Source organism: Lactuca virosa, chromosome 1 (assembly GCF_052849685.1).
Source record: "Lactuca virosa cultivar CGN04683 chromosome 1, Lactuca_virosa_CGN04683_v6, whole genome shotgun sequence".
In the NCBI taxonomy this organism is placed as follows: Eukaryota; Viridiplantae; Streptophyta; class Magnoliopsida; order Asterales; family Asteraceae; genus Lactuca; species Lactuca virosa.
Window position 1 is genome coordinate 200,084,346 of NC_136426.1, and position 72,089 is coordinate 200,156,434.

Consider the following 72,089-nt stretch of genomic DNA (forward strand, 5'->3'; position numbering starts at 1 on the left):
TCTGTGGGGTTGTAGAAAGGGATTTAATCTAGCCTTTGAGAGCCATTATTTATTTGAGGATATTGTGTATGTGATTAGGCGGGGGGCTAGATCATTATATTCGAGTGCGAGATTATCCGAGTTACCCGAGGTGAGTCTTCTCACTATACATTACCTAGAGTGGTATTTATGTGTAGACCAGAGGGTCTTGTATGCTATGTGTATATATGAGATTATGTGCTATGTGATATATGTATGGTATGTGATAGACCGGACCGGAGGGTCCAACGATGCAGACCGGGCCGAAGGGCCCAACGAGCTATGACCGGACCAGAGGGTCCAACGAGCTACGGGACTGGGGGGTCCTGCTGAGACACATCGACCGGAGGGTCGTATCATAGCCTTGAGTGGCGTATGTGTTGTATGTGGTATTTTGGGGAACTCACTAAGCATTTATGCTTACAGTTGTTGTGTGGTGTGTTTAAGGTACTATCGAGGATCGCAGGAAGGCGCCGGCATGATTCGTACACACTTATAGAGATTTATGTGTTTGATATTCTGGGACATGTTTTCTGAGATAACATTTGATACAATGAGTTCTGAAATTGTTTTTATGAAAATTGTTATGTTTGGAAATGAAAAATTGTTTTGAAAATTCACGTTGTTACAAGTTGGTATCAGAGCCTTGGTTTGAGGGATTCGGGTGCATCTTTGGATGAATCTGAACTCAAACTGAGGAAATGAGAAAGTTTTTCATAAAATAAACAATTTTTCTAAAAAGAGTAAGAGATTTTTTTTGAGAAAAGCAGAACGGAGCAGTGTGTACGATCAGCCAGCCCCCGAACGGTGATTTCCCAAAATACGCTTACATTATGTGTTATGAGATATGTTATGATATGATGTGCATGCTAGAGTAGGCTAGGTATTCATATTAGGACTAGAGAGGCCTGATTTGTGATGCCTTAGCCTAGGAAGGATTTTGCTGCTATGTGATGCTTGAGAGCGAGTAGGTAGCAGTGAGTAGGGGTGAGCATGGTGCGGTTCGGTGCGGTTTTTGTATAAAACCGCAACCGCAACCGCAAATTGCGGTTTTTAAAGCCAAAAACCGAAAATTGTGGTTTTGATTCGGTTCGGTTTTGCGGTTATTTTTGCGGTTTTGCGGTTATTTCGGTGCGGTTTCGGTTTTTAACCACAAAATGAGGTGGTGCGGTTTTTCGGTTAAAAAAGTTCGGTTTTTCATGTTCCAAACATAAAATTTAGTCGACTTTCATTTATTTCAAGATTTGCATTGCAAATAAATCACAATTTTGGTCCATATTTATTCTTTTAAGTTGCATTTTATTATGTTATATTGAATTCATTTCATTCAAACAATTAACAATATGTCTAACATTTACTAACCACCATTTACACAAAAAACTAAACAATAAAAATCATAACATGATAAAATTGATAAATTTCCACAATGTCTAACTTTAACATACTAAATTCAAAACATTAAATATAAGTATTTATTTTTATTAATTAAATATAAGTATTATAAATATTTAAATAATATATTAAATTATGCGGTTTGCGGTTATTTCGGTTAATTTGGTGCGGTTATTAAACATAAAACCGAACCGCACCGCAATTTTTCGGTTTTTCAAAATTAAAAACCGCACCATCGGTTTTCGTTTCGGTTTCGGTTATTCGGCTTCGGTTTATGCGGTTATTTTGGTTTTTTCGGATTTCAGTTCGGTTTCTGCTCACCCCTAGCAGTGAGGAGCTGATGAGAGGTTTACCGAAGGGTAGCCTATGCCAGTGAGATATAGAGTGCTTGTGATCTGGGACCCAAGGAGGAGGACTCCGGGTGAATACTGATGCGGTGTGGACGGTAGTATAGGGCCCGTACTACTAAAAACACCGGAGTAGTGCGCACTCTAAGTAAGAATCCTTAGGGTACTAAAGAGCAAGTAGGATTGAGTATCGAGTGCGAGTATGCTCGAGCAAGTCTCTGATTTCTTTTGTGTTGTATTTCAAAGACATCATGGTTGGGACGCGCCATCACCCAGGAGGCAGTGGTACCAGTGGTACCAGTGATGAGGAGATCCGTAGGTTGATTCATGAGGAGGTGGCTACGGCCATTCGAGCTGAGATACCAGAGATGTTCGGGTCTATCAAGACCACGTTGATCGAGACTTTTGATGAGCGGTACGCCGCTCTTACTGAGGCTGCTGTTGCTGCGGCCACCGCAGCTGTTGCTGCTGCCAGGTCGTAGGGACGTGACTCGTTGCTTTACCGAGAGTTCAGCAACACGAAGCCACCAGAGTTTGATGGGATGCAGGACCCGATTGCTGCGATGAGGTGGATTTCTGATATCGAGGGACGCTTCTACACCTGCTCATGTCCAGAGCATCTGAGGGTTCGGTTTACGCTGAACCAGCTTCGCTTGGGAGCGAAGGACTGGTGGAAGTTTGTGACGGCAGACTTCACTACGGCAGAGCTGACTGCGGTGACCTGGGAGAGGTTCACCACGATGTTTCGAGATGAGTATGTTCCCCCTGTGGAGAGGGAACGTCTAGCCCAGGAGTTCTTGTCCCTCAAACAGGGAACTGAGTCTGTGACAGTGATTACGAGGATGTTTCATGAGAGGGCGTTGTTTTGCCCTGAGCACGTGTCGACTGAGCAGGCACGTATGATCCGGTACTTGAGCATACTGAGGAGGGATATCCGTGAGTTCGTGGCGAACTCGTCATACCGGACATTTGCCGAGCTTCAGGCAAATACCCGGAAGAGAGAGATCGAGCTGGAGACACAGGTCAGGGAGGAGGCCGAGTCTCAGAGGAGGGATAGGCGACCGGCACAGGCACAGCCGGCAGCCAAGCGGGCAAAGCCCGCTGATTCGAGATCTGGGGGTCCGAAGGGCCGCACTTATGGGAAGTGCAGCAAGAGCCACGAGGGAGTGTGCAGAGCTGGGGTGTGTTACAAGTGTGGGAAGGAGGGGCATTACGCGAGGGATTGCCCTAAGGGATTCTCGGTTTGCTTTCATTGTAACCAGACCGACCATCGGAAGGCCGAGTGCCCACAGCTACTGCAGGGATCAGCGCAGGGATCTACACCTGCTGCTCGAGCTACTGAGACCCGGCCAGTGAAGGCCGAGGCACCGAAGGCTCGCGGGAGAGCCTTCCAGTTGACAGCGGAGGAGGTCCGCGCAGCGCCCGATGTCGTGGCTGGTATGTATTCTTTCATTTATTTATGCTGAGTTATGAGATATTGTGCTTATATTATGATATGCGTATGTACTTTTCTTGTAAGTTCTGTACCTGCTTTGGTGTTATTTGACTCGGGTGCGAGTCGGTCATTTGTGTCGTTAGCGTTTAGTCAGCACATCAGTATTCAGCGGGAGGCGTTGAGTCGACCTCTACGAGTTTCCATATCTGATGAGCGAGCGGTGTATGCTACGGATGTGATTCGGGGATGTGTACTCGAGATCTTCGGTGTTGAGTTTCCGATTGACTTGGTCCCGATTGCGATGGGGGACGTGTGTGTTATAGTGGGTATGGATTGGTTGAGCCGTTATGGGGCAGTTATAGACTGCGAGCGACAGTTGGTGACGATACGAGACCCTAGTGGGGGAGTTCTTACGGTATACGGCGAGGGTACCCGTTCAAGGTCAGCATTCTGTTCGGCTGCTAGAGCGAGGCAGAGTCTACAGCAGGGCTGTAGTGGGTTTGTGGCCTATGTGATGGACACACGAGTAGCAGCGGAGAGACCTAGTTCTGTTGATGATGTGCCGATAGTGCGTGAGTTCCCGGATGTTTTCCGCGAGGAGTTGCCGGGTGTGCCTCCCGAGAGGCACGTGGAGTTTCGCATCGATTTGGTTCCGGGAGCGGCGCCTATCGCCAAGGCGCCCTATCGCCTTGCGCCGCCAGAGATGCAGGAGTTATCCTCACAGCTTCAGGAGCTGTTGGGTAAGGGATTTATCAGACCGAGTAGCTCGCCTTGGGGAGCGCCGATCCTTTTTGTCAAGAAAAAGGATGGTTCACACCGGATGTGCATTGATTACCGGGAGTTGAACAAGTTGACGGTCAAGAACCGTTACCCCTTACCGAGGATCGATGATCTGTTCGATCAGTTGCAGGGAGCATCTTGGTTCTCCAAGATTGATTTGAGGTCGGGATATCATCAGATGAGAGTGCGAGATGAGGATATCCAGAAGACGGCGTTCAGGACTCGTTATGGGCATTACGAGTTCGTGGTGATGCCTTTTGGGCTCACCAATGCACCGACGGCGTTCATGGATCTCATGAACAGGGTGTGCAGGCCGATGTTGGATCGTTCAGTGATCGTGTTCAACGATGACATTTTGGTGTATTCGAGATCCAGAGAGCAGCATGAGGAGCATTTGAGGGAGATCCTCGGAGTTTTGAGATCGGAGAGGCTGTACGCCAAATTCTCCAAGTGTGATTTCTGGTTGCGAGAGGTCCAGTTCTTGGGGCATCTCGTCAACCAGGATGGGATTTTGGTCGATCCGACCAAGATTGAGGCAGTTATGAGTTGGGAGGTGTCGAGATCTCCCACCGAGATCAGGAGTTTTCTAGGATTGGCCGGCTATTATCGGAGATTTATCAGGGATTTCTCCAAGATTGTCGTGCCTCTCACCAGATTAACCCGGAAGGGTGTTGCTTTTTCATGGGGTCCAGAGCAGCAGACCTCGTTTGAGACACTTCGCCAGAGATTATACGAAGCCCCGGTGTTAGCCCTCCCGGAAGGGATGGAGGACTTTGTGGTATATTGTGACGCGTCGATATCGGGGCTGGGTGCGGTGCTGATGCAGAGAGGGCATGTGATAGCATACGCATCGAGGCAGCTGAAGCCTCATTAGACGAGATATCCCACCTACGATCTGGAGTTGGGGGCAGTGGTGTTCTCCCTCAAGATCTGGCGTCACTATTTGTATGGGGTTCGGTGTACCATATACACGGACCACAAGAGCCTGAAGTATTTGATGGATCAGCCCAATCTGAATATGCGTCAGAGGAGATGGTTGGATGTGGTAAAGGATTATGATTGCGAGATCCTATACCACCCGGGCAAAGCTAATGTTGTAGCTGATTCGCTGAGCCGTAGGGCGGAGAGTGCCCCGATCTAAGACACTTGTATGCGACTGACAGTGATGACTCCGGTGTTGGACACCATTCGGGAGGCCCAGGCAGAGGCTGTGTTACCGGAGAACCGCAAGAGGGAGCGGGTGATCGGGCAGGTGTCCGAGTTCGTTACCGATAGTCGAGGTCTGATGACCTTTCAGGATCGGATTTGGGCGCCGTATGCAGGCGGAACACGTACCATTCTGATGGAGGAGGCGCATAGATCGAGGTTCTCGATCCACCCCAGGGCCACGAAGATGTATTTGGACCTGAAGAAAGATTATTGGTGGCCCTGTATGAAGAGGGATGTCGTGTGGTTTGTCGAGCGGTGCTTGACCTGTCGCAAGGTTAAGGCCGAGCACCAGCGTCCGCATGGCAAGTTGCAGCCGCTTGAGGTTCCCTAGTGGAAGTGGGAACAGATTTCCATGGATTTCATCACCAAATTTCCGAGGACCGCGAGGGGTGTCGATGCAATTTGGGTGATCGTCGACCGGCTGACGAAGAGCGCACATTTTCTTGCTATCAATGAGAGCTCTTCTGCTGAGAGGTTGGCAGAGTTGTATGTGAGGGAGGTGGTATCGCGTCATGGGGTACCGATCTCGATTGTGTCAGATCGAGATGTACGTTTCACTTCCAGGTTCTGGAAGAAGTTCCACGAGGAGTTGGGTACGAGGTTACATTTCAGCACCGCCTACCACCCCAGACTGACGGGCAGAGTGAGCGGACGATTCAGACACTCGAGGACATGCTTCGAGCATGTGTGTTGGACTTCGGAGGAAGTTGGGACACGTACTTACCATTGGCTGAGTTTTCCTACAACAAAAGCCACCATTCTAGTATTGGTATGCCTCCCTTCGAATTGTTGTACGGGAGGAGGTGTCGGACTCCCATTTGCTGGGGAGAGGTAGGGCAGCGCGTGATGGGTAGCACTGAGATAGTGCTTCAAACGACTGAGCAGATACATCAGGTTAGGCAGAGGTTGTTGACGGCCCAGAGTCGCCAGAAGAGTTATGCGGATAGGCGACGATCCGAGCTTGAGTTTCAGGTGGGGAACTTCGTACTCCTGAAGGTGTCTCCTTGGAAAGGAGTGATCCGATTCAGGAAGAGGGGCAAGCTGGGGCCCCGGTACATTGGTCCATTCAGGGTGACTGCGAGGGTAGGCAGAGTAGCATATCGATTGGAGCTACCTGCGGAGTTGAGCCAGATCCATGATACCTTCCACGTGTCTCAGCTGAGGAAGTGTATTGCCGACGAGACGGCAGTGGTACCGCTAGAGGACATTCAGGTGGATGTGAGCCTGAATTATGTTGAGAGGCCGATCGCGATTGTTGATCGAAAGATCAAGGTTCTGAGGAGCAAGGAGGTGCCCCTGGTTCAGGTCCAGTGGCAGCATCGGAGGGGGTCCGACCTGACTTGGGAGACAGAGTCAGAGATGCGGGAACAGCATCCGGAGTTGTTTTCGACATGAGACTTCGGGGGCGAAGTATGGTTCTAGTGGGGGAGAATTGTAACATCCCGAAATTCAGGTACAACTATTTAGCCCTTCTCCTTTTCCAAGTTGTCAATTTTAGTCCCTTAAAGTAAAAGTGTTAGGTTTGTGAGTACGCTGGGCGTACTGAGGAGTACGCTGCGCGTACTCGCGCGCTTAATTTGGACGCGGACTCGCCCGGGTACGCGGGGCGTACCCAAGGTTACGCCGGGCGTAACCGGCCCAGGTGAAAACCCTAATTTAGGGCTTGTGCACTATAAAAGGAATGTTATGGCCTTGACCTCAGCCTCCATTCCAGAGAGTGAAACCCTAAAAGAGAGTCCTCCTTCGTTTCTAGCTAGTGTGTTGGTGTTCTAAGCTTCTAAGTGTCATTTCAAGGTGGTGGAAGAGAAGAAGAGGCCATTTTGGAAGCTAAAAGTTTGTGGGAAAGAGTAGATCCGAGCTTTTCAGAGGTTGGAGCTTCTTCCTGAGGTAAAAAGCTCAAAACTTGCCTTGTCTTTGGTGTTGTGTGCTTTTTGGACCCATTTCTAGGGTTTTTGGTCCCAAGATGGAGACTTTATGAGCAAATGGTCTCCATTGGCCTAGATCTATCATATTTCAGGACTATATGAGTTGTATGTCCATAAAAATGTAATCTTGGACGTGAATATTGAGTCATGCATTAGATCTAGACCTTTGGAGGAGAAAGGAAAGGTGTTAGAGAGTGTAGGGACCTTTACAGCCATGCAAAGGCTTAAAGGTTCAGACTTTATGGGATAAGAGGCTTAAGGAGAGTCAGATCTGGAGTTTGAGTTTGTGTCTTAACCATTTAAGACCAAAATCCATGAAGTGCATGAAACTGAGACTTACGCTGGGTGTAAATCTCAGTACGCGCAGCGTAAGGGTCTGAGACCCCGATTCTGGATCGCCGGAGTACGCCCAGCGTACCAGAGATGGTACGCGCAGCGTACTGCCCCTGTTGACTTTCGTTGACTTTTAGGGTTTTGGTCAACATTTGGACTTTTGGGTCAAGGAGGGATAAAATGGTCTTTTACCCTTCTGTGGGGTTGTAGAAAGGGATTTAATCTAGCCTTTGAGAGCCATTATTTATTTGAGGATATTGTGTATGTGATTAGGCGGGGGGCTAGATCATTATATTCGAGTGCGAGATTATCCGAGTTACCCGAGGTGAGTCTTCTCACTATACATTACCTAGAGTGGTATTTATGTGTAGACCAGAGGGTCTTGTATGCTATGTGTATATATGAGATTATGTGCTATGTGATATATGTATGCTATGTGATAGACCGGACCGGAGGGTCCAACGATGCAGACCGGGCCGAAGGGCCCAACGAGCTATGACCGGACCAGAGGGTCCAACGAGCTACGGGACTGGGGGGTCCCGCTGAGACACATCGACCGGAGGGTCGTATCATAGCCTTGAGTGGCGTATGTGTTGTATGTGGTATTTTGGGGAACTCACTAAGCATTTATGCTTACAGTTGTTGTGTGGTGTGTTTCAGGTACTATCGAGGATCGCGGGAAGGCGCCGACATGATTCATACACACTTATAGAGATTTATGTGTTTGATATTCTGGGACATGTTTTCTGAGATAACATTTGATACAATGAGTTCTGAAATTGTTTTTATGAAATTTGTTATGTTTGGAAATGAAAAATTGTTTTGAAAATTCACGTTGTTACATTTATCTACGATCGCTGGCAGCCAAGCCCGATCCATTCCACGCGATGCTCTCTCGCGCGATCTATTTACGATCGTTAGCAGCCAAACCCGATCTGTTACACGCGAGGCTTTCCCGCATGACACCTCCATGATCATTGGCTGCTAAGCCCAAGCTATTCTCCTAAGTCGCGCATCATAAGTCGTGCATCACAAGCTTCTTCCACACCATGATCTTGGTGCTTCCTCTCTCACAGTCATCATGATTCTCTTGTGCTCGGACGATCGATGAAGTGTTATCCACATTACAACCTGCTATAGTGAGGATACTCTCCAGCAAGAAGGTCATCCCGACAGCGGCCCTACTACCTACGCTACCCACATCAGACTGGGGGGAATCCAGCTAGGTGTAACCCGAGCAATAAAGATCCTCAAGACGGTTATTAATGCAGACTATGTAGATGGTTACTGGTGACATCCCATCTCGCATGGCTACCACAACAATCACGTCGGATAACAGTCTCAGGGACTGAATGGCAAGCTTACGCTTCTTAGCTACCCCGGTCCGACATTCCACCGACATCAGTGTCGCGTAACACTCTTTAGCAGCCTCGGTCCGCATGATCGTAACAACAGTTACGTTGCATCGCACCGATCGGCTCGCACTCCTCTCAATGAAGGAGTATCAAGTCATCTCAAGCTACATAAGCAATGCTTGGCTCTTCGCACAAACCCACAGCTTTCGTGGGCGAGGTTCGGTCATTCTCTCTATTATTTAAATGCTTTGGTGCTTTATCTAGTCCGATCCGATTGTCAGCAACCCAATCGCATCAGACTAGGGGGACTTGATGACGCACAGTTTATACGACTTAGTCCAGTCCGATGTCATTGGCCGCATACCAATAACACCAGACTGGGGGGACTTGATGATATATGGTCCATTAGCATGGCCCAGACTCCTCTAGCGCGCCATCCTGGCCTGGCACGCTCCTGCCAACCTTGTCGGGGACTCCCTTGCCAGCCTCGCTGGGGACTCTCCTGTTGGTTTATACAACTTAGTCCAGTTCGATGTCATTGGCCGCGTACCAATAACATCAGACTGGGGGGACTTGATGATATATGGTCCACTAGCATAGCCTAGACAGCTCCGGCGCACCAGCCTCGCCTGGCGCTCCCTTGCCAGCCTTGCTGGGGACTCTCCCGCCAGCCCGACCTGGCTCTCCCTTGCCAGCCCTGCTGGGGACTCTCCTGCCGGCCTAGCCTGGCGCTCCCTGGCTTGGCGCTCCCTTGCCAACCTTTCCTGGTGCGCACCCGCCAGCCTCGCCCGGCGCCTCCGGGTGGCCTTGCCCAGCTCCTTGCTAGCTGGGCATGAATTGGGCCGGCCCAAGGCCTGACCTAATTGTCCCCTATATAATGAACAGTACCTCCTCCATGGAGGGGGACTCTTCCTTTTGGCTCAGCAGCCACCATAGACTTCCCCCATGGCTCAGCCGCCACTACACTCCGGCCGGGTGGCTCAGCCGCCACCCGCCGCCGTCAGCCACCATACACCACCACTAGCACCAAGATGGTTCTCTCCAGCTATGGAGGACCATCTCAGATCTTCTAGCTGATCTAACTTGACCGTCAGAGTCCGCTCCCGGGGCACAGTCCCTGGGACGGCTCTAACGACTTTGCACTGTGATGTCCAGATCTCCGCCGCAGCAGAAGACCAGAAGCCTTGCCGGAGGTCGATGTCGCATCACATATCAATATGAGTCCCACAAAGCACAAAGCAAGCAACATTCGAGCAGTGGAGTCGAATGGTACTAAGAGTCTAAGACAAACTAAAATCAGGCAGATCCTTACACGAAATCCCCGACTTCTAGGCCCAAGCATATTGGATACATGTTCATCTTTTCCTCACCCTCTCAAGAGTGACTAATCATTCCTCCTTAGACCGGTTCCTTGTACACAAACCCATCCATAAAACTTCCAACAAGAGCGTATAAGGAGCACTACATACTCCCTAGGCTATCCTAGGATCCACATCTCACCCTACCATTAACTGCTAAACGACCCACATTAGTGCCAGTTAACTAATGCAAGACTACAATCACATGCAACATAAATTAAATAATCTTAGATTAAAATATTCAACCCTACCATGGTTGGACTCAGACAAGAGCTGCGCAGTAGGACTAAATCCTTTACCCTAAAATTATTTAACCCATGCAGCATGTGACTTAACGTATTCAATTAGTAGTTAGTTCACACCCGAAAGAATCATACAAAAATCAACAAGAAAACTCTATAGGACATAAGACATCATGTATCAGGCAATTCTATCATGCAATTCCTGAAGATCCCTATCCTACAACTAGCATGTTGTTCTAACATAAGATAACATCAAATAACAGTGTAGTAACTTGGGGTATACTTACTAGCTCCGGCTGATTGTACACATCACATCCTTCCTTGGTTATTATTTTTAAAACAATTTTGAAAATTATTTTAAAACCTTTGGAGTTCCTTAGTTTGAGACTGGATTCACACGGATGTTCCTCCAATTCGCTAAAACCAAGGCTCTAATACCAACTTGTAACATCTAAGAAATCACAACCAATTTAAAATTTTCAAAACAACCAATTTACTAATAAAAGTGTTTACAAAACCATTGTTTCCAAAACATTATTTAAAATCAAAGTCTCCCAAGATCAACAACATAAAAACCAGGATGTGTACGGTCACGCCTTCGCCTCGCCATGGTCCTCTGAAGTACCTGAAACCATAAACTAAAAATGTAAGCACAAAGCTTAGTGAGTTTCTCCAAAATACCATCACGTAAACATAACAAATAACAACATGTACTGGGTCCACAACTAAAAGATTGGATTACCCCTGAGCCTACAGTATGAGTCTGGCTTGCCTATCGGGTCCACAACTCGTATCTGGCTTGCTCTTGAGCCGACAACATAAGTCTGGCTTGCCCTCAAGGCCCACAAATTATGTCTGGCTTGCTCCCTGGCCCAATCTGTCATCAGAATGGAATACCAATATACAACGAGTCCACTTAGTCATCGGACTGGAATACCCTCAGACCCTCAGTACGAGTCTGACATACCAACCGGGCCCTCAGCTCGTATCTGGAATGCTCCCGAGCCCTAAGTATGATTCTGGCATGCCAACCGGCCCTCAGCTCATATCTGGAATGCTCTCGGGTTTGTTGGTTACATCACAAAGCAGTACAACCTCAACCCAACACAATATGTCGACATATACCGGATAACAAACATATTCAACAGACAAATAATCATGCATATAGAATTCACAGGTAGTCCTGCAGATCTACCTGTCTACGCATATCAACAACTATCATATAATATAGATCTACCCTATACTCATCATATCATCAATCAAGGTATAACATAATAACAGTCCAATTGGGCTGGCCTTGGTGCTTTTGACCCACAAGTACAATGAGGAAAACTCACCTCTCAGTCTAAACAATAGTTGATAAGGTCACGACTCCGAATCTTAGCTCAAATAATCACCCATCCATCCAAATGACCAATTCTAAAAAACAATCTAAAATACCTATAGGTCAAACTTGGTCAACCCTGGTCAAAGTCAAAGTCAACGGTCAAGGTCCCAAAAGCCAATATCCCTTCCCAGCGGAGTACACCCTGCGTACCAAGAGAGTATGCCCAGTGTACTCTGATGTTGACCAAAACGTAGGGCGTTGATCGTGTACGCGCAACGTACCACCAGCTATGCCCAGCATACGCAACCCAATCCCAAAACTCCATTAAGAGCTTATTCCATTAAGCCCTTACGTCCAAAACTCAGATCCAAGCCCAAAATGATGTCCTAAGTTATAAAGTTTCCAACTTTATGACTTTGTATGGCTATAAAGTGCTTAATGTCCAAAACCCTAAGTTCTTAACCCAATAAGACATTACAACTCTTGCATGGAAGGGATATAAAGGCCAACATTACATTTTTATGGTTCATAATAGCTCCTTAATGGATAAAATTTCTAAATTTACCTGATGACGTGCCTAGGGCAGCATGGCAGAAGCACGAGCCGAACATGCCAACCGGGCCCAGCCCAGCAGGCTTAGCGTCCGCTGGCACCCCCGGGAGTGGAAGGCACAGGCGAAAGGCTCACGCACGCCAACCGGGCCCAGCCCAGCAGGCTTAGCGTCCGCTGGCGCCCTCGGGAGCTGAACGCACAGGCGAAAGGCCCGCGCCCGCCTAGAGACGTTCCCAGCTCCAAGACAAAAGAAACGGTTAGGAGACAAGCAGGAGGATCAGACCATTACCGTCAGAGCCAATAAGAGCGCCCTAACGGTTAAAGGCGCATGACTCTCCAATCAGCGCCCCTGATCCTGTCTCCCCAAAAAGGGATCTTGTCTGGTACGGATCAGGCAAGGGAGCTAGGTATAAAAGGATACGCTCTCAGACCTACGAGGTAAGCTCTATGGACTCTCTAAGAGCGCACACCCAAAGATCCTAAACACTCTCTAACTTGACCGTCGGAGCGTTCTTCCGGGAGCTCCTCCCGGAAAGCGGCTGACGACCTTCTTTCTTTGTGATCTTGCAGAGGCAATCGAGAATCCAAGTAAACAATACCGATCGAGCCAGTCCAAGGTCGCATCATTTGGCGCCATCCGTTTGTGAGATCAAGAACACAAACTAAAAGCACAAAAGTGACAAGTGAATGGCGTCCAACGGCAGTGAGGGACAACAGGCAAGTCCCATACGCCTCATGGCAGCGTTGGACGAAACACCGCCGCCTACAGCGGTCAGCAGGGTCGCTACAGGCGAAGGAAGCTTAACGGTAACCACTGAAGGTGCCCCACAACCGCCAGTTCACCGGCCAAGAACAACTCCGGTGGGGCCATTCCCAACAACGTCCTTTCAGATGCCACCGTTCTTCGTGCCGCCATTGCAACAAACACAACCGGTTCACTCAGCGATGATTCCACCAGGCCACGTTTTCAACATCCCACCGTCGTTTACAGCGACACCGCCGTACCAGGTGACAAGCGGGCAGAGTTCAATGCGTTCAGTACCACCGTTGGCACAAACCATGATAGCTCATACGCCACCTGTCTATTCGCTGGCCGGCACATGGGCCGGACCAACCATCACCGCTAACAATAACTTACAGCAGACAACAACGGTTAGCCCTATGAACCCTATACACCCCTTCCCCTCCAGTTACCCCCTCCAATTACCATTCCAGCCGTACCCCTTTTACGGACCAAGCCCTGGCTACCACACGCCGCCACCATATGGCTTAAATACACAATACCAACCGCCGGGAGCGTCCACCACCCCAGGCCACGAATGCCTTTCCCGTAGTGTGACGTCTCCGTTTGTCAAAGAGTTGTTGGACTAGGAAATACCAAACACAGCCAAACTACCAACGCTCAAGACGTATAACGGCACCACTGCCCCGGATAGCCACATCGACACATATGAATGGACCATGACGTCATTAAAGCTTGATGAAAGGTTTTGGTGCACGTATTTCCCAACTACACTCGACGGCAACGCCGACACGTGGTTCAAGACGCTACAACCTGGCAGCATTTCCAATTTTGCCCAGCTTAAGTATCTTTTTCTTACCAACTTTATGCAATTACGCAAGTACAAGGGAGACTTTCATTCAATCATAGGTTGTAAGCAAAAGGAGGGTGAAACTGTACGGGAATACTTCACAAGGTTCATAAACGCCACGTTAGACGTACCGGGGCATGATGAGTGGATCATAGCCGGTGCCTTCACGTGGGGGCTTTTGCCAGACCCTTTATCGCAAAAACTCATGGGAAAGAAGCCTCTAACACGGGCCAAATTGAAGGAAAGGGTGGAGCGATATTTGAGACAGGAGGATGGCGAAGCAGCAAAACAGGCCTACTTGAATGCAATGACTGCCAGACACCACAACCCGGGTCACACGGATTTCCGAGGGGGAAGTAGGCACTACGGCCAAGCGAGGAGACCACACGCTCGGTTCCGACCGTTTGCCAAGGATGACAGGCGTGGCCGTCGCCCGGAGGTGTACACGATGTCGGAGAAGTAGCAGCCAACCAAATTGCCAAAGAACCGGTACTGCGAGTACCACAAAAGTAAGACGCATGACACAGCTAACAGTTCGGTATTAAAAAAAGAAATGGAAGAGAAGCAGCTTAAAGGGGACCTGGTGGAAATAGCACGAAGCTTGCGTGCCAAGTTTGACGCTGAAAACGCTAAAAACATACCTCGCTAAGGAGTCCACCCTATGGAGATATTCATGATACGGAGTAAGAGAAGCAGGGGAGAACAACAAACGGAACAAGGGACCACCAGAACCCCGATGTGCACGCTCACATTCTCTGTTCAAGACCCTCGCCCGGAGGGATGGAGGGGCGACGACCCACTGGTAATCCAAGCCTCCATCAGGGACGTAATCATACACAGGGTCTACGTTGACACAGGAAGTTCGGCGGACATCATTTATGAGCACTGTTTCCGGCTTCTCCCAGATCGCTGGAAAGACAAAGGAAAGTCATTGAGCACAAACGGTTTGCATGGTCGACTTGCTCAAGCGGTATAAACACGTGTTTGCATGGACCCCCACGGACATGGTGGGGGTACAAAGGAAAGTCATTGAGCACAAACTTGTAATTAAACTAGGAGCAAAGGAGGTTAAGCAAAAGAAGAGGATCCAGGGTGGGGACCGTAATAGGGCAATCAACGCCGAAGTGGCCAAACTAGCAGAAGCTGGAATAGTAAGGGAAGCAATATTCCCGACGTGGATCGCCAACCCAGTCATGGTCCGCAAGAAAGATGGGTCATGGCGAATGTGCATAGACTTTTCCAACTTAAACAAAGCATGCCCGAAAGAGTGCTACCCCCTCCCAAAAATTGACCAGAAGGTAGAGTCATTGCAAGGATTCAAGCTGAAGTGTTTTTTAGATGCATATAAAGGGTATCACCAGATCTTGATGAGCAAAGAGGACGAGGAAAAAACGGCTTTTTACACGGACCATGGCACTTTCTGTTACACTAAGATGCCTTTCGGTATAAAGAATGTCGGGGCTACATACCAGCGCCTAGTTGACTCGATCTTTGCCAAACAAATTGGGAGAAACATTGAAGTATATGTGGACGATATGGTGATCAAGAGCCCGCACGAAGACAAGATGTTACAAGACATCGATGAGACTTTCCAAACCCTAGAGAAGGTAAAAATGAAGCTAAACCCGGCTAAGTGCACGTTTGGGGTAGAAGAGGGGCAGTTCTTGGGGTACTATGTCACCAGGCAGGGCATCCAGCCCAGCTCGGCCAAGGTGGACGAGCTCATCGAAACGCCAACCCCAAGCACCCTCCGGGATGCGCAGGGCCTAAACGGGAAGCTTACAGCTCTGAGCAGGTTCATCTCAAAATTCGCTGACAAGGCCATGCCGTTGTTCCACACGTTAAAAGGCTGCATCGAGAAGAACAACTTCCAGTGGACGAACGAGGCAGAAGTTACGCTCCAGAAAATCAAGGAGGCATTACACAAGTTACCCACGCTGGCCAGTCCCGTCTTGGGGGAGACGTTGCAAATGTATCTTTCGACCTCAAACGAAGCAATATCCTCAGTATTAACTGTAGAAAGGGAAGGAGAACAGAGGTCGGTGTATTTTGTAAGCAGGGCACTACAAGGGCCAGAACTCAACTACCCCACCCTGGAAAAGTTAGTCCTGGCACTCATCTACGCGGCACGGCGACTAAGGCGGTATTTTCAAGCACATCAGATCGAAGTGCTAACAAACTGCCCCATCAAACAAATACTGTTTAAACCAGAGACGTCGGGCCGGCTAGCGAAATGGGCAATCGAATTAGGGGAACATGACATAAGTTACCACCCGAGAACAAGTATTAAGGGACAAGCGTTGGCCGACTTCCTGCTAGAAATCCCAGACGAAGGGGGCCCTGCCAAGGAGAAAGTGTGGGCAGTTGAAGAAGCTCCGCTCGACAATAGTTCGTGGACACTATATACGGACAGAGCATCCAGCAGGGAATGCTCGGGGGCGGGGCTAATCCTGACTAGCCCAGAGGGGGAAGAAGTGACCTACGCCCTCCGTTTTGATTTTCACACATCAAACAATGAAGCGGAGTACGAGGCTCTGCTCGCAGGATTGCGACTAGCCAAGCAAATGGGTGCAAAGGCTGTAACAGCCCTGACAGACTCAAGGCTAGCAGCGAACCAGGTCAATGGAAGTTTCGAGGTGAGAGATCAGAGAATGGGAAGGTACGTGAAGACGATGAAACAACTAATCGAGTCGTTTAAGCAGTTCACAATAAGGCAAATACCTAGAAGCGAAAACAAGAGGGCGGATGCCTTAAGCAAATTGGCATCCACGTGCTTCGATCACCTATCGAAGAAAGTCTTGGTAGAGGTGCTCCGAGAAAGAAGTATAGACGAACCGCAGGTGAATACCCTAACGACCACTGGACCAACGTGGATGACACCATTCAGGGAATACCTACAAAGAGGGGTGCTCCCGGACGATCACGGCGAGGCCAGGAAGATACGTATAAAAGCGCCCTCATATGCATTAATAAATGGAGAGCTATACAGGAAAGGGTTCACAGCGCCATGGCTGAAGTGTGTAGACCAAGCCAAAGGGAGAGAGATGCTACAGGAAGCACAAGCAGGCCAGGTGGGTGCACACGAGGGGGCACGGGCCCTAACAGGCAAAGTACTACGAATGGGTGTATACTGGCCCACAATACAGCAAGATGCGCTAGAGATAGCCAGGAGATGTAGGGAATGCCAGTTGTACGCCCCAGTCCAAACAAACCCCCCAGCACCATTGCATAACATATCTAGCCCGTGGCCGTTCTATCAATGGGGTATAGATATAGTGGGCCCATTCCCGGAAGCACCAGGGAAGCTGAAATACATGGTGGTGGCCGTGGATTACTTCACAAAATGGATTGAAGCGGAGCCGTTAGCGTGCATATCAGGGAGACACATGATAAAGTTTGTATGGAAGAATATTATAACAAGGTTCGGTACGCCTAAAGTACTCATCAGTGACAACGGCCTGCAGTTTGCCGAGAACCCATTCAAGGAGTGGTGCGCCACTAAAGGGATAAAGCAACGGTTCACGTCAGTAGCGCACCCACAAGCGAACGGGCAAACGGAGGTGTCCAATCGAACTATTGTGAATGGGATTAAGAAAAGGCTGGGCAGAGCAAAAGGGAACTGGCCGGAGGAAATACCAACAGTGCTATGGTCATACAGGACCACACCACGAACGAGCACGCAAGAAACCCCGTTCAGCTTGACATACGGGACAGAATCCATGCTCCCCATGGAATTAACAGTGAGTACGCTAAGGGTGGCTAGCACAGATGAAGAAAGCAATGCACAGGACCTGAGGATAAACCTAGATATCCTAGAAGAAAAACGCGAAAAATCAGAGATGCGCCAGGCTGCATACAAGCATGCAACAGAAAGGTATTACAACCAAAGGGTAAAGGAGAAAGCGTTCAAAGTGGGTGAGTATGTTCTAAGGAAAAACGAAGCGAGTCGAGCCCAACCCCAAGGCAAAATAGGCCCAGCGTGGGAAGGCCCTTACAAAGTCACGGAAGCAAAATGGAATGGCGCATATGCCTTAGAAACGATGGAAGGAAAGCAGATTCCAAGAACGTGGAACGCCAGGAACTTGAAAAAGTTTTTCTTTTGAAAAGAGAAAAGTATAATCCCAGTCGATCGATACGCTGCTTAGTGCGGCACATCCCAAGTACTTAGTGTACACAAGTCCATGCTTAGTGACATGAGTTTCATACTTAGTGTATTTATAGTCCATGGTTAATGTAATGGGATTATTCAAATGCTAATCTTTAATACTTAGTGTATTAACTCTTAACGATTGAAAATGTGCATGTAGAGATCCATTCGTTGGGTACTAAGAGCACCCAGTACCGATACTTAGCGTATCGACAATGACATAGGCGAAGCAGAACGCCTAGCGCATCAGAGCGCTATGTTCTTTTAAAAAAAAAAGAATATATATATATATATATATATATATATATATATATATATATATATAAGAGTAAGCAATAAACAAATAACGCTTAGAGTTCGTGATTACACACATAAAACATAGAATATTGTTCAAAAGCCCATACGTTATACAAACTAAAGGCACCACATGGCCATCAAAAGAAACATACAAGACAGAAACTAAAACATGCAAAGAAATTTTCACGCCCCAAGAGGGGTAGCACACGATGCCGGAGCATCTTCAACAACATCATCCTCGCCACATGCGACTTCGTTTCCCACAACAGCCACCTCACCTTCTCCACGATCACCATCGCCACCCCTCGTTACCCTTCCCAGCATCAACCTCAGCCACCGGCACAATACCCTGACCTATTGCACTTTCCAGAGTACCCTCTGAACCAGCAAACGAGCACAACTCTCGGAGACCCCCAACACCCAATTCACCCAGACCCAACAAGGATGCATGATCCATACTGGAAAAAGATAACAAAGCGTCGTTCACACTAACCACGGGACCGATAGAAGCGGTACCAACACCGACATCTCCACCACCAGCACCATCAGAAGTTTTCTGAACAGACTCAACCCCGGCCATAAAAGCAGCATGCCGGATGAGACTTATCGCGTTAGTCAAGTCCGGATGCTCAATCAATTTATCAACAATTCGAACAACACCAACATGCACCAACCAATCCAAATCCTGACGGGAAGCGTCCAAATCCGATTGCAATGACGAAATAAGCTTATCACGATCAGCAGCATCGCGCTCAAGACTTTTCATCTGGATCATCAAACCTTCATTCACCTGAGTCAGGGAGTCAACTTAGCTTCCAAGACAGCCCTAGTTTCGTCAAGGACGGTCTTCTCAGAGGATAGCAATTCACACTTTTGCTCAAACAGACGGAGGTCCTCGCCAAGCTCGCCAAGGCGACGTTCCAGCCCCGTCACACGTGGCCCACAAGTAGCGTGGGCGGCCTCCATCTCGCCAAGAGCATGAACACGACGGGAACCCGCGACAAGGTAAAACATGCCCTGCGCATCAGCATAGGCCATGTTATGAGCGAGCGAAGGATTACCCATAGCCTCCATATCGCCAACGGCAGCCGGAGGAAAAGCATGGCGGGAAAATTCCAAAGCATTGTTACGAACAGAGAGTCGGGAATCGTTGCGGAGATCCCAAGAAGGAACAAAAATAGGAGACTCAGTAGAGCTGTCTCCAGAAACACCACCTAAAGGAACTGAAACTGACCCAAGGCCGCTAGAACCTTTAACCGGGGAAAACTTTGGGGAAACCAATGAAACACCTGGAATGGGAATAGAGGAGAAAGCAGGAGCAACGGGCTGTTCAGCCGCCCCGTCGACCCCTTCGGACTGTTGCGTGTCGTCATCAGGGATCACGACCACACCGGCCGGTGTGGAAGTCATAGAGCTCAGCAGACGAGAGAAGCTGCGCCGGGTATGAACTCTTTTGGTAGCGGTTGGCGCGCCGGTAACCGGCTCACCCATGGCTAAGACAGCTTTTCTCTTCGCTTGCACTCACCGGACATCCGTGATAATCCCCTTTTTGCTGTCTTCGCTACCCTCCACGGAGGAGGAGCGAGTGCTACCCAGGGGCATGACAGCAGAGATTGGGCGGGCGCGTAAAGGATCTCCCTCCGACGCTGACGATCGTGCAGGAGGGGCGGAAGGAGCAGCAGTTAAGGCAAGCTGGTCCAGTCGGCGGGGTGGAGGAAGCCGATCAACCAGATCCACCTCACGGTACTCTAACTTGCCCCGATAACACTTCTGTAACACCTCATCCATGGACAGGGAAGATTCAACACCTAGAGATATCAGAACAAGGAATATCAGTCACATAGTAGTAACAAGAGGGAGAAGGGAAAAAGAAGGGTACAACACTCACCGTCAACAACGGAGAAAAACACCGCCATTTTGCCACGACGCCTCCAAGAAGGGCTCATCCCCACACCAGAAAGCAGAGCTTCAGAATAATCCTCAGGGGATACTTGCACACACTTCAGATAATCAGCGACACTTTGGTTGTGAGGGAAGAGCTTGGGGATGGTATCGGCAAAAGCATTCGCACGGTACCGGCCGCGTCCGACCAACTCCTGGTCTACCCATAGCCACTTGTCTTGCCAATTCTTAGGGGTCCGCCCGTCGGGAACCAAGGCGTGCCCCCTTCGCCGGACAGAAAAGGTGCACTTATCCCCAGTGATGCATAATCGGAAGAAAAACTTGAAAACAAAGTAATCCGGAAGATACCCGTTGGCCCTGCAGATCATCTCAAATGCAACCACTTTGTTGACTGCATTAGGGGTCAGCATCTGAAGACTGCAACCGTCTTTCTGAAAGACCTCCTCTTGAAAATCAGTCAAAGGGAAACGGATGCCAGTGTCTAGGGTTTTCAAGTAAACCCCAATCTTGCCAGGGGGAGGGGATGAGATACTAGAACCAGGTGCAAGAAACTCTACACCTTCCAAAGAAGATAAACCATATGTGACCTCCAGTTGACGATACTCAGTGGCGGAAGGGAGGATACCGGGAAGGTTTTCCATGAGAAAGGAAGAGAGAAGAAGACAAGCTAGAAAAGAGGAAGACGAAGAGGGAAGGAGGAAAAGATAAAGAGAAACCGTTCAAAGGCCCTTATAAAGAAGAGGAAGAGGCGGGATATTTAAATGTCTGACACGGTGACGTAACTGCCAGACATCATGCGCAGTCACGTCACCATTAAAGACGGAACGACGGGTAAAGGAAAACCGATACGCGTAAGCTATCCAAGTCCAGAACGCCGTAGCTAGCGCTGCAACGCTACGGCTACAGGACTGGGGGACTTGATGACGTGTCTAGGGCAGCACGGCAGAAGCACGAGTCGGACACGCCAACCGGGCCCAGCCCAGCAGGCTTAGCGTCCGCTGGCCCCCCCGGGAGTGGAAGGCACAGGCGAAAGGCTCGCGCACGCCAACCGGGCCCAGCCCAGCAGGCTTAGCGTCCGCTGGCGCCCTCGGGAGCGGAACGCACAGGCGAAAGGCCCGCGCCCGCCTAGAGACGCTCCCAGCTCCAAGACAAAAGAAACAATCAGGAGACAAGCAGGAGGATCAGACCATTACCGTCAGAGCCAATAAGAGCACCCTAATTGTTAAAGGCGCATGACTCTCCAATCAGCGCCCCTGATCCTATCTCCCCAAAAAGCGATCTTGTCTGGTACGGATCAGGAAAGGGAGCTAGGTATAAAAGGATACGCTCTCAGACCTACGAGGTAAGCTCTCTGGACTCTCTAAGAGCGCACACCCAAAGATCCTAAACACTCTCTAACTTGACCGTCAGAGCGTTCTTCCGGGAGCTCCTCCCGAAAAGCGGTTGACGACCTTCTTTCTTTGTGATCTTGTAGAGGCAATCGAGAATCCAAGTGAACAATACCGATCGAGCCAGTCCAAGGTCGCATCATTACCCATTAGAATGGTCCCAACAAACAAGATCTAGTTTTAAGTCTTAAAGGGACTCAAAAGTGCATCTTTTCAACTTAATCCATTAAGTCCAAGTCCCCAACCTTCAGATCTAAATCAAAATGATGTTTAGATGGATAAAGTTTCCAACTTTATCCATAACAAGGTAACAAACTTTCAAGATCTAAACTTTATGCACTTAAAGTGACCAAAGACTCATAACACCCAAAACTAGCTAGATCTAACAATTCCATCATCAAAATTCAAACTTTATACCTCTAGAAGAAAGATCAAGGTGAACAAAGTTTGGATCTACAAGCTCTAATGCAACCAACAATTCTTCAATGAGTTCCTTCTTCTCCAAGGTGCACCAAGAATGCTTCAAAGCACTTAAAAGCACCTTTTTTTTACTCACAAGGCTCAATCTAGGGTTAGGGTTTCAAGAGAGGATGTTGGAGAGGTGGAGGCTGAGAATGGAATGGGTTTGGGGAAGTTAAGGAGCTTAAATAGGGCTCAAACCACGAAAATAGGGTTTGGGCACTGATCGCATACGCCCAACGTACTAGGGATGCCCTAGTACGCCCAACGTACACGTTTGAGTACGCCCAACGTACTCGGCTCAGCCCAAAACCACCCAAACTTCAAACAATCACAACTTCTTCGTTCCAACTCCGTTTTCGACGTTCTTTATATCCACGAAAAGTTGTTGAAGAGCTCTACAATATTATCTAAATATCTTGGACTACAAATTTCTCGAACAAAACCATATTTCATGCAAGGACCCGACCTATGACTTTTCCCTTTCTACCCTTCGGTCCAGAACACAATTTAAGGGTAAAATCTCTTATATACCATTACCTCCTTCCACAAGGGCTAAACTTTGCCTCCTTAAGGTCCAAAACTTTCCAAAATCGACTTTCGGTCCATGGATTAGAAATGGCAGGGAACAAGATGTTACAATATATATATATATATATATATATATATATATATATATATATATATATGGTTAGGTTATTTTGTTTTTACTAACTATTGTGTGCCAGAATGCACAGATCTGGACCATCGGATGGAATATAATCAAAGGTCATGATCTGAGGATCTATGATAGTAGAATAGGATAACATGTACCATATAATCACACAAATTTCAGCATAAGGGCATTTTAGTCAATTAACCTATATTAAAAAAGCAAATTTTCGGATTTTTAGGGATAATTAATTCCTTTATTTTTAATAATCTGAATAATTTAAATTAATTAAAAATTAAAAATCCGATTTTATTGTGTCAGAATGATAGAATGTTAACCATAAACTAGTAAATATATTTTTCGATTTTATTCTGTCATAATGACAGAATGCCAACCATAAACTAGTAAATACATTCCGAAAGAATACACAAAATCGATTCTTGAACTAATAATATACCAAATAATTACATTGTATGATTTTGATTCATTGAATAATAACAAACATTCTGAAAGAATAACAAGTATAATTCTTAAAAAATAACATCATTCTTAAAGAGTGAGTGTGATCATTCTTTAATTCATTCTTCAAGCCTTTCCCATCAGGTCTTCAAGCCATTCTTCAAGTCATTTCTATCAGAAATTCATTGCCAAGTAATTTGTAGTGATACACTTGTAACAACTGCACATGAAACATACAAATAATTAACTACAATTCTATCAGAATACAACAATAATATTCTTACATAATGGTTTTGAATATTCTTAAAGAATTTGTATTATTAAGAATATACAATTGTAGTTAAAATGCCTCCTGCTTCATCTTCAGAATCTTTAGCTTCAGCTTCCATCTCCAGCTCATAACCATTGTAGTTAAAATGAAAAAGCAACCAACATTCTATTTCTAATTCATCTATTTTATTAACTCCATAAAAGGGAAGACATTGGATGGCTTACCCATTAGTAAGATCCATTCACAGTGTGATCAGGTGCAATTTTCTATAATATAATAAAATATCAACTTATTTTATGTCATTTGAAATAAAAGAACAACTTAATCAAGTCAAATGACTATTCTCAACTTCATAATTAATATGAGAGTTAGACAATTATATGGATGTAATCATGTTTGTGTTGAATGTGCAAAAAAAATCCATTATCAACTTGGAATCTGAAAATCAATGCCTTTGTGTTGAATGTGCAAAGATCTAACATTAGTTTGTATGTAGATTTATTAAAATCAAGGTAACATCCTGGTGGAAACTATACACTTACAGGGACATGACGTAACGGGTAACTTGGCTGCCTTTGTCGAGACATTTCTCAGGATTGGGATCATACTTCTTGCATTTGAGGAAGGCTAGAGTTTCGCCTCTGCATCTACCGGCGATGTGCTTCAATGTCGACATTAGCACCGCCGATGTCGGAATCGGTTCCCCAACAGCATCTACAACGCTCGCCTTCCAATGAACATCCGCACCAAAATCAATGTCATTATTTTCGTAATTGTAGTTCACATGCGCAAAGTAATCGTACCAACAATAATAACAAAGCATGAATTTCGATTAATTGGGTGTTGAATAGAAGATAAAGAATAGAAATTAGAGATCATTTTAGGGTTTACTCACCTTGTTAGTTTCACATCCGGAGGCGAGGCGACGGCGGGAGAAGAAATGACAGTGATTGTATGGAAGGCGGAGTGATGAGAGAGAGAGAGAGAGAGAGAGAGAGAGTACTCACAGCATGAGATGATGATGTAGGATGCAAGAGGGTTTGTCGATGATGAAGAACTTGCTAATATTACATTGTATTTTTAACATATATTTACACATAAAACATATAATCATAAAAAGAATAAACATATACTCACAAAAAGTGAATCTCTTTACTGCGAGAAGAAGACATTCTTTGAATTTAATGTATTCTGGAACAATGAGTTTGAAATAAAGTCCAAAAGAGTGATTTTGAACACACGGTCCGACATGTTATAGATGGGAGACCACAGTCGGATTAGTTTACCCGTTTACCCTTTTCGGAATCCGGGCCGGAATGCGCATTTCAGATCGAATGGTTATTTTTTAAAATAAAATTCCAAGTGGTTATTTTTTTTTTAAAAAAATCACTAAAAAATGGTTAGATTGCTTAATTTCCCTTCTTTTAAATATTTGTTCAGTCGTTATTTATCAATGGTCAATTGAAGAACATGATGCTCCCAGGTGTATTAAAGCTTCAAACAAAAAAAATTTGAGTTTCATATAATTAATGGATTTCGGTTCCTTTTGATATTAAAAATTAGGTTTTTATATAGATTTTAAGATTTTATCATGATTTAGACTCGCAGATATGGGCAACGCCAACCGACATTACTGCGACATGTCCATGAGAAAATGCCCGGAAAGTGCCCGTTGCAAGCCTGGAACACCGCCATGCCCTGATGGTTTTAGCCTTTACGTTATGGTGCGTTGTTGTGGTAGCGAAAGGAAACGTCCCGTTTCTCTCCTCTTCCTTTTTGCTTTGCTCCTCACGATGGCGTTATTAGCCTGAAACACCGTCCCCATTTGCCGTTTTCACGGCGTTGTCTGGTGCCCACGTCACAAAAACATCCACCGGCGTTGCCCACACCTTATAGCCTTATACATTTTGGTTGAAGTTGATTAGCTGTTTTTGCGGAAAGATATTATTATTTTAAGGATTTAATTATGAGGTCATGAAGAACAAAAACGCAAAATGATTATTTTTTTATATATTTTGTACTTTGTAGTTGTGTGCTGTTTAAGTTGACGGTTCAGTGAATGGATCAAAATTGCAAATAAGTTATGTTTTGGAACTAAACCGAAAAGCATCTAAACATATGGACCAAATCTGTAATTTAGTCATCCTATAATGTTGCTGATTGAAAAAGTGCTAATTGAAAAAGATCTGTCTGGGTAAGGAATTCTGATTGAGTAAGAAGCCATAGTGTTTGATTGTACATCTGATTTGATTGTACATCTGACTGAATGTGCTAACTACTGAAAAATGATCATTTTACCCTAAGACAATATTTTTTATAATAATTTTTTTATTACCATTTAATTTATAACATTACATTTTGTTTATAAAAACATTCAATCTCTCCTCTTCAAACAAACCAAACTTGTTTATAATCTCTCCACCAAATATAAAACTTGATATTTAGGCTCACTACAAAATAATAATAATAATAATAAATAAATAAATTTACAGCGAATCTGTTTTCATAAAATCAGATTCATCAAAATAGAAAAAACAAAATCCCCTAATTGCATTTGGATCTAGCCCAGTATTGATATCAATACTACTCTAGCAGTTGTATTTCAATCACGTTTGATCAAATCCAAACATAATCCGAATTTTTTGACTCAAATATTCCAATTAATCACCAACCCTTCACGATTTCAAGCATTTAGAAAATAAATTTCAAGCACGGATTTCAGAAAATCAAGAAAGAAAACTTACCCAGGAGGGGAGGCGATGGAGGGGCAGGGGGAAAGAGGATGTAAAGTATTGGCTGAGGGTTGATGTTTGGAGAGTAAAGAAGGAAGAAGGAGAAGATGTGTACCAGTAAAGAAGATGCAACAAGAGGAATAAATGAAAATTGACGAGAGGCGAAGGATGAGGCAGAAATAGAAGGGCAAAGGAGAAAGAAGAGGGCAGGTTTGTCTTTTGGTCCATTCAGCCATATGATAAAGCTGACCGAGTAAGCTATATGGGTCAGACATTCTGATCGAGTCAGCGACTCATCAAACGGACCTAGCTGACCGAATCAGCCCAAATCGCTGACTCAGACCTAGACGAGTATCAAACGGAGCCTAAGGGGTTGTTTGATTTTGATCTGGCTGGGTCCGGTCAGATGTTTTTGTCTGACCCGGTCAGATCCGCTTGTTTGATATGGGCAAATAAATATCTTACTCGGCCCTTGGACATCTGACCCAGTAAGGAAAAAATAAGAAGCTGACCGAGACCGATTGTCTTCTTTATCCCTCGCATGCCCTTCTCCTTCTCTAAGGTCGTATTTTCCTTCCGTTCCCATCTCATTCCTTGTAAATCCTCCCACCTCTCTCCTCCCTTTCCTTCGTTCTCACCGAGCAGAGCCGCCCTTGGCCGACCCTCCACCAGTGACGCCTCCAAACAAATCGATCAAACTTCTTTTCCCCCTCCTTGAACAAAATTTCTCTTCAGCGACTTCTTCACCCTTGGCCGGCCTCTGCATCACCGGCTTCTGTTTCATCAGCACCGACCATATCGTCTTGCTCCTCCATTCTCCACCGAAGCTAGCAGCGCCGTCCAGGTACTCCATCTTCCTCCCTCCTTTTGATTTTATGTGGCTTATTTGTTTTTGTTTTTTTAATCAATATGCTGATATGTCAAAGGTCGAACCTTTTTTAGTTTTATACGATTAGGGATCAAATTTGGAATTAGTTCTTTTGTTGATTATTGATTGCGAAATAATACTTGTCTTATATCTGCTTGTGAAACAAAAATTTGTGACAGGGAGGTATTTCCCGTTTTATGGAATTAACTAGAGGTTATTGTTGAGTATACAAAGGAACGCTACCATATGGAACATAAATAACAGTCAAAGCGCTATAATTACAAACATGTAATTTGACCAAAACTTTAAACAGATCAATGCTAAGGTTATTGCTGCTTTGCAACAATGTGGGGTCGATGTGTGTTATTTATTGTTGTCCATGATAAAGAAACAATCATGGACTTTTGGTTAGATGTTTTGGTAATGGGAATTACATTTGGTGCCAACCTGATGAACTCAAGCCATTCATTTAGCACTTTGAATTGCAATTTTCTTTCATATACACGTGTGTTTGTTGGTGGTGATAAGTCGTTGCTAAATGAAGTTTCTACTATTATTTTTGTAGTTACGGTTTTTATTTATGTAGAAAAGATGAATTTGTATCGGTTGATGTTTGGATGTTGTGTGTGTGTGTGTATATATATATATATATATATATATATCTATTTTGTTATGAAAAAATGTATGTTAAGTTGCAAATAGAACCAAGGGTAAAATGGTCATTTTGCACCGGTCAGCACGTTCAGTCAGATGTACAATCAAACAATATGATTTCTTATTCAGTCGAATTTGTTACTTAGACAGACCTTTCTCAGTCAGCACTTTCTCAGTCAGCAACTACCAAACGGGGCCTAAGTCAGGTTTGCACTACTGTTTTCGGTCAACCATTTGTGTCTGCAAGCTCTCATCCTTTGAAATCAAAACCTTCAATTCAACAAGGAAACGATATTTCCTTTTTCCTAATTCCAAATTCGAATGGCTGAAATCGCTGTTACTGCCGTCATCACTGTGCTGTGTGAGAAGCTGCTCTCTGGTGACCTGATGAAGGAAGCTGGCTCGATCAGAAGAGATCGATTCTTAGCTGAACAAATGGAAGAAAACCTTACCCCTGATCCAAGCCGTGCTTGGTGATGCAAGCCAGAAACACATAACAGACAGAGCTGTTCGATTGTGGGTGAATGATCTCCAGGACTTGTCTTACGACATAGATGATGTACTAGATGATTTGGCTATCGAAGCTCTGCGACGCAAGTTGAATCAAGAAGCTCATACCAGCACCAGTACTGGTAAGGTATTGAAATTCTTTCCGAATTGTTGTACAAATTTCACTCCTCGCAACTTCATGTATGGTCGGAAGATGAGTTCTAAGCTAGATGAGATCACTGCCAAATTGCGTGATCTTGTTGACCAGAAAAATGATTTGGGTTTGAATGTGAATGTTGAAAGGTCAAATATAAGAGAGAGACAGTTGGAGCAGACGTCACTGGTTGATGAGTCAAAATCATGGGTCGGGAAGGGGATAAAGAGGCCTTGATGGGGAAATTGTTGGGAAATGAAGGATGTGACCAGAATGTGAGCATAGTGTCGATAGTTGGAATGGGTGGGATAGGGAAAACCACTCTTGCCAAAGTTTTGTACAACGAGTAGAAAGTGAAGGATCACTTTGAACTCATGGCATGGGTTTGTGTTTCTGAAGAATACGATGTATTGAATATCAGCAAGTCAATTTTTGAAGCTGTAGCTAAGGAGAACACAAATTTTTCAAATCTTAATTTGCTTCATGTGGCCCTCAAAGAAAAACTTTCAAAGAAGAGGTTCTTACTTGTTCTAGATGATGTGTGGAACGAAGACCACAGTAAGTGGGAACTCCTACAAAGCCCTCTTCTTGTAGGGGCACCTGGAAGTAAAGTTATTGTCACAACAAGGAGCACCAAGGTTGCATTGGTGATGGACTCGGAAGTATCTTATGGTCTGGACGTTTTGTCAAGCGAAGATGCATTGCCATTATTTGCTCAGCATGCGGTAGGTGAAAAAAACTTTGACAAACATCCAACACTTAAGTCACTTGGTGAAGGTATGGTGCAGAAATGTGGTAGATTGCCTTTGGCTTTGAAAGCACTTGGGAGGGTCTTGAAGGGAAATAGAAATGATGATGAATGGGAGAAATTGTTGAAGAGTGAGATATGGGATATAGATGATGGAAGTGAGATTCTTCCGGCTCTAAGACTAAGCTACTATCACCTCCCTCCACATTTGAAGCAATTATTTGCATACTGCTCCTTATTTCCTAAGGACTGTGTGTTTCACAAGAATGCATTGGTCCTAATGTGGATGGGAGAGGGATTTTTGTCCCAATCAAAGTCAATGGAGAGTTTAGGTAATCGGTATTTTGAAGAGCTACAGTCAAGATCCTTTTTTCAACTTTCAACAAATGACAAGTTAACATATACAATGCATGACCTGATAAACGACTTGGCCACAAGTGTTGCAGGAGAGTTTTTCTGTAGATTGGATGCTGAGATGGATGTATCTGACACGAATGAAACTTTTGAGAAGTTTCGTCACTTTTCACGAACAGGTCTGCCATTTGTATCATATAGAAAGCTTCATGAATTAACAAGAGCTACACGCTTGCGAACTTTCTTTACAGTGTCGCCTTTTTCGTTAGACAATGTTCATGTTGAATTACTTCATAAACTACACTTCCTAAGGGTGCTAAAACTAACTGGATCCATCACAGAGGTACCACAATCCGTTGGTAGTCTTAAGCATCTACGGTATCTTAGTTTTTCTAATACTCTAATCACATGTTTGCCAGAAGAAGTGAGTGACCTTTATAATCTACAGAGCTTGTTTGTTCATAATTGTCCACGCTTATCTAGCTTGCCAGGAAGTTTTGCAAAGTTAATAACCCTACGACATCTTGGCTTAAGTGATACTCCAAATTTGAACAAGATGCCTTTAGGAATTGCTGGGTTGTCAAGTCTTCAAACCCTATCCAAGGTCATGATTGAAGAAGGTAATGGGTTCAAAATATCCGATCTTAAGGGCCTATCGGATCTCCAAGGTCGACTTTCCATAATGGGGCAGGAAAAAGTGATAAACCCGATGCACGCGAAAGATGCCAACTTACATCAAAAGAAGGGTCTTGATGTTTTGGAGATGGACTGGGGTAATGAGTCTAATGATTCTCGGAATGAGATTATTGAATATGAAGTACTTCAAGAACTAAGGCCTCATCCTAAGTTAAAAATCCTCAAGATTTTGTTCTATAAGGGAACAAGATTTCCTGGTTGGGTCAGCAATCCCTCATTTGATCAATTAACAGAGCTTACATTATGTGGTTCTAGAAGTACCCACATACCAACACTTGGACATCTACAGTCTCTTAAGAAATTGGTTGTTGAAAGAATGAATGAGGTGAAGACTGTTGGTTTTGAGTTTCTTGCACCTACAAATTCTTTTCTTGGCATTACATTTCCATCCCTTGAAGTTTTGACATTTAAGGGTATGCAAGGTTGGCAGAGATGGTCGATTGATAGTGGTGATGACGGTGGAACTCGTAGATCATTTCCTCATCTTCATGAGATCTGTATAAGCAATTGTCCAGAACTAGCTCAAGTGTCAATCGGATTGATACCTTCACTCCAGGTTTTATATATAGAAGAATGTTCCCAAGAGGTGTTAAAAGGCATGGTTGGTGTGTCAGCGTCACTTGTTACATTGAAAATGTTGGATGTTAAAGGACTTACTCATCTGCATTTAGAAGATTTAATTCATCTTGGGGCGGTAGAAGAACTATATATTGTTAGATGTGTTGAACTAAGATACTTATGGGAACGAGAATCAGAAGCATGCAACAATCTGTGAGTGTAAACCTACTTGGGTGTGAACCTGCTATGAGTAGCTGTACCACCCTTTTTAGTTGACAAATGAATCCCTCCTTTGTTGACAATAAGAACTCAAATGGCAACTTCGTATGTTCACATAATGAACACAATAAATGGTAGCAGTAGTAATTGTAGGCTTGTTTAAGTATAAATAGAGGCTCTAACCTCAGTTGTAAGACACCACAAACAGAGAGTGTAGTGTGTAATACTTAGAGTGAGTATTAGAGGGTTGTTTCTTTTTCTTGTAATATTGAGCGTGTAAGCTCTTCTCTTTTGTTCTAGTTCTGAATAAAAGTGTGTTTCAACCCCAACAAGTGGTATCAGAGCTTGGTTAAGCTCCGGGGGAAGCATTCTCTGTTTTTTGGTCGAAATTTTTTTGTCACAAAAACAATTTCGGAGTACACCGTTGGAAAGGTCTCGTTCTGAGGATTCCGAAAATATATTTTTTTAAATTTTTGACCACCGGAAGGCCTCCAAATCACCGGTCAAAGTTGGTCAAATCTGCCGGAAAAGTCGCCGGAAAAACCAGGGTTCGCCGGAGAAGACGACACTGTAGCAAGCACTGTAGCAGTGACATCAGCAGTGACGTCAGCAGCTGACCAAAGTTCTGGAAATTGCAGTTTAGCCCCTGTTCTTCCGGAAAGTGCAATTTGGCCCCTGTTTTTCAGAAAAATTGCAATTTTGGTCCCGTTTTTCAGAAAAATTTCAATTTAGCCCCTGTTTTACTTCTATAAAAGTTCTATTTGCCCCCTGAACTTCTGAAAAGTTCATATTGGTCCCCGTACTTCAAAAAAAAAAAATATTCTTACTCGTGTATGCCCAAGTATATGCCAAGAATGACTACACCAACCTCTTCATCTTCTCAAGCCGGAGTTGAAAGTTTTCAAAGGACCGGGAAAGACGGTAGCGTTACGTTACACTATCCAATGCTCACGAAGATGAACTATGCGGTGTGGGCCATAAAAATGCGAGTGAATTTACAAGCACAAGGAGTATGGGATGTAATTAAAAATGCAGAAACGGACGAACGTAAAGATCGGATGGCTCTTGCGGCTATTTATCAAGCAATTCCAGAGGACGTACTTCTGATGTTAGCTGAGAAGGACACAGCTAAAGAAGCATGGGAAACGCTCAAGATGATGCACATGGGAGCCGATCGGGTCAAGGAGGCTAAAGCTCAAACCTTGAGAAGTGACTTCGAGGTGATCCGGATGAAAGACAGTGAATCGATAGATGATTTTTCCATGAGATTGAATACTATCGTAACCGGTATTCGATCTCTAGGTGAAAAGATTGAAGAAATTACGGTTGTGAAGAAGTTTTTGCGAGCCGTACCGATACGATTTATACAAATCGTAACATCGATCGAGCAATTCGGAGATTTGAAGAATATGACGGTGGAAGAAGTTGTGGGTCGTCTTAAGACCCATGAAGAGAGACTTCGAAGCTATGGAGAAAAAGAAGAAGGACCTTCTCTATTGCTTACACATGCCGAGTGGGCATCTCGTTTGAAGCAAACTGGCGAGAGAAACTCGTCAAACACTTCAAGAGGACGAGGAGGACATGGTAACCGAGGCCGGGGACGAGGCCGAGGTCGTGGACGTGGCCAAGGAGGTGGTCGCGAGTACAATACAAATCGGAATGACGATAATCCTTCTCGAAAGGATAAAAGTAAAATCAAATGCTTTACTTGTGAACAATTTGGTCATTATGCTTCGGAGTGTCCAAACAAGAATCGAGGTGAGGAGGCAAACCTCACTCAAGCCAACGAAGAAGAGTCTATTTTAATGATGGCAACCTCACATGAATATGCACACAAAAAAGTGTCTCTAAGAGAGAAGATTTGTGTTAATCTTCTTGCATCGGGAGAAAGTCGAGTCGAGTCTGAGGTATGGTATCTCGACAACGGTGCTAGCAATCACATGACTGGAGACCGCTCAAAGTTTCGCGAACTAGATGAGCACGTTACGGGCCATGTGAAATTTGGGGATGGTTCGACCGTCGCTATTTTAGGAAAAGGGTCGATTTTATTCGATAGCAAAAATGGCGACCAAAGACTCCTTAATGAGGTATATTTCATTCCAAGTCTAAAAAACAATATTATTAGTATTGGACAAATGACGGAGGAAGGGAGTCGGGTCATAATGCATGGGTCAGATATGACATTGTTTGACAGAAACAAAACTCCACTTTTGAGAGTTAAACGATCCCCAAACCAGTTATATAAAACTCCTTTAAGGACTGGTAGACCGACTTGTCTTTTAGCAACAAAAGACGAACCAGCTTGGATATGGCATTCTAGACTCGGTCATGTTAACTTTCTCGCCTTAAAGAAGTTGTCCGAAAAGAATATGGCAATCGGAGTCCCAAAGATTGAGCACCCAAACCAAGTATGTGAAGGGTGCGTTCTTTCCAAACAAACCCGAATTCCTTTCCCGGATCATGCAGTTTTTCGAGCTCAAAAACCTCTACAACTTGTTCATGCGGACTTATGTGGTCCGATCACACCTACGTCTGTTGGAGGGAGTAAATATTTTCTCCTTTTAGTAGACGATTTTAGCCGGTGGACGTGGGTTTACATGCTATCGGAGAAGTCTCAAGCCTTGAGCGCTTTCAAACGGTTCAAGTTGATGGTTGAAAAGAATCCGGGTTATCAAATAAAGATACTTCGAACGGACCGAGGGGGAGAGTTCACTTCAAAAGAATTCTCATTATTTTGTGAAGAAAATGGTATTCAAAGGCATCTTACGACACCATATTCGCCTCAACAGAACGGAGTTGTAGAAAGGCGAAATCGGACCGTTATGGACATGGCAAGAAGTCTGCTCAAAGGTAGAAATGTTCCGGGAGAGTTTTGGGGAGAAGCGGTTAGACATGCAGTTTATCTTCTCAACCGCCTGCCAACAAAAGTACTTCCCGACAAGACGCCTTATGAAACATGGTTTGGCAAAAAGCCCAACCTTGAACATCTAAAAGTTTTTGGTTGTGTTGCTTTTGCTAAACTTGTAGGTGGTCACTTGAAGAAGCTTGATGATCGAAGTAAGAAGATGGTGTATTTAGGTGTGGAAGATGGAACTAAAGGCAACCGTTTGTTTGATCCACAAGACCGAAACTTGCGAGTTAGTCGCGATGTTGTTTTTGACGAAAAAGAAGAATGGAATTGGTACAAAAACAAAGAAGAAGAGATGGCGACTCCTAAGACCTTTACCATAATTGAACCACAACCCCAAATACACCTCGAAACACCTCAAAATGACCCCGAAATCAATCTGGAACAACCAAACAGTCCAGGAATCGATGCTATCGAAGTTGGACAACCATATGCTGAATTTGACGAGCCTGAACCAGCTCCACATACTCCTGTCTCAGCCCCGTTTTCTTCAACCTCGCCCCATATGGAAAGCCCTTCTAGTGAGATTGGGCCAAGGGGATTGCGTCCGTTAACCGATATTTATTCTGAAACCGAAAATGTGTTCCTTGAACCCGGAGAATTGTTGATGATTGCATCGGATCAACCCTTGAATTTTAAAGAGGCGGTAACCTCTAAGGCATGGCAAGAGGCTATGCAAACAGAGTTGGATGCAATCGAGAAGAACAAGACATGGCAACTTACCGATTTGCCACCCGGACACAAAGCAATCGGTTTGAAATGGGTGTTTAAAGTGAAGAAAGACAACTTGGGAAAAGTGGTGAAGCATAAAGCTCGACTTGTAGCAAAAGGATTTGTACAAAAGGAAGGAGTCGACTTTGATGAAGTTTTTGCACCGGTAGCACGACTTGACACCGTAAGGCTCATTCTTGCCTTAGCAGCTCAACATGGGTGGGTTGTCCACCATCTCGATGTCAAATCGGCTTTTCTCAATGGAGATCTCAAAGAGGAGGTTTATGTCACCCAACCAGAAGGATATGTTGATAAAGCAAACAATCACAAGGTGTTCAAGCTTTATAAAGCTCTTTATGGTCTACGACAAGCTCCTCGAGCTTGGAACATTCGTTTGGATAAAAGCTTAAAAAGGCTTGGTTTTACAAAAAGTTCACAAGACCCAGCTGTTTACAAAAGGAACTCAAAAGACAAAATTCTTATTGTTGGTGTCTATGTTGATGACTTGATCATTACCGGGTCGAACACTAATGATGTTGTCGAATTCAAAGAACAAATGAAGAAAGAATTTGAAATGAGTGACTTGGGATTACTTTCTTACTACCTTGGAATCGAAGTTTCACAAAAGAAGTGGGGAATATCTTTGCGACAAACGGCTTATGCAAAGAAGATTTTAGAGCAATTTGGGTTGCTGGATTGCAATCCGACAACGTCACCAATGGAACCTAAGTTGAAGGTTAAGAAGGATGAAGATGGTGAAAAAGTTGATCCAACTGAATATAGGCGAGTGGTAGGTTGTTTGAGGTACTTGACTCACACTCGACCAGACCTGTCATTTTCGGTTGGAATTGCAAGTCGTTTCATGGAGGAACCAACCACTTTGCATTTCCAAGTTGTGAAACACATCTTGCGATACGTAAAAGGAACCGTTGATTATGGAATCAACTATGGAAGAGGTCGTGAAATTGAAGATTTGGTTGGTTTTACCGATAGTGATCTTGGAGGTGACCCTGTTGATAGCAAGAGCACAAGTGGAATGATTTTCTATCTAGGAAGGAATGCGATAACTTGGCAATCCCAAAAGCAAAAGACTGTTGCTTTGTCCACGTGTGAAGCCGAGTTCATGGCAGCTACAATAGCAGCATGTCAAGCCATTTGGCTTGCTAATCTCGTGAAGGAGCTCACGGGACATCATATTATGCCTATCACCTTATATGTCGATAACAAGTCAGCAATCGCATTGATGAAAAATCCTGTGTTTCATGGTCGAAGCAAACACATTGACATTCGTTATCACTTCATACGAGAATGTGTTGAACGTGGGCAAATTATAGTGGAATATGTCAACTCGAAGGATCAACGGGCGGACATCTTTACAAAGGCTTTAGCATACGTGAAACATGGTGAAATGCGAAACATGATCAGAGTGACGAATCTCGAGCCAAGTTAGGTTTAAGGGGGAAAATGTGAGTGTAAACCTACTTGGGTGTGAACCTGCCATGAGTAGCTGTACCACCCTCTTTAGTTGACAAATGAATCCCTCCTTTGTTGACAATAAGAACTCAAATGACAATTTCGTATGTTCACATAATGAACACAATAAATGGTAGCAGTAGTAATTGTAGGCTTGTTTAAGTATAAATAGAGGCTCTAACCTCAGTTGTAAGACACCACAAACAGAGAGTGTAGTGTGTAATACTTAGAGTGAGTATTAGAGGGTTGTTTCTTTTTCTTGTAATATTGAGCGTGTAAGCTCTTCTCTTTTGTTCTAGTTCTGAATAAAAGTGTGTTTCAACCCCAACACAATCTTGTGAGTTTACAGAAGTTGGAAGTACGGATTTGTAGGAAGTTAGTTTTATCAGCCAAGAAAGAGGTTGATTTTGGGATTAGCATGTGTTCTCTGAAAGAAGTGACGTTTAGTGGCTGTGATGCACTGGATAGTTACAATTGTCCAAATAGTGTTGAGAGTTTGGAGATACGAGATTGTGATTCACTGACATCCTTGACCTTCTCAGCAATGCAGGAGCACCCATTGCCTCTCACTGAATCGATAATTAGTGATTTTAATAACATAAAAAGTGATAAACCCATTCCAACATATCGCCTAACATCTCTTCAGATCAGATATTGTCAGAATCTAAAGTCATTTCCTCATGAGCATTTTCAATGTCTCACATCTTTGGAAGAACTGTGGATATATGAGTGTCCAAGTATGGACTACTCCTTTCCTTGTGGGGTGTGGCCTCCTAATTTAAGCAAACTAATAATAGGAGGCTTAAATAAGCCCATGTCAGAGTGGGACCCGTAGAGTTTTCCTACCTCGCTAGTTGAATTAGAGTTATTTGGCAAAAATTCAGGAGTGGTTTCATTTGCAGTGGCAAACGATGTGAGGAATACTACATCATCATCATCATCTTTTCTTCTTCCACCATCTTTGGTTTCTCTAGAGCTCCATGATTTTGTGGATGTGGAATCATTTTCAGAGGTCTTACAACACCTCCCCTGCCTTAAAACACTTTATATCAGGTCATGCCCGAAGATTACAGATCTTGTCACAATTTATGACCCATCAAATTTGACAATAGATGTATGGGAGTAGAAAAGGTATGTCATCACCTTGCCGATCATCCGTATCTCCCATAAGTACTAGAAGACTTGCTTGTTAAATATAATACTATTATTATAATTAATATTTGTTATCATTCTCTTTTGAGTATAACTGGTGATAAGTACCATAAGGATGATGTAAGTCTACACATTAATGTAAACTTCTTCATATATTATGACAACTTATTAGTTCGCACTAGTGATTAACGGAAGAATCTTTCTCTTTTGAGTATATTTGGTGATCAGGAAGTTGCTTAATTTCTATAGTTGGAGCAAGGCTATCTACACCATGGCAGTGAGGCAAATCAGATAAAGTTTTACAAGGCTAATTGAATATAGAGATAACCAAGGATGATATTAGTAAATAACTAAATACCAGATACAAAATCCTTATTTGTGATGTTCTGTGGATAGGTTTCTTTCAGTAAATATCAAACACAATTTATTTTGGGATTTTATTTACTAGCTGGTTTATTTGAAATGCGTTGTACAAAAACTGGTTATCTTTTTATATATTTATAAGAGTAAATTAAAAAAATGGTCCCTAAGGGGTGCGCATGGTGCGGTTTTTGGATAAAACCAAACAGCAACATGCGGTTTCTCTATATGTAAATCCGATAGATTCAGTTTTGCGGTTTTATGTGGTTTCGGTTTTCAGCCTAAAGTCCAAAATTATTGGTGGTGTGGTTTATGTAAGGAGTTGTGCGGTTATTTGATGTTGCAAACAGCCAAACACAATTTTCAGATTTGTTTTGACATTCCTAGTTTCCTTTATGGCCAACACATGAATCACAACTTATACGGCCCACTTAAATTATATATAAATAAAATACAATTTATATTGCTCACAATTTCCGGATTTGTCAATCAAGTTGCAAACACAATTTATATATATAAAATAAAATACGATTTCATGCAACCACATCATAGTTCAAATAATGAAACAGCAACATGTATACCAACGTCCCACAAGGCAACCACGAAGAGTTGAAAACGAGACCACGCAAAATGGCAATTCAATTTTTTCGTTTATCCTGCTTACACCTTGTTTTTTCGGCAAAGATATGTTTTTAGTAAATAAATATTATTATTATATACATATATTTAATTAATAGATTAAATTTGTTTTTTCAGCAAAGATATGTTTTTTCAGCAATTCAATTTTTTCGTTTATTGCATTTCGCCCTAAAAAAAATTGGATGTCAACAGGGAGCAATATTAAAACATGGTAAATACTAAAAAATATATAATCTCCATAATCTAGTTGATGAAAACCTTTTGGGATCTCAAATGGTAACACATCCTTTCTTGGAAAATTCCAAATATGAAATGACATATCTACCCATCATTAAGCACGAGTGGACTGTACAGCACAAGGTCACACGGTTTTGGTTTTGATATCACAACAAAATATAAAAAAGTACAACATAGTTTCACCATTTTATTCTATATGGTTTTAAAATATTAGTTCCCGATTTTTATCTTTTAAGTGTTGTTTGGATGAAGTGTTGTCTTAAAAAAAGATATTCAGCAAAACTATAGCACACTTTGTGAAATTAAAGGAAAAATAAATGAAGGCAATTTTCTTTAAAGGTTTTGACAAGTCACTCTCTGTTAAGTCGTTCATTTTGCATTATGTCATTAAGACACATCCATATAAAAGTTTACTGGATTAAGTGTTGTCTCTATGAACTCCTATAATTATTAAAAAAAAACAGCACCTTAGCCACTAAACTATTATTATAGTAATAGTAATCATAAAAAATAATAGTCCGGCTGCTCATTCGATAAAATGGTGAGAGTACTCAGTTCACCACCCCAGCTTGAGAAGATAAATGATGTATAAACAATATATGAAAAAATAATAAAAAGTAATCATGATATTTTAGCAAATGAGTCCCACCTTCTTCAATGAGTTTGAGTCCATGATAACAAAAGATTTGACAACACATTTAAATAGATTGAAAAAAATATTGAAAGAAAACAAGAATTGGTTGTGCCAAGTGTTTTAGGGATAGAAGATAAACCAAAAGTCTCCTCAATGCAGTGGCAACACCTTCATGAGATACATCAAGATGGAGCAAAAGAAACGGCTGAACAGTGGCTGATACTTTAGTTTATTCCCTATGGATGAAAACATAGTAGATGATCATCAAGTGAAATACCTAAAGTACCCTTGGTAACACAAACTTGCAAAAAATTGTGGGCCACAGTTAGCCTCACTGATATCTTATAATGATTGGTAGCAGGTTAAATAAGTAAATTTTGACTAGAATCATAAAAAAAAGAAAATATTATAGCAATGTACTTTCACTTATCTGTTTATTATAGACTTATAGCTTCTTGCTTTCATTTCTTTCTATTACAACAGTCTTCTTCAAAAATCTACCCAACTATACTGATGTCATTGCTCAAAGTATATAATGTCCTAATAGGAAAAAAAATTGAAAATACAATGCTACTATTGAGTGTATTAAAAATAATTCTCACTCAATACATCTTTGGTTTTACTTTCATGGAAGACCTTCAGCTTGAATTCATCAAGGATTCTTAAATACTTATAAAATATCAATCAACCACTCCATATCCTAAGAACCAATCAACAAATGACAGAAAGAACTGCAAGTATTAGCACAAATATTAAATCATCGTCATGAATATCAAGTAAAAAAATGGTTGAAGATACACTAGAGAAAAAAACATCTTTAAAGCTGAAGAAAGCACAATGGATAAAGTACCCAGGTAAACTATTGGGAATATGAGACCTATAAATTAAAAGAGATCCTTATATTGTTACCAGAATTCATCTTAAAATGGTGTTAATTCACATAATAACTAGCACAGATGTATTAATTCAGATATAATATCACCTCTCTTGAAAAAACATACAGATAAGCTACTTTTAGGGGATTACAAATAGTCTTTTCTCCAACCCTAACCACTAAAGGTTACTGGGAGTAATTGTCCAAGAATGAAACAAAATTAGGCAACTACACAGCTACAGACACCAGATAACAACGACTAATGGAATTATGGACGAGTTTTGAACAAAAGAAGTAACCGATTTTATGCAATGTTTTAAAAACCGGTTTGAACCGGCCGGTCGAACCGGTTGGACCGGGAACCGGGAGAGGGAACGGTTCAACTATCACCGGTTTTACATTGATTTCTGAACCGGATTGAACCGACCGCTTTTTAGAAAAACTCTGTTGAACCGGTCAAAATAAACATGTTAAACTGAATAAAAACACATGAAAAAGAATCATTTACATAATAAACTTTGGTGATTTTTTTCAAATCTATTTAGTTTTCTCTAAATAAAAACATATGGTAAATGTTATAAAGTTTTTTGATGTGTTTGTATTCATCTAAAACTATATTTTGTTTCGGTATTATACTTTATTTTCTTTTTGACGTATATGGATTGATGTAAAACACTAAAACTTATGGTTATGTGTTATTTTAATGAATTTGGATTCATCCGCAACTTATTTTTATGTGTATTTTTAAAGTTTGAACTTGTAAATATCAAATTCATAATGTATATATGTATATATGTGTAGGAAAATAGAAAAAACATGAAAAATATATAAACAGGTTCACCCGGCGGTCAAACCGGTTGAACCGGGAGCCGGCCACCATACCGGTTCAATTAAAAAACCGATTTTTAAAACATTGATTTTATGTTTTACCCGACCATAGATTGAGTCAACTCAGTGACAAGGGCAGGGCGACGGAGTCTGGATGCCTCACGGCAGCAGCACTAAGGGAGCGCGATAGAGCAGGGGCGACGATCTACGGAAAGGTTGATGAAAAACTACAATAATTTTTCGTTCTGGCTCGTACTTTTGGTGGGAAATAGAATGGGCGGCGGGAATATAATAATAATAATAATAATAATAATAATAATAATAATAAGACAAAACCTCAAAAATGGTCCCTGTGGTTTTCGAAAATATCAAGTTTAGTCCCTAAGTTCAAAAAACCTCACAGACGGTCCCTGTGGTTTCAAAACTTTTAACATTTGGTCCTTCCGGCTCACTCCGTTAGCATTTCACCGTTAACTCATTTTTTAATTTTATATTGCAGGGGTAATTTCGTCATTTCAGTTGTAACCTTCTCTCTTTAAAAGAAATTGCATGTCCGATTTTTAGGCAAACCCTTTACCTTTATCAGTCGTCATCTCTCTTCTCCCTTCCGCTGTTGCTCGACCGTTGCACCCTTCATGACATCCAATCGCTTCTGATTCAAAGATGGTGACTTGCAGATGTGGGAATGAAGCAATGAAGATCACTTCATGGACGGATCGTAACCCTGGAAGCCAATTTTGGAACTGTACAAGATGTGGGTTCCTTCGATGGTCTGATCCTCCTATGTGTGCTAGGGCATTGGTGGTGATTCCAGGTTTGATAAGATCAATGAACCGATTGGAAGAGAGGGTTGCCATTACAAGTGCAGAATTGTGGAACTACCAACTGATGTTGTTTTGTTCATGGGTGTTTTTTTTGGTATTATTTTAATCTCTAAGTATCTTGTGAAGGTTTGGATGGTAATGGAGTTTTGGTTTTTGGTTTGTAACCATTGCAGGGTTTTTTATTTTTATTTTAATCGAATAGGGGTTTTTTTGCTTTTAGTTTATGTAGGGGGTTTTGGAATTGGTGTTGTTGTATTTGGTTTATGTATCAGATTAATGTGTAATGGAGTGGTAATGGTAATGGTAATGGAATGTAGTTTGTAATAGTTGATTGTTCAATTTCTTGAATGATTTTGAAATGCAATTGTTAAGTGTATTGTAAATGCTCATTTAAGATGGTTTTGATTTGCAATTGAAATGTACAATGTTATTAATTGATCTGTGAAGGGTAGTACACAAAACAAATTAATTCATTACCAAAATGTGCATACTGCATACACACCATTACATGCAAAATTTTAAAGTTCTTAACACAACCATCATACTAAGTTTCAAAATACCTACAACACAAGCTTGACTTAAGTTTCAAAAGACCTACAACACAAGCATTACATGCAATTCGTGAAAAGTTCTTAACACATCTTCAAACAATTACACATGACTTTAGTTTCAAAAGACCTACAACACTAGCACCAGGTCCAACTACTAAAAATACTTTTCAGCCCCCTCCAACTTCACCACTACCTCCCTGCCCTTTACATGTTCTGGAATTGTGCCCTTTGTTATGACACTTAGAACAAGTGACTGCCAGATATTTCCTGCTCAATCTACCAGCTTGGCTGTTTGGCTCATCAACACCCCTCCTTCTCTTCTTCTTAGGCCTTCCCACCTACACATATTGATATACTATAGTTAAAATTGAATTCATTCCATGTTCACATGTTTACTATATAATTGGTCTACTTGAAATACAAACCTGTGTTTTATGTTTTGATGGAAGTAAAGTGAATGGGCAGTCACTTTTAGGCCACATTGAACGTCCATTCAATGGATGAATTTTGTTGAAATACATGGCTTTCCATGTTGATAACCTATAGCAAGGATGGACCCATTCATCAACATGTGGGGCATTTTCAACATTTTCAGTTTTGTCCCATATAGCACAAACAACATGTCTACATGGGAAACCTGTAATCTCCCAAAACCTACAACTGCAACTTTGGTCATTCAAGTTTACCACATACTGGTCTTGCCATGTGCTTGCCACTTGGTACTTTCCTGCCCCATTGTATTTAGCCACATACTTAGCTGCATCAGTCTTAATCTTTTCAAACACTGTAGTTGCAGCAGGGGTTAGCAGTCCTTCACACTTATCTATTTCCTTTTGCACCACACATAACCTCTTCATGAGATACTCTCTAACATACTCTAAGCAAATGATAATAGGTTTATCCCTACCTTCATCTAGCTTAGAATTGAATACCTCACAAAGGTTATTCAACAAACAATCTGTATGTGCCCTTCCTGAATAATAGATATTAAGAGAAGACAATTACACATATAGTAAACACACAACAGGGAAGATTAACATTTATCAATAAATTTCTAGAAACTTACCACTAAAGTGAGATTTAGCCCAAGTGTTTGCTGGGATCTTACACACCCAAGCATGAGCCTCTTCATTGATCTTCTTCAACTCATCCATTGCTCTGTTAAAATGATTGACTGTTGTTGCTCTACCACACTCCCAAAGCTGGTCACTTAAGTCTTTTCCTTTCCACTGTTTCTTCATGTTTTCCTGGATATGCCTCAAACAGAACCTGTGTTCTGCATTAGGGAATACCTTCTCTATTGCTGGTATTATTCCCTAAACAAAAGTCAATGTATACAACATCAGTTACCCAAATGTATTTAGAAATGGTACTAAAAAAAGTTAGGTGATACACACCTTTTGTCTATCAGAAATAAATGTAAAGTTTAAATTTGCTCCCAGGTCCAGATCTTCTCCTAACAGTTCCAAGAACCAGGTCCAACTACTTGTTGATTCTGTCTCTACCACTGCATATGCTACAGGGTATATGCCATTGTTTGAGTCCAACCCTACAGCAGTTAACACTTGCCCAGGGTAAGGGCCCTTCATGAAAGTACCATCCATACCTAGAAAATCTCTTAACCCGGATTTGAATCCTAACTTCAATGCACCCAGACAGACATATATTCTTCTAAAAGTTCTTGTGGTAATAGACACGGAGGTTTTTGGATACACATCAATTCGAACTGTTGTACCAGGATTAGTGTTGAGTAGCTCCAACACATAATCCCTCAAAAATCCATACTGTACTTGGTAGTCCCCACTAATGATACGTTCATCCATTGACTTTGCCCTAGCAACCTTTTGCAATGACATTCCTACCTCTAGTTTCTTGCACAACTCTTCGTGTAAAGCTTTCACTGGAATTTTAGGGTTACTCTGAATTTGTTGAACAATTAAGTTTGCTACGTATCTGGAAGTGTAAGCTTTAACCGCCCTTGTTTGCAAACATTTATACTCATCCTGTACTGTTTTCACCAACCAATCCTGATTTTCATTAGCCCTCGATATTTGGACTGCCCATGGACATGTACCTTTATTGGCAATTACATCTTTACCCTTGCACTTTGCCCTACTTCTAGTTGAGGGCCCACCACCATCAACTACTTTAGATGGCTTACTTACAACACCTTTACATTTCACCCTAATCCGGATTTTGTCATTTTTTGCTAGGTATAAAGACCTCCTTGTTGCTACAACGTGTGAGTTCATGTAGTTTTTAACATCACGCTTGGTTTTGAAGACCTGGACAATCTGAAATGGTTTTACATGAACCTCTCCATGTGAGCATGTACTTGACTTACTTAACTCTTTTAGCAGTCTCTTCCTATCATCTTCATGAAATCCCGCAAATTGATAATCATCAGTGGCAATAACTTCCAACTCATCATCAACCATGTCATTCCCTTCATATTTTGAATGATTGTTCAAGATTCCATGTTCATCTACATCAACAGCATTATGGAATTCACTCATGTCTACATCTACATCAAATTGTATGTTAGACTCATCCACATTGTATTCACTGTTATCAGAGTCATCTCTAGTATCCTCAGAACCATGGCCACTCTCAGAATAGAAAGCCTCTCCACTATCATCACTCACCATACCCTCTAGATAATCCACTTCTGGTTGTTGTTCAAATGAAGTTTGAACATTAAACTCAGCATCATAATCAGCATAAAGTGAGTAATCCTCTATAAATGGTTCATAGTCATCAACTGTTGCAGTATTAGCTCCATCATCAGCTTGGCAGCTTGGTTCCTGTACATGGTAAGTTCCCAATGGTTCTTCAGTTTCAACTGCACTAGTGATCACTTCTTCTTGAGTTTCAATTTCATGATTCACCACTTCCTCTTGAATGACATGACTTTGTTTGCTAGCTTGTGACCTTATAAATGGCAGAATACTCTTTGAGTAATCATGCCCTTCATCAACATCTAATACTTGTGACTGCTCATAATCAGGGTTCATAGACTTGTTTAGATCAAGCTTTCTACTACATGATCCTGCTTCTCTCCTACAAGGTTTCTTTCTATTCATTTCAGGTGACACACTATCAGGCTCCAACTCTTCAATAACAACTTTAGAAGGAGACTTGTAATAACTAGCTACCATTGTCTGACCAGTTTCAATATACACCCTAATAAGTCTGTGTTTAGGGACATATGATACCATTTTAAGTACATCTTGGTCATTACCTAAAGGCATTAAGCCATAGTCCAAAGGGTATTCAGGGATATATAAATGGTAGTAAAGGGTTTGCTCAGTTTTGTACCCTAGTTCTCGGACCATGTCGTCAAGCTCATGAACTAAAAATAAATCAATGTCAACATCATCTACATATGCTACAACACCATCAACATATTTCCTTCCAGGTGCTTTGGTGAAGATACCACTATAGTGTATCTTCAACATGAAATAGTTGTTATATCCTTCTGCAAACACAAAAAAAAAGAGTAAAATCAATGATTTCTCTACGTGAACACAATCGACCAAGAAAAAACAAGTTTTGTTGTAGTATTGTACCGTATCTTTTTCCTAAGTCCTCCACGGTTACAATTTTTTCTCGAAAACACCATATTGATAGCACCATTGCAATTCCTGCAGCTTAAAACCCTAAATCCCAATTTCTGTTATTGCTTCTACGATGGGAATGAACCCGATGAATACAGATGTAACTGGTTATCTTCTTGGGAGAGGGACAGGTAGTGACGTGCAAGCAATAGGTAATCATTTCATATTAAAGAGAGAAGGTTACAACTGAAATGACGAAATTACCCCTGCAATATAAAATTAAAAAATGAGTTAACGGTGAAATGCTAACGGAGTGAGCCGGAAGGACCAAATGTTAAATGTTTTGAAACCACAGGGACCATCTGTGAGGTTTTTTGAACTTAGGGATTAAACTTGATATTTTTGAAAACCATAGGGACCATTTTTGAAGTTTTGTCTAATAATAATAATAATAATAATAATAATAATAATAATAATAATAATAATAATAAACGCAATTATGTTGATTTTGATTTTGATCTTTAGTGTTAGGTTTTATTTTTGATTTAGTTTTCTCTCATTTATTTATAAACTGTCAATTTTATTTATTGTTTGAAATTTTTTTTATAAATTATCCATGTGATATCTTGAAATCTGAAGTTTAGTCTTTAAATTTAAAAAAATTCATAGATGGTCTTTATGGTTTCAAAACTTTTAATGTTTGGTCCTTATAACTTCATCAATTTTCTACCATTAAGTGAAGGACATTTTCGTCATTTTACTAACTTAGGGACCATTTATGAGGTTTTCTCTTATTTAAAAAAAATGAAATTTAATATGAAAATGTCATCTCTCTCTCTCTCTCTCAAATGAAATTTTCATTTGTTATCACATTCTCATCTGTGCACCGATTGATGAAGGTGACTGGAATCAAGACAAAGCATATACATCTCCATAAATTGTTTCAATCGATTTTTTTTAGTTTGATTTAGGTTCGAGTTAAATCATCTCCATCTTCATAGATTTTTCTAGGTATTAAAGGCGACTGGAATCAATTATAGTTCATCAGATTTCAGTTTTGATTACATCTTGAAGGTTATCGGAGTTCATTCTTTCCATTATTGCCATTAATTTGGAGATTTTTAGGTATGTTTCTGGTTTCAGCAAAACGATTGACCACCATCTTGGAGAGAGAACGCATGGGGTGGGAGGAAGAAACTTTGAAATCGATTCTTGTACACAGACGATTGAGTCTTTAAATAACCCAAAGGAACTCTTAAAAAAATTGATTAACGGTTGGCTTCTTCTTCTTCGTGCCTTCCTGGAACTTGGAGGAGCTTTGGTACTAACCTAAGAGAACCCATTTTTCTATAGTATACAAGGGTTGTGTTCTAACAAATTACAATTCATTTGTTTTTAGCTCCGATGTAACATTCAGATCTTTGTATGTTTCCTTTTGACCCTTGAATTATAAAAAAAAAACATTGCAGTTTTGGTCCTTGTGGCTAGTACACGAGGAGTACCATAATGTACGTTTGGCATACTAGCGGATGCCTGATCGTGCACTTAAACCATGTACGTTGGCGTACGTGGGTTACATTTGGCATACGCTAGCCAGGGGAAAACCCTAACTTTTAGGGTTTGTGCCCTATTTAAGCTTCATTAACCCACCTCCTGGAAATTTTAGACAAGCCTCCACCCTTTGAAAACCCTAATTCGTCCCTTTGACATTGTGTGGTGCTTTTGAGCTTTGTTTGAACTTTGGTGGGTTTTCTGCATCTTGAAGTGGAAGAAGAATAAGCTTGAGGACTCATTCCTTGGAGGATAGCTTAGAGATCTAGATTTAGCTCCATCATTTGGTGACTTTTGAGGTATAAAGTCGCTATCTTGTCTACTCTTTGCATTGATCTACTCTTTAGCTTGTTTATAGTCATTTGGGTTGGTCTTCATGAGCTAAGGCCGTTTTAGAAGCTAAACCTTGTAGATCCAAACGTTTTAAGGGTCCCTTAAGCATAAAAATGTAATCTTTATGGAATTTATAGACTCATGCATGTATTAAGTCATTTATTAAGCTCTTTTGAGCTTTAAGAGCCTCATTAAACCATGCATGCACGTAAAGTTTCCACCTTTACATGATAAACCACTTTAAGGAAGTCATATATGAGTGTTGGGTGAAGTCCTAATCGATTAAGAGATGAATAATGGAAGTTGGCTAAGCTAGGGTGTTCGTTGGGCGTACAAGTTGGTACGTTGCGCGTACAAGCCCCAAACAAGTATGTTAAGCGTACGAGCTGAGCACACCCCGTGTACTCAGCAGTGGGCATCAGAACTTTGGGCTTCTCGGTAATGGGCCCATATTGGACCTTAGTAGTCTTGGGCCTGTTCGGCAATCAGAACTCTATTTTTGGGTTGATACTTTTTATTGGACTTCCTTGGATAAAAGCCCACGAAGGGATTTGGGCCCAATTTGGAAAATTGGGCCATAATTGGGCTTTGGGTGACCATGTTAGATTTGGCCCTTTTGTATAGCTGGTTTTGGCCAAATTAGGAAAAGGGTATAATGGTCCGTTTACCCTAGTCAGTTTGATGATTATGGAGTGTAGTCCAACTATTAATTGGATGTTATTTTATAGTGCAGAGATTTGTCGGGACAACAACCAGAGATTTATTAGTGCGATTCAGCAGTTCAAAGTGAGTTTCTTTGCCATGTTTAGCGGGTCGAAGGCACCAATGCCGGCCGATGGTTTGTTATGTCAGGATGCTAGATGTTTGTGTGACTCTTGCATGTGTATGTGCTTGTATTTTTATTGGGCGGGGCCCAATGATTTTTCCGTATATTATTATCATGTTATGCTTGTATGATTTGTATGTTGGGTGGGGCCCGTTATATGAGTTTGGGCGGGGCCCGTTATACTCAGTGGGCGGGGACCGCTATATGAGTCTGGGCAAGGCCCGTTATACTCAGTGGGCAGGGCCCGCTATATGAGTCTGGGCAGGGCACGCTATATTAGTTTGGGCAGGCCCGTTATACTCAGTGGGCGGGGCCCGTTATATGAGTTTGGGTGGGGACCGTTATATGTATGATATGTATGGTATATGGTATTTGGGGGAGACTCACTAAGCTTCGTACTTATGGTTTTCAGTTTATGTTTCAGGTACTTCTGGTGCAAAAGGAAGAGCTTGAGGTGATTGTAGTGCACACACGTTACTGTTCCGCATTTTATGATAACCCTGATATTGTAATGTTTTGATACAATTGCTACATTGGGATTTTATGATGATGTATTGGATATTGTTTTCATTAAATTAAAAATGAAAATTTTGGGTCTTATTTTTGGGACGTTACAAGTTGGTATCAAAGCCCTGGTTTGAGGGATCCGGACATACTCTCGGGTGTATCTGAACTCAAACTGAGGATTTGGTACAAAAATTCAAAAAGATATGTTTTTTTAATAAAAGAAATGGTGTTGTGCATGCAATCGATCGAGCTCAAGTAAGTTTCCCAAAATACCCATACATGTTATCTGATATGACTTGATTTGTGAATCTGTGAATCACATGCTAGTTAGGGCTAAGAATGTGCTCAGTATTTGCATGATAAAATGCTAGGAGAGATGATTTTGTATGCCTATTGTATGAGCTTGTAGACTTGCATTCTAGTACTGATCAGTCAATGATAGGATGGATTGATTAGGTTATGCTTGGTTTAGGGTTGAGTTTGCACCAGTGATCGAGGTGCATCAGTTGGCATGAGAGTTCCAAGATCTTCGCCAGACTACTGAGACGGTGGCTGAGATTACCTCAATGTTTAGTGAGAGGGAACTGTTAGTTCTACAGTATATGGCAGATGAGGAGATGAAGAAGGCTAGGTACCATGAGATGTTGAGGAGTGATATTCGGCAGTTTGTGAGCCGATCCAGCTGCAGGGTGGTGAAGGATACGATAGCGAGGGCTAGAGAGAGATGGATCTGGAGATGGAGAAGAAGAGGAAGCTAGATTACGTGCAGGGTACAGAGGGTTCGGGAAAGAGGCCCAAGGTTGTTGATATGAGGGTGAAGGGCCATCAGGGTAGAGGCCGATGTTGCAAGTGCGGTAAGGCGTATGATGGGGCATGCAGGGTGGGTGGTTCTGGCTGCTTCAAGTGCGGTCGGACAGTTGTTGAGTATTATATGTTACGTCATTGGGCCCTTTTGTTTAATTCTGTTATGTAAACGGATTGGGCCTGTCCTCCCGTATTTAATTCTAGGGCTAGAGTATTTATGGTGCATGCATGCATCTTATTTTAGTTAACTCTTATTTTGTTCTATAACCCTAATCACGCCTCTACAGTAGCAATTCTTCGTCGAGTTCTTCTGAGGCGTGAGACTTAATCATTCAGGATTATTCAGATCATCATTGTGTTCTTGTTTTACTTGTTTTGAATATAAACAATCTTGAAGGATTTTGATCCTAACAATTGGTATCAGAGCAGGAGACTGTGTAATCTATACGCATCTCTTCTGTTTATCGAGTTATTAGGGTTTCCATTAATATAGGATCTTGTTTGGTCGTCTTTATTGTGTTTTGACGACATACAATGATCTTGATATTACCCTATAATTTGTCTTAGTTTACACATCTAATTCATAACAAGTTTTATAGATCTTATCATCATGCAACAAGACGATTCCAACTTCAACTCAATCAACCTGTCCAGTGCTATTGGCTCAACCACAAGGATTCCTATCATATTTCCAGATGAATATGAAGTTTGGGCTCTTCACTTTGAAGATTATGTTATCAGTCTGGAGGAAAATGGTTATCTTATCTGGGAAGCCATCACTCTGGGTGCTTTTGTTCATACTGGAACAAGAAGGACAATTAAAACTCAGAAGGAATACAACTAGCTGCTCCTTGATGTGAAGGATGCTCCTCAGGACGAGAAAGAGAAGTTAATCAGCAACATTAAAGCAATGAGGATCATTAGATTCGATTTGCAGGCTGATACTTTTTGTCTAGTTAGTTCATGTGATACTGCTAAAGCTATCTGGGATAGGCTCAAAGAACTTTACTCCACTGATGCAGATCTTGAGCACTCTACTCAAACGCTTTTGCTTTCGGAATTTGGTGCCTTCGCGCAAAAACCAAAAGAAAGTTTGGCTCTAACGTTCAATTGCTATAATCATCTTCAGAGCAAGATGATGAAACATGGTATTGGAAGAAAAGTAATCGAACAGAAGGTTACATTCATGAACGACCTTAGATCTGAATGGATGACAGTTGTTTCTACTGTCAAAGCGCATGAGCAGTTTAAAAATTATTCATTAGCCAAGCTTGTTGGGATCTCGAAGGCACACGAGAGTGAGGTGACTAAAGAAGCGAAAATTGTTTCTGGAATGGGATATCTGGCCCTTTTTGCGAAAGGTAAGTCAGTTGTAATAGATGGATCTGAGTATGATCAATCTGAATACGAACTTATGAATGAGGAGTTTTCTTTAAAGGTTTCAATCCCCAAAAGGTTCGCAAGGAAAAAGTTCCCCTCAAACAAAAACCGAAACTGGCAGGGTAGCTACAACTCTGAGAAGGTGAAAGAAGAGAATAAAGCGCTTCTCAAAATGATGAAGACAAAAAGGAGAAGAAGATCATGGGGGACTCTGGCTATGACTGCAACTATTGTCATGGCAAAAATCATTTGGCAAAGGATTGCATGCTGAGAAGGTTAAACGAGAAGAAGGAAGGAGAAGATGATGAGGCTCACTACATGCGGAAGTTAGGGGAAATAAAGAAGAAGAAAAATAGTGATAACTCTATGCCTGCTTTGATTGTGTAGTAAAATGTAGCAGAAAATGAGTTTGGAGGAGTCGAGATCTGATCAACTGACTCAGAAGATGACGAAGTTCGCAAGCCCACACATGGCAGGGCGTTTATTGCGATGGAAGAGAGTTCGCAGTTTGGAGGAAAATGCCTGATGGTGACGAATGAAAGGTCGCAGATGCAGGAGAATGCCATTGAGAGTGAAAGAGGAGAGGACAACTGTTTTGCAACAAGACCAGTTCCTGAATAAATCAACGAATGTGAACAGCTGATTAACAAGGTAAATCTAATTCTTGAAACTCTCAATATACCCGTATCTAGATACGAGACTGAATTAAATGACCTAAAATTCACCTTTTCAAGCATTAGTGATAGTTTAAAAAGAACTCGTTTGACAAACTCTAACCTAACTGATCAAATTAGTAGGGTTTCGTCGAAAAGCGATGAGAGGCGAATGTGGATAGAGAAGATCGAGTCAGATTTGTCTAAATCTAGGGATCAATTAATTTACTTGCAACGAGACGATTTGATGCTTTTAAAACAACGTAACATTTTTTGTTTAATTGCTAAAAGGCTTTATTTTAACATTAATCAGTTGCACCTTGATTGCGAGATTGGTAAGAAAATTCACAAGATGATTTTACCATTTTTGGAATTAAAGGAAGATGAAATTGACGCCGATTGTTATAAATGTGAATCCATCGTCTCGTTTGATGAAACCTCTGATGCTTACAAAGTTGGACTGGAGAAAATTGAATCATACATTAAGTCCAAAGACTATAAAGATATGTTGAAACAGATTTTGGACGAAAAAGACAAAGAGTAAATAAAATCTGATACTATACAGAAATTCGACTCATTGAATGCCAAATTGAGTTCAGAAAACAAAATAAATGTTGAAAGCACATCTGAATTTGATGAGGATAGTGATATGAGCGAAATCTCTGTAGAGGATGAGGTAGATTGCTCAGAGTTTGTTAAAACTGAAACTGAACCTACGAAAGCTTTGATTTCTGAAAATTCTGTTGAGTTCGCATGTATTTCTCAAAACAAACCATAAATTTTAAAAGCAAAAGCAACGGATTTTCCAAAAGTCCAGACTGTACCTAATCAAAATTTTCAAATTAACGGAGTGGACAAAAATCAAATTGTTGAATTAACGTCTATCGTTAATGAAGACAACAAAGATGGCTGCGATGAATACTTTTGGCCAGCTCTAATAGACAATGCATATGAAACGAAGGGTCTATCAGAAATGACCTCATGGAAGGTGAAAGGAAGATATGTGGCAGAACCACTAAACAACCTTTCAAGTTTTGAAAAAGGAAGTCCAAGTGGGACTAAGGATGTTCAATGTGAACCTAAGTCAACGACGAACGAATCTCATGCAAGAAAAGCGAAACCGAAGGTGAACATTCACAAATCCTCAGAGCAACTTGTTGATCAAAAACGACAAAGAAATTTGAGATATCAAAGAAATCTCAATGAAAGAAAGCAATTTTGGCAATCCCAAAATCCCAACTATGTTCGTAATAAACGGTCTTCTAATCAAAATGTGAAAGCTAGGTCTCAAGCGAACCCCAGTCAATGTTTGCACAATCACACTTGCGCTGCACAGCTATCCAAAAAGAACTTTGTTCAAAAACCGAGTTTTTCAAAGAACCCTATAGAGAAACCAAAATCTCATCATCCTAAGCCCACACAAGTCTCATCCAAGGATGAAAAAGGAAAAGGAAAGCTAGTTTCAGATTCTACTGTTCCAATCAAGAAAATGACGACTAACTCAAAGAAGGTTGAAAAAAAGTTCACAAAGAGTCAAACCCAAAATAAACAAAAACAATCTTCTCCAAAAGAAACGAACGTAAAAGATAAAACAAAAGTTTTCACCATAACAAAGAAAGATGAAACCACATTAATTAAACGTACTTATATGGTTGATCTTGCAATTACTTTTCCTCTTTCTGTAAAAGGCTCACAAGGACCCAAGCAACTTTGGGTTCCTAAATCTGCTTGATTTTCGCAGGTAATTTGTGACGAGCAATTTGACTCAGAATGGTACATCGACAGTGGTTGCTCGCGTCACATGACAGGAAAGAAGGAGGAATTGCGAGAATTTCTTGCTCTCAAAGATGGTGGAAATGTAAAATACGGAAACAACTCTTTTGGAAGGATTAAAGGTTATGGGATGATAACGAATGGAGATTTTTCGATTCGTAAGGTGACATATGTAGAAGGCTTACAACACAAACTCATAAGTGTTTCACAACTAGTTGTTGGGACGGGCTTGAAAGTCTCATTTAACGACGAAGTATCTGAGATTATAGAAAAGAAGACGAAAGCAGTTCTCTTAAAGTCACAGAGAAAAGGCGAAATGTATCCTTTGAATCTGAATCCTATACGAGGGATATCTGCCATTTGCTTGCTTACGAAAGCTCATTCAGACGAAAGTTGGCTATGGCATAGAAGGCTCTCGCACCTCAACTTCAAAGACATCAACAAGCTTGTTCTTGGTGATCACGTGCGAGGGCTTCCTCTCTTAAAATTCGACAAGGATCATTTATGTGCAGCTTGTGAAATGGTAAAGCAGAGCAGTAGAAGTCATCGTATGTTAGTAAACACAAAAGTCATCGAACCTCTGGAACTTCTACATCTCGACCTTTGTGGACCTTCTGCAATTGAAAGTGTTGGTGGTAGTAAGTATATTCTTGTAATAGTTGATGAATTTTCACGTTTCACTTGGGTGTACTTTCTTAAACAGAAATCCGAAGCCACACTAAAACTCAAGGACTTCATAAAGCAAATTGAGATCAAACTGCGAAAGCTGGTTCGCAATGTTCGCTCCGACAATGGGCTGGAATTCAAAAACCAAGTGTTTGAAGAATTTATTGCTGAAAAGGGAATCTCACACAACTTTTATGCTCCCTATACTCCACAACAGAACGGTGTAGTTGAAAGACAAAACCTCTCCTTGTACGAAGCTACAAGGACCATGCTAACATTCGGATGTCTACCTCTCTACTTCTGGGCAGATGCCATCGCAACTACATGCTTCACCCAAAACAGATCCATCCTAAATAAGCGATTTTCAATTACTCCTTATGAAATCATAAATAATCGCAAACCTAATGTTAAGTTTTTCCGTGTATTTGGTTCCAGGTGTTTCGTCTTCAATTCCAAGGAACAACGAAACAAATTCGATGCGAAAGCTGACGAGGGTATATTTTTGGGCTATTCATTGACCTCTAAGGCATATAGGGTTCTTAACAAACGATCCAAAAAGATGGAAGAAACCTACTATGTCACGTTTGATGACAATTACTTAAAAAGGATTCAATCGAATGAGAATCAACCAAAGGAAATCTTTCCTAAGCCAAGTCTAGCCACGGTTCCTTTAGCTAATTTGTATGAGGAATTCATGTTACTGTTTGATGATCCAGAGAAGGCTATTTCATCCAAATCAAAATTAGCAGAAAACAAAGAGGATGAATTGAAGAAAATAACAGATGATGATGTGAAGGATTTACAACAGCAACCACCGAGTGCGAACATCCCACCAACCACGAATTCTACATTCCAGGGGAGAATTCTGACTCTAATGCAAGTCCATAGGGGGAGCAATTTACCCCACAAGAAACAAACATTCCATCGCAGGGGGAGGATTCCAATTCGTCTTTCTCTTTTGAACTCCCCTCTGATAAAGATGACTCGCCTCCCATAATGACTCACGAACCTCCATTCACAGGAGATACTCCAATTCCTGAAGAAGAGGACCTCTCGTCATTCGAGGGGGGAGAATAAGATGCGAATGATGATACGGACGTTCAATCAGAATTCGAAGAAGTTAATGCTGAACTGGATCCCTCTTATGATCCAAACTATCCTCCACTCAACAAATGGACCAGAGATCACCCAAGAACTCAAGTAATCGGCGAATCTTCTGCAGGGGTCCTTATGAGATCTCAACTAAAAGCAAAACAAACTGCACTAATCTCCAAAGTGGAATTTTGTATGTTTAATTCGTTCGTTTCCAATATTGAACCCAAAATCGTCAACACAGCTCTTGATCATTCTGATTGGGTGCAAGTGATGCAGGAAGAGCTTAATGAGTTCAAAAGAAACAAGGTTTGGAGGTTAATTCCTACTCCACCAGATGCATCAGTTGTTGGTTTGAAATGGGTATTTCGCAACAAGTTGGATAAAGAAGGGAGCGTTATCAGGAACAAGGCGAGACTCGTAGTTAAGGGTTATTTCTAGAAAGAAGGTATTGACTACGAAGAAACCTTCGCACCCGTTGCAAGGGTGGAATCTGTTCGCATTTTCCTGGCATACGTAGCACACAAGAACTTCAAGGTGTTTCAAATGGATGTTAAATGCGCATTCTTAAATGGAAAATTAGAAGAAATTGTATATGTGGAACAACCACCTGGGTTCGTAAATGAGAAGTATCCCAATCACTGCTACATCTTAGACAAGGCAGTCTACGGTCTGAAACAAGCTTCAAGAGCATGGTACAAAACTCTTACTCGTTTCCTTAAAATGTCAAAATTTAAACAAGGTTCGGTTGACCCAACCCTATTTCTCAAGAAAGAGGGCGACCACTTGATGATTGTCCAAATTTATGTTGATGACATCATTTTCGATTCTACTAACCCCAGTTTAACAGTTGAATTCCGAAAGTTGATGGAAACTAAATTTGAGATGAGCTCCATGGGTCCAATTAACTTTTCCCTTGGATTGAATATAAGACAGGGACCAGAAGACATTTTCATAAATCAGGAAGCATATACGAAGACTTTGCTCACAAAGTTTGGCATGGTGGGAGACTCTAAAGCGAAGGTTCCAACGACATTCGAAACGAAACTAACACCATCTCTGAAAAAACCAGCTGCTGATATGACCCTTTATAGTCAGATGATAGGCTCATTAATGTATCTAACAGCTAGTAGACCATACATTATGTTTTCCATTTGTTATTGTGCTAGGTTCCAAGCGAATCCTCGCAAACCTCACATGGTGGCCGTTAAGAACATCTTCAGGTACTTAAAACGAGCCTCATCACTTGGCATTTGGTATCCAGCAAACTCAGGCTTCTTCGTACAAGCATTTTCGGATGTTGACCTTGGGGGATGTGGATTAGATAGAAAGAGCACAACTGGAGGATGCCTATTTCTTGATGGCAAACTTGTCAGTTGGCAATCCAAGAAGCAACCATGTGTATCTCTATCAATCGCTGAGACTGAATACATAGTTGTTGCCTCATGTACATCTCAGGTTATTTGGATTCAAAGCCGGCTTCATGATTATGGATTAAGTATGAAACGAATCCCACTATATTGTGACTCTGAAAGTGCCATTCGTATTTGTCACAACCAAGTGCAACACTCAAAAACGAAACACATATCACTGAGGTATCACTTCATCAAGGATCATGTGGAAGATGGCAACGTTGAAATACACTTCGTAAGATCCTCTGATCAGTTAGCTGACATATTCACAAAATCCTTGCTTGAAACCTCCTTCAATAGAATTCTTCAAGGCCTAGGAATGATGGAAGCTAAATCCGTTCCTAAACCACTTTTGCACTCATGAAGTTATCACTACGAATTAGTGCGAGCGTTCGCAGATATTCGCAGCCAACTCTTCATTCGCAGTCTTCTTTATCGATGCGAATTGATGCGAATGTTCGTAGTAGTTTGCAGACCACTGTTCATTCGTGGTTCGGATTTTCAAATATCCGTTTGTACTTTATGTATATTATTTCTTATCTTTATTTTGTTTTCCAATCTTTTCTGTTTTTAATTGTTTTTCAGAAAATCTCAAAAGACAAAAATATTTTATTTATGTTTATTTTTATTTCTTGTATTTTTACAAATCTCAAAAACACCAAAAATATATTAAGAAGATCATGGAGGCACAGATTCTTATCTTATCTCAATTCGTGTGATGGGGCAGGTATAAATTTATTTATCTATGTATTAACTAAGTGTCCCTAGAAGCATGCTGCTGCATGTTGTCCAAAGCGTCAATAGACTCTATGTGAAGCCTTAACGAACCGATTCTACTAATCGTTTCTTCCCAAGTAGGCTGTTAAATTCATATTAGTCATGAGCTACCTTACTCTTCTCGCCTTGAGTTAAGAGTTATCTGCTTGGTCACTTTCACATAGCAGAGGTACATTCGCTTCTCTAGAACCACTTTCACACTTCTCCATTGCCTTCACTCTCATGAATGTAACCCTTGAGACTCTCAGCAATACCACTGAGGTTTATGGTTACACAACATCAGTGTTAATGATCTTAGCTTCGTCTACCACGAACTGAGTGAAACCCAAAATCCAAAACACTTAATTGAATTGATAGTGAACAATTAAATGTTCAAGTTTTTCACCATGGAATTAAGGAAAGCCACCTTCGTGGTATGTACCAAGAAATCTCTTCTTCTTTTGCGAGATCTTTATGAAGTGTTCTTATCCCAAGATACTTCTTCCCATAAGATCCAATTTTATTTTTTTGAGATTTAGAATTTAATCTTGTCACCAAAAGAATTTCAAACCTACTCGTTCAACTGAATACACTGGCCACACACGTACTTTGTTCAACTCTCGGACTTATGTCAAGTTTCGGAGTTTGAATAAAGATGAAACCACCTTATAATCCTGCTAACATATGCCTTTCAATGTTTCTTATCAAACATTTGATCGTATTTCCACGGGAAACCACACAGACACTAATTAGTCTCCCTTGACTTCGAAGGAAGAGATCTATGCCCGGGATCCACAATTTCGTGTCTTTACTAAGACATTACCAATCCCACATATAAACATTGTTTTATGGGTTATCTATAGAAAAGTATCAAACTTTTTTCAAAAGTTTCAATAAAAGTCCTAAAAGATTTTTTCTGAACAGAAAAGTCCCAATATTTTGAAAAAATCATATAATCTATCATTTGTTGTTCAAGTATAAAAAAGGAATTTTTCGTTAATTTAGGCAAAACATCAAAATATTGGGACTTTTCCATTAAAAAAAAACTTTTAGGACTTTATTGAAACTTTTAAAAAAAGTTTGGGACTTTTCTGTAGATAACCCTTGTTTTATTTCTTTATCTTTGACACTCTTTCACGAAGATCCTTGTGGTTTTCAAAAGTCTGGTTTGTGGTTCTCAATGTTATTTTCAGGCTCGCAGTGCAGCCCATGCTTGCTAAAAACGAATGTTCGTGGTGAATGGGTTAAATAATATTTAACTGCGAAAGAGCAACGCTGACGCGACAAATTCCTGTCGATAAGAATTCAAATGGGCGCGTGAAATTTTGAACGAACAACTACTTTACCGCCACATGACGTATGGATCTGACATCTACAATTGTCAAGTCGCGCTTTTTCAAGCGACGTTTCAGGAACCGATGCATTCTCTCTCCGGATTTCTCTCACAACTTGAATGGTATATAAGGATTTTAACGATTGCTCTCTCATTACCACTTACAAAATCCTCTCAAAAGATTTTCGGCGATTAAAACCTTCTCTACTGTTCATCTTCTTCTCTCTCAAACTCCATCAATGGCGGGTTCATCCGAAAACCTGTATGTTCAATATTAGACGGTCCAATCTTCTCTACTGGCTGTCAAACAACATCAAAACTTATTGATCGATTTGGAGCCGTGCAAATACGATGCTTTTATGCTTCCAATCGTTGAATGTCTCAAGTATTCTCCATTGACGATCGCTCTTACCCAGATGGAAAATGTCCTAATATCGCTTCTCTCCAAAGCTTACTCTTCTGCCAACTATGTCAAAGAAGAGCAAAAAGTCACATTTGAGATTCACAACCGTACCACTTCCATCACCAAAACTCGGTTCTGCTCTCTTCTTGGGCTTCCACAGACCGACGATATGATCAAACCTGAGACAATTTCCAGTGCTGCTCTTCTGGAGATTTTCTATCAGATGGGTTATAAAGAAACCCTAACCACCGTCTCAAAGTTCAGGAAACCTAATTTACCTGCTCAATAGAATAGCCTCTTCACCTTGCTGTTCAAGAGTTTTTCTGAAAGGGTGACTGGATCCGATTGTGCTAGCAAGATGTTTATGGCGTTCATGTACGGTCATTACATAGGTCTGAATGTCGACTATGGAGCAGTTCTTTGGGATCAAGTCATTCAGAGTACCCTCTCTACCACACGTCAAAGTGAAATCTCCTGTACACGTTTCTGGACAATCATTGTTCGCAGGTCCATCAACAAACTCCAGATTCCCCTGATGCAAGACACTGTGATGGCTTCTATCTGCACTTTTCACACCACTGGGATTATCATTTCTGATACATCAAAATTCTCTTTCACTAGCTCAATCCCAGAAGTTATGTTTCGTGATGTACCATCTTCCAGCAAAATCTTGGAGGGATATAGGAAATTGACTCCTTCTGGGTTTCGTACTTTAACCCCAGAAATGCAAGTCATGATCGCTGAAGCATACAAACCCAAAAAAGGGGGAAAGGGTGCGAAGAAAGTGGAAAAGAAAACTACTGACAAAGAAGGACCATCTGCAACTGCGAAACCTTCTACCAAATGAAAGGCACCAACGGGCACCTCAGCTGCTGCTCCCAAAAGGCGAAAGCAGTCGCCTCACAAGCAAAAGTCCCATACTCCCAGTTCCAGCGAAAGTTCGGAGTCTGGAGCTCATTCAGACATTCGCAATGAGGAGGAACAACCTATTTGCAATGAGGAGGCTGATAACACTCGCAACGAGGAAAAGAATCCCAATCATGAGGTAACTCAAACTTTTAATGAATTTGTTCCTTTTCCTCCTCCTTCACCTAAAACTACTTATACACCAATTACCATTGCACCATGCCCTCCATCAGTCTCTTCGCAACCACAAACCGGTATTCCTCTTTCTACCCCACTGTTTACAGATTCTACTGTCCCACCAACCACCTCTACCGAACCTCCTGTTTTGGTCAACATATCTGATATGGGGGCTAACACATCAGGTTTCTCAACCCATGTCTCACCTCCTATCTCCCCTCTTCACCAAGATGATCCTGACATGATCTTTGGTGATGATGAAGAGGAAACTTTCAGAGGATTCACCTACACTCCCTTCCAGATTAGGACTGAAAGTGAGGACGAGCATTCCGTTATGAAAGTGAAACTACATTCACTGCATGAAAAGATAGATCAACTGCTTCTCGCTTCCAAGACTTCATCTTCTGAGGCTTACTCTAAAGAAACTGTTGAGTCTCTCTTTGAACGAATCACGAAAGAGCATGCAACCAATGCTGAGAAGATGACTAAAGCAGTTGCTGATTCTGCTAAAGTTTGCAAGATTACGACCGAAAAAGTCGATAAACTAATTTATGAGACTACTACATTCATGGAGAATTTCAGAACTACCTTTGACTCCAATACAATGAAGGCAAATGAATCACTTCAGATTCTGGGTTATTTATTTAAAACTGAGAAGGCAAAATTTCAGGAAATTTGTACGGGGTTGAAATCTGATCATGAAGCGTTTCAAACTGCCATCTCCTCTCAACTTACCAAACTTCAAGCTGAACTGGCAATCGAGAGTAAAATCATGGACTCTCTTGCCATCAAAACTAAAAGAGTGAAGGTTCTCACTGTTAAGCTTGAACAGGCTGAGAAATAGGTCAATGATTTTATCACTGAGAGAGCTGTAATGAAAAGTTGTATCTCTGATATCATAGGTTTACTCTCAGATATCATTGAGACCAGGGATTCAATGATCACCATCTCTATTCACAAGCATCTGCATGAGAAGTTGAGGTATGTCTTCGCAATGTTTCATAGGTTGGAAGGTGTTTCAGATCAAAGCTTTGTTCCAAAACAAGGAGGAGAAGGTGTTGTGTCAAAAGTATCAAGAAAAGAAGAACCCAAAGCTCCAGCTAAAACCGTTATCAAGCAAGAACCTAAGGGCAAGGAAAAATTGTTCAATGAAGAGCCTATCATCGACGACAATGAAGATGAAGAAGAGCTGGATGAAGATGAGCTTAAAATGTGAAAGGCTCATGAAGCTGAGTTGGATGAGAACAACCAAATGATCCAAGAAGCTGAAGAAAAAGAAAGAGCTGAGAAGGAAGCTTAGGCCACTCTTCAGAGTAAAAAGTTCTTGTTTCCCAAGTGGACCTTGAAGAGAATCTAGCATGATGTTATTGATTTACCAAGCCAGTATTGGTTAGAGCCCATTGTGTTGTTTCATCTTCAAAACACACAAGATTCACAACTGGATCTACCAATTACTCCAAAGGCCTTCAGGTTTCGTGTTTTTGTGAAAGTTGCGAAAGCTCCAATCACGAACAGCGGAGCTGATCATATGTTGTTCTCTTTTTATCTGAAGCATATGAAGCCACAATATAAAACATGGTGTGCTAGCAAAATAACTGTCGTGAAAGTCACAGGGCGGATCGAAACTAACAGCTTCCCCAACGCCAAGTTCAAAGTGGCGAGAGGATCAACCAATCAGGTCTACGAATTCACACTCGCGGACTTGCCTTATATAAACCCGTATGACTGGATCGTACTCTATAACATGTTTCTGAAGGAAAAAGTGAAGTACGAACCTATCATGTCTCATCTCCAATTAATGCTTCAGTCTTACATTCAAGAAATTAGTGAGATGGATGTTGAGATAGTTGTGATACTACAAAAGAAACCCTCTGCTGTTCCCAAAGAAGCTCCAAAGGACTTTGAAAAGCTAAAGCCTGGCAAGATTTACAAAGAAGGATGGTTTGTGGTGTATCAATCTAGGGAACGAACTGGAGCTGACTTTCGCACGTCTTTCTTCTTTCTTCCTGACAAACATCTGTATCCTACATCCTGTCTTGAGTTCATACTGGACTTAGTGACCAAATTCAAGGGCAACAGTAGGAAGGATCTCAAGTGCTTCTCCGACATGGTCTTGTGGTATATTCGAGTTCGCAAGTTTCTGTTGAGCTTTATTTCGAAGATTTATGAAGTGCAAAAGCGAATTCAAGGTTAATGGAATACTGCCTCAATTGACGCAAATGGGAAGATTGTTGAGTATTATATGTTGCGTCATTGGGCCTTTTTGTTTAAGTCTGTTATGTAAACGGGTTGGGCCTGTCCTCCCATATTTAATTCTAGGGTTAGAGTATTTATGGTGCATGTATGCATCTTATTTTAGTTAATTCTGATTTTGTTTTGTAACCCTAATCATGCCTCTATAGTAGCAATTCTTCGTCGAGTTCTTCTGAGGCGTGAGACTTAATCATTCAGCATTATTCATATCATCATTGTGTTCTTGTTTTACTTGTTTTGAATCTAAACGATCTTGAAGGATTTTGATCCTAACAACAGTCATATCAGCAAGGATTGTACTGCTACTACCATCGCCACCACGATATCTGATCTGATTTGCTTTCATTGCAATTAGAGGGACCACAAGAAGGCCCATTGTCCGAGTTTGACTGTAGTTGAACTGGTGTCTACACCCGATCCTACAACTCTATAGATTACTGACGGCAGCCAGGGCAAAGTGGTTGTGCTTGTGACGAAGAGCAGGGCTTTTCTGCTGACAGTCGAGGAGGCTCGTGCAGCTCTCGACGTGGTGATGGGTATGTATCTTTTCCTTATCTCTTTATTTATATTGAATTGCCTGCTTATGTTTATATGTTTTATTTTAGGATCGTTCCTCGTGAACGGTATTTCTGCTTTGGTATTGTTTGATTCAGGGGCTACTTGATCCTTTGTGTCACTTGCGCTTAGCAAGAGGTTTGTTGGAGCTCAAGGGGAGCTGGATTGTCCTTTGGATATCGAGATTACTGACGATCGGTCTGTTCGGGTAGCGAGCGTTCATCAAGATTGTATTCTCTAGTTGTTCATCGAGTAGTATCTGATCGATTTGGTTCTCATTCCTTTGCATGGGAACGAGGTTATCGTGGGCATGTATTGGTTGAGCCCTAATGGGGCTGATACTTTTTATTGGACTTCCTTGGATAAAGGTCCACGAAGGGATTTGGGCCCAATTTGGAAAATTGGGCCAAAATTGGGCTTTGGGTGATCATTTTGGATTTGGGCCTTTTGAATAGTTGGATTGAGCTTGTTGGATTAGGTGTTTAAGCCCATAACTATAATTGATATGTACTTGACCCAATAGTAGCATGGTCCATTTCGGGTGGCCTTCACCGGAACAATTTGAAAGGTTGAATATTTAAGAAAGAGGTTATTTGTGATTTATTAATATATTATAAGAATAATACATTAATTGAGAAATCATATTATTTAATTAGTATTGATCAAAAAATAATTTGGAATTAATTTAGTGATCAAAAGAGACTAATTAAATTAATGGGGACTGATGATGTAAATCAGTGAGACATATGGTTTGGGCTAATGATCCATGATTGATTTGCGATGGGCTAAGCTTATGAGTTAGTCCATGAAGTATTAGTCCAAATCAATTGTTGGATCATAAGCTTAAGTGTAAGAATTAGGGTTACAAATGACTCTTGGAATTCTACACTATAAATGTGTACCCTAAGCTCTAAAATCGGTGACCACTTGCATTCCAATAAGGGCTAGCCGATTTTGTGTCTCCTAAACCTATCTCATTATCCTCTAATTGTTTATTGGTGTTTGTGACTTGTTTGAGGCATCACACTTGGGATGCTAAGCTCTTTTAAGGCCAAGTTCTACAAGGTACATCAAAAGGTAATATTCTAACTAGTTTTTATGATTCAAATATCACATTTTCATGCTAGTTAGGCAATGCTTTGGAAAATGAATATTGCATGTATAATTAGAGAAAACTTAGATCCAAAGCATTAAGGTTGTATGTGCACCATAGGAATGTTAGAGTACATAAAACCCATCAGTGGTTTCAGAGCCTAAGTTGTTTTCTGTTATATTGATGCAATTATTTGATTTTCAAAGCTGAAAAAGTATAATTTCTGGCCTCTGACTGATGGACTTGACAAGTTCAATTATCTGACTCGATGGGTGCACTCACAGACTGACAACTCGACGAGTTCAGTTCATGCACTCGATGAGTTGGATCATCTGATGGCAGAATTTTCGAGTTTTTGGACTGTTTTGGATTAGGATCATTACCACAAATTGTTTTGGTTCATAAAATTTGACTTTACTAATATGGTAATGATTATCCCCATCCAATAACATGATGATGGTCAAATTTTAAGATAATTACTTGATTTTGTGAAAAACTAATTATTTGTAGAATTTGAAATAATCTTGGTATATGACTAGTATTAGGTCAAACTAGTAAATGATAAATTATATGATAATTGTATTAGTTAAATTTGATCTAAATGTTTCTTGAAGAGTTTCATAACTTGTCCTCAAGTTATGGAATATGAAAAGTCTCATTCATGAAACATTAACTTTTTAAGTTATAGAATTCCAAAGGTCATGAAGAGTTTCATAACTTTTCCTCAAGTTATGGAGCTTGGAAAGTCTCATTTATGCAACATAAATTCTAAAAATCAAGAGGTTTTGAAGAGTTTCAAAACTTTCCCTCAAGTTTTGGAACTTGAAAAGTCTCATTTATGAAACTTTAATTCCAAACCCTAGAATTTTAAAAATTTAAAATTTAACCCTTATACTATTATAATATTAAAAGATTAATACTTATATATATATATATATATATATATATATATATATATATATATATATATATATATATATATATATATATATAAGACAAGTCAGTCTCATTCATGAAGCTGGTCTATAAGGGGTGTTTACGGAAGCGGTCTATAAAATGACCGTCATTGGGTATCTATTCTTACCCACCGCACTCTTGACTAGTGGAGGGTCGTTAGCCGAATGGGTAGGATAGGACATTAATCTTCATTAATAAGTATAATGATAATTATAAAGTAACTAAATGATTTTCATAAATTTCCAATCTTAGTTACTTTAGGAAAAATGTGAAAATGATGCTATTCCATTAAATTGCACTTTGCACCTTGCCAAGTCATTAGTGGAGCGTGTGTGGTTAATCGACACACAAATTTGGGACTAACAAGGGTAGCAAAGGGTAGCTTGATGTTTATCATAGATCAATGGAGCGTGTATGGTTTACCGGCACATTGATCGGGTGATAAATAACATCGAGAGTACCAAGCACATTTGCATGGTTATTCACACTTTGTTTGTGATCCTCGGTATCCCAGTCACAAACTTGAAGGGCATAATTGAGATTTAAACATGCCATTGAAAACTTCAATGAATCTCAAAATAATCTAGGAATTTCAATTCATTTAAAACTTAATCTCTAATTCTGTTTTTCATGGTGGAAATCGGTAAATCGTCATTTACCTACCTTCAAATATTTTGCAATTGGATTACGGCATCCCTCTTCCGAATTGTGAAATATTGTGTTGGGTCCTAGCCTTAATATTTCATTTGGGTGTTATATTAAGTATTCTTATCTAATCTAAACTTTGTCTTTCTTTTCAGATGTCTTCCAACACCGCTTTGGGCTCAAACCCTTCTAAATCTTTCTCCTTCATGAACTTATGTGGGAGGGTCATCTTTGATGGATCGAACTTTAATGACTGGATTCGAAACACCTGTATGGCCATTTGATATGAAGAAAAGGAATATGTCCTCGACAAAGAGCTAAAGGAGATTGATGAATCTACTGCTCCTGAACATAATGTTGAATATAAGGCCCATAAGAGGGACTTGACAAAGGTGTCGTGTATCATGATTGCTACCATGACTGATGAGCTTCAAAAGTCCTATGAGGACTTTTGGCCCTATGCGATGCACTAAGATTTGATGGAAATGTACCATCAAAGTGCTCGACAGGAAAGGTATGACATCATTGCCTCCATGATTACAACAAAAATAAATTATGGATAGTTCATCACGGCCCATTTGCAAAAGATGCAAAGGTTTGTGGACTGCTTGCTGAAATTGAATGTCAACTTCGATGAAGAGTTGGCCATTGACATTATCCTACACTCTTTGCCTCCTTGTTATGATCAGTTCCCTATGACTTATCATATGAACAAGGAGGAGCTCACTCTAAGCAAGCTTCAAGGCCTTCAGAGAACTGCTGAAAGTAGTTTAAAAGGCAAGTATGTTGTGTCTACTCCTACTGCTACTGCCCCTGTCTTGGCAATTGGACATGGGAAGGGAAAGAAGAGGAAGGCTCCTTCTAAGAGCCACAAGGGAAAGTCCCATGATGGATCATCTTCTAGTGGGAACAAAGGTGGTTCTGCTAAACCCTCTTCAAATCCAAAGGAAGCAGAGTGCTTCCGTTGTCATGAAAAAGGGCACTGGAAACAAAGATGCCCCAAATACTTGTAGGTCATAAAGAATGGGAAGATCAAGCCCACCTTCACAGGTATTTACAGTATTCTGTCTAACAACTCATCACATGATAATTATTGGGTCCTTGATACAGGATGTGGTTTTCACATTTGTTCTGATTTGCAGGGTCTAAAAAGAAGTAGGGATGTGGAGCACGGGAAAATGAACTTGATCATGGGGAATAGGAAAGTGTCACCTGTTACCAAGATTGGAGTTTATTCTTAATTGCTTAGTAGTGGGTTAAATTTAGAATTGAATAATTTTTTCTACCCGTCTGCTATGGCGATAAATATTATTTCTTTTCATGGTTTGTATAAACAATGTTTTACTTATTCATTTAATAATGATATTGGTGGTATTAATGCTTATTATAATGGTAAATTTTATTTTGAAGCATTGCCTTGTAATGGTATATATGAAACTGTAGTGGTTGTAGATAACTTAGGAAATAATGTATTGCATATTGATTTGTCTAATGGTTTGGACAAGGCATGCTTGTGGCATTGTCGTCTTGGGCATGTCAACAAGAAGCGCATAGCCCAACTCCAAAAGGATGAGTGTTGGAGTCATTTTACTTAAATTCGGATGACACATGCGAATCTTGTTTACTTTGAAAGATGACCAAGTCACCTTTCACTGGTACTTGTGAAAGAGGTGAAGGTTTGTTGGATCTCATACACACCGATGTGTGTGGACCCTTCAGATCCGCCACAAGGGATGCTAACCGCTTCTATGTGACTTTTACCGATGATTACAACAGATATGGGTATGTCTACTTAATCAAGCATAAGTCAAATACCTTTGAAAAGTTCAAAGATTTTAAACAAGAAGTGAAGAATCAGCTGGGCAAGAAGATAAAGATGCTCTGATCCGATCGAGGTGGTGAGTATCTTAGTATCGAGTTCCACGAATATCTTAAGGAATGTGGAAGTTTTTCACAATTGATGCCACCTAGGACACCACAGCTTAATGGTGTGGCTGAGAGGCGCAATCAAACATTGTTGGACATGGTTCGTTCCATGATATGTCGAGCTTCGTTACCTATCTCATGAAATGTGGACATGGAAGGTTCCCATGTTAGCACATATCAAGGTTTGGGGTTGCGAGGCTTTTGTAAGACGAGAGACTCACGACAAGCTCGAACCTCGTAGTGAGTGTTGTATTTTCATAGGCTACCCACAGAAATCCTTTGGATATCTCTTCTACAGACCGAGTGACAATGTTGTCTTCGTTGCAAGGAGAGGGGTTTTCCACGAAAGAGAGCTCATATGCCACGAGGACAGTGGGAGGCAAATTGACCTTGAAGAGCTTCAAGAATTAAATGATGAAGGATCCTCAAACACTAGCGCTCAACCCGAGGAGGAAACTCCTGTTGAACCAGTTGATGAGTCCGTACCTATGAGACGTTCCAATAGAGTTAGTGTTCCACCTGTGTTGTATGGTTTTCATATGACAAATGATGGTGAAACGTTTATCAATGATAATACATTGATAAATTTTGATGAACCTAATAACTACATGGAAGCCATGGTAGGCCCCAAGTCTGCAAAATGGAAAGAGGCGATGGACAACGAGATTCCGTCCATGTTTGACAATCAAGTTTGGAACTTGGTTGACAACGTACCAGGTCGTAAGACGGTCAGGTGCAGATGGATCTTCAAGAAAAAGACTGGAATGGATGGGAAAGTACACACTTATAAGGCGCGTTTGGTTGCGAAGGGCTTTACTCAAACTCCTGGAGTTGACTATGACGAGACCTTCTCACCAGTAGCAAAGATTAAGTCTTTAAGGGTTATGCTAGCCATAGCTGCATTTCATGATTATGAAATATGGCAAATGGATGTCAAAACCGCTTTCCTTAACGGTAAGTTGGCTGAAGATGTTTACATGAATCAGCCAGAGGGTTTTGTAGATGCAAAATAACCTAATAGAGTGTGTAAGCTTGAGAAATCCATTTATGGATTAAAGCAAACATCTCGCAGATAGAATCTTTATTTCTATGAGAAAGTCAAAGAGTTTGGTTTTCCGAGAAGCGAGGATGAGTCCTGCATATATGTCAAAGCTAGTGGGAGTATAGTTAGCTTTCTGGTGTTATATGTAGATGACATACTTCTCATAGGAAACGACATTCCAACCTTGCAGGAGGTTAAGTCCTAGTTTGGAAAGTGTTTCACTATGAAGGACCTTGGGGAAGCTGCATACATTCTAGGGATAACGATATTGAGAAATAGGAGTAAAAGAATAATAAGACTTAGTCAAAGTACCTAATTAGTCCAAGTACAAATGCCGGAATAGTAGAAATGAACCGAATACCATATGCTTCTGCCGTTGGCTCGATCATGTATGCTATGACATGTACTTGCCCTGATGTAGCCTTTGCTTTGAGCATGGTTAGTAGATATCAAGGGAATCCTGGTAAAGCTCACTGGACTGCGGTAAAGAACATTCTCAAGTACCTCCGAAGGACAAAGGACTGGGCCTTACCCTCGGTGGGAGCGATGATTTGGGAGTGACAGGGTATAGTGACGCAAGCTTTCAGACCGACAGAGATAATTTCCGCTCTCATTCAGCCTGGGTATTTACCTTAAATAGAGGAGCAGTAACTTGGAAAAGTTCCAAACATGAGACTGTAGTTGATTCAACGTGTGAATCAAAGTACATAGCAACAAGTGAAGCGTCGAAGGAGGCAATATGGCTAAAGAACTTCATCGGAGACCTTGGAGTTGTACCAGCTATAAAGGAGCCCATGGAGATTTTATGTGACAATGAGGGTGCGGTCGCCTTAATCAAGGAACCAAGGGATCATGGCAGATCCAAGCACATCGATAGAAAATATCACTTCATATGTAACGCCCGCAGATTCGGGCTAGTCAATTTAGAGACGATAAGTGTCAAAAATGACTTTTTTGATAGAGTATTATTTAGAATAAATAATCTCAACTAAGTTGTAGTATATGTCACAAGGTTTCCGTACATATAAATAACACTGAAATCCGAGTTATAACGAAGAAGTTATGACCAGTCGAAGTTTTGCGACAAAACCGGCATGACACCGGGAATCATAAAAAGTGAGTTTATGATAAAGTAGTTTTTAGCCTTTCTGACCTAAAATAAAGTTGTAGAGTACGTCTCCACCTACGCGTGGATATAAATAACGTCGAAAACGAAGCTCGTATGCAAAAGTTATGACCTTCCGAAGATGCAGCTGTCTAAGGGCATGATACGTGACAGAAACTCTAGCCGCCTAAAGTCACAACGTGAACATGAATTTCATGACGTGAAACGTGTCAGGGACACTAATCGGGGCTAGAAAACACGTGTTAAAGCTACGAGATGACTCATGGAAGTTCACGACGTGAACCTATCATGTTCACGACGTGAATGGCCCCAGAACACCCTATAAATAGCAAGTTCACCCTTTCATTCCTTACACCATTTCCTCTCTCTCTCTCTCTCTCTCTCTCTCTCTCTCTCTCTCGTTTCCGAAGGCCATTTCCCTTCTTGAGCCTGACAACGATGAACCGCTGACCATTTCTAGTTAGATTCTATCCAATCACACTACTAATGTGAGTGCATATTACTTTCATCTTACACATAGATATGAAGTATTTTATATAAAATTACGTGCTATGTGTGCATATTATCTGAATACTTGTTGTCTAGGCCGGATGATTGATTTTATATACATTTTAAATGATTTAAACTGTCTATGTATTATATATCTACAAATATGTTGGGGTAAAACATGGGTAGATAAAATAGTTGTTGTGTGATGAAAAATGAGTTGGAAGGTGAGATGAAAGGTGATATAGATCATGTGATGAGGGTATAACGTCCATAAAATTTGAGCCAAATTAAAACATTTTAATTCATTCAAAAACCATTAATTTCATACATCTCGTTTTCAAAATAGATTAAAAACCTGAGTATCCCCCAGAACCATCTCAATAAATCATAAAACATGAGGAGCGGTACAATCACGCCTTTGCCTTGCCACGATCTCCTGAAGTACCTGAAACAATACACTGAAACTGTAAGCCCGAAAGCTTAGTGAGTTACCCCCAAAATACCAACCACACATAAACATACTCATATCATATCACAAATACAAAACATCCATGCACATCGAGTCTACTATGTGACTGGTCCGCCGCACCGGGCCTTCAGTCCACCTGGTCCACCCTCCGAGTCTAGCCATGTACATCGAGTCTACAGTGTGATTGGTCTGCCCGCACCGGGCCTTCAATCCACCTGGTCCACTCTCTGAGTCTACAGTATGACTGGTCCGCCCCCACCGGGCCTTCAGTCGGCCTGGTCCACTCTCCGAGCCTCAGCACGTCTGGTTCGCCCTCTTGGGGCCTTCAGCCTATAAAACAATCAATCACATAACAGATCCTTAACCAGACAAGCAGTCTAACAGATCACATAGCATATCAACATCCTAACCAGGATTCTGACCTAACCGTTCACTAGCATATCATTACCCTATATACCGGGTACCGACCTTAACCAAGTCACTAACATATCCCCATCCTAAATACCGGGATGTAAATCTAGCAAAGCAATAACATAACAACAATACCCGGATTTCCATCCGATAAAGGGCCGGCCTTGGTGCCGTAGACCCTGTCGATATAGTGAGGATAACTCACCTCGCAATTGCCGACTGAAAGGATAAGATCAACTGCTCCGATCACCGACACGAACTCCACCACCGAACACTACCAAAGAACCAATTCCATAAATACCAAAATCACCAAAATACCCTTGGAAGTCAAACTGGTCAACTCTTGGTCAAAGTCAAAGTACTCAGTCAAAGTCAACCTCCGTGACTGACTCTACTCGCCGAGTCGACCCGTCGACTCGTCGAGTCCCTATACTCAGAAACTCCCATAACACGACTCTACTTACCGAGTCACTCAAGACTCGTCGAGTCCAACGATCTCTGAGTCCCATCCTGCTCAACTCACCGAGGCACCTCCCGACTCACTGCTTCAAGGTTTAACCACAAAAGATTGGGGTTCTACGACCAGACTCGTCGAGTCCAAGAACAGACTCGCCGAGTCCAAGGCAATCTTCAACAGACTCGCCGAGTTGTTCTTCAACTCTCCGAGTTCATGCACATGTTCATACAACTCGTCGAGTACACCCATGTGACTCGCCGAGTCCCTTCAGTTCTTAATCCATACAGAGGCTTTTCGAGCCATGCAGGGGCTCCAAACTGTAGATCCACCCTTTTAGGGCATAACCCCTACGTAAAGTTGCAAACTTTACGTGAAACCAAGGAGTTAAAGGTCCAAATCTCTCTAGGGCATGGGTTTAAGACAAAGGATCCCCT

At 41.6% G+C, this 72,089-nt stretch overlaps 1 pseudogene; it reads left to right on the forward strand.

Annotated features, from left to right (window-relative positions):
• The first annotated feature begins 28,012 nt into the window (after positions 1-28,012).
• On the forward strand, positions 28,013-41,233 carry LOC145126441 (putative disease resistance RPP13-like protein 1; annotated as a pseudogene).
• The last annotated feature ends 30,856 nt before the right edge of the window (positions 41,234-72,089 follow it).